Below are 64,616 nucleotides of genomic sequence, written 5' to 3' on the forward strand. Positions count from 1 at the left end.
CACATCCCAGTCATTTCAACACCAAGTTGTGCTCTAATTAAAACCTTAGTTAGATTGGAGCTTCCCTAGCCATGATAACAATCTTTATCCCATCCAATTCATGCGTCAATCTTGGCAATGAAATCTAGCAAGTGAATGATGTAGAAAAAGGTATGTAGGCTAAAAATTATATTTGTTATTGATACATGAATGTGGAAAAATGGAAGAGAATGCAAATGGAAGAGAATGCTTATGGAAGAGAATGCTTATGGAAGAGAATGCAAATGGAAGAGAATGCTTATTTTTCATTATCTTTCTCTACAAGATTACAAGGATATATATACATGATACAAATGTGTAGGTAGGACAAGGTAGGACGGCTGTAGGACGGCTAGTGTGTAGGTTGGACAAGGTAGGACGGCTTATTCTTCCAATAATAATATTATATATGATAGGAGCATATTCATGCGACTTAAATGGCTTGTTCTCGTGCATTTACGTTATGTTTCTCTAGTTATTTTAGTCCTTTATGCTTCTTTTGTGTGTTTTCAGGTTCTAAGGGCAAGGTATGCAAAAGGATGCCTTTTGGAGCCTTTTGGAGCAAATTAGAGATTGGAATGGATATCATATGCTTGGAGCCAAGAGGATGGACGAAATTAAAGACTTGAAGTAGGAAAGTTAAATCCTAAAAGACCTCATGTTTAAGCATCATTGAAGACTCCTACGCATTTTAGAACACAAAAACAACATTCCTTGCAACCTTAGGACATTGTCGTGTGTTTCCTTGTGTCTCCCTTCCTTGCCATGCAAGGAAGGGCTTTGTTCCCTATTTTAAACACTTAAAGCATTCATTTATCATATCATTCACTTATTATAAGCATTCACTTATCATATCATTCACTTATCAAACCATTCACTTATCACTTCCATTCACTTATCACTTATCACTTCCATTCACTTATCACTCACCACATATCATTCATTTATCACTTAACATATCATTCATTTATCACTTAACATATTATACACTTATCATAATCATTCACTTATTCTTTCATCATTCAACCACCAATTCAACACATGCATTTCAAACCTTTCAACACCCTTTAATCATCTCCCTTTAAGTTATGATTTTATTTCCTAACCCTACATGCATTATTTATTAGCATCTTCACATGCATTCACACACACTTCACACAAACAAACAACTCAAAACCGTGAGCTCCCATTCCCTTATGCCATTTTCAGATTTCCACCCACTAACCTAGTCATCAACACATGCATTCCCTTCACATTCACCCACATGCACTCCCACTCTTTAATCATATGCACTCCCATCATAATTCCACCACCAATTCAGCCACAAAACATTATCATTGCACCACATTCAACCACTCCACATCCCTCACCAAGAAACCATTCAACACACACATGCATCCTGAAATTCTTTGCCATGCAATCACATGCATTTCCCTTGACATTTTCAGCCATCACACTTCATCATTACACCACCATTCACTCTTTAACCCACACACACTTCACACAAACAACATTCACATGCATTCACATGCATTTCCAACACAAAACACACTCAAAACCGTGGCCACCTTTGCATTTCAGGATTCCCATTTGCATTTTCAGATTTCCAGCTTTCCCTTTTATTTTCCAGCTTTCATTCTTCATCATTGCAGCCATTCCACATGCAATTCTCCATCATTCCTCCACACAAACACCTTAAACAAATAGCCATATACATCTCCACTCCTCCTATAAATACCCTTGCATTCCCATCATTCAAAACATCTCATTCACAACACAACACACCACAAACACTTCCATTCCTTCTCTTTGCCGTGAGTCCCCTTAGAATCCAAAACCATCTTTCCATTTCCACCACTTCCCAACCCTCCAAACCACTCCTCTACCATTTCCATAATCCCCCAAACCTCACCTTAGACCTTGTGCTACAACAACGAGGAAGATAAGAGGGCCTAAACGTTCATACAATTCAAGTTTGAGTTGTTGGAATGTTTACGTGTTTCTTTGATTTCAAAGTTTAAATTCAATTCTCTTTGTTTTGTACGTATGAGGAATGGAAGAGAAGAGTGCCTAAACGTTCATACAATTCAAGTTTGAGTTGTTGGAATGTTTAGGTGTTTCTTTAATTTCAAAGTTATGAGGAAATAAACCCCCCCTTTAGCTAGGGGGTGATTCGAAATAAATGTTTATACTTGCATTTTGATTTGATTACCTTTCGTTGGAATTTCATAAGTTTTGAATTCAATTTGTTTAACCGTTTGATTGATAACTTATTTATGAATGTTTATTAAGAATGCGCGCTTAATTTTCATGCATAAATATGACGCTAGAATATAAGTGAATTTCACCTAATCGTTATGAACTTATATTCACAAGTAGTGGAGGTTGCTTATAAACAATCGCGTTAAACGAATTCTTGGCATAAGTTTCATGCGTATTCCATAGTAACGAATGCCTCGTCAACACTTATAGTTTTCATAATGCTTAATGATCTTTGATTGTATCTTTATTGTGCTTTTCACGTAAAGGACTTTTGGAGAATGTGGTGAATTGCGTTGCGCTAACCCATCCAATTCATTAACTTAAGGAGAACTTGACGGTTAATTTAAGCGGACCTAATTAACCCGGGGCGTTGAGTTTCATAATTTATCGAAAGACCAACTGAGAATCAATCTTGTATGCAAGTGTAACATGTATGGAGATGAACCCCTTAGCTAGCATTCATCCATAAATTTCATATTTACATTCTGTCTAGTTTATTAACTTGTTTCGTTATTTCAATTTTCGTAAAAACCTCAATCCCCCTTTTGCTTTAATGTTCATTTTAGTTAGAATTCAATTTAGTTTGTGTTTTTAAAGCATTTTGAGTTTTTGGTTTGTCTTAGTGTTTTAAACTTTAATTTTGCATTCTTTGAGTCTAGTTTAGTGTTTTAAACTTTATTTTACGTTTTTGAGTCAGTTTCCAAGAGATTTGCAAGCCCTCCTAATCCCCGGTCTAGAACGATCCCTCACTTATCCATTCTACTACAATTGTCAAACGAGGGTTTAATTTGAGTGTCAAGTAAATCACGCATCAAATTTTGGCGCCGTTGCCGGGGATTAGCAACTTTGCTAATCCCTTAGTTCTTTTCTTTTTTTTTTTTTTTTTGGTTTAGTTGTTTTCGTTTTAGTTTCTAACTTAGTGTTGTTTTCTTTGTTTGTTGTTACTTTTGATTTTTGATTTAGTTCTCTTTCTTTTTAGGTACTAGAGAAGTAAGATATGGATTTTGCTAGCATTCAAGCTCAATTGGCAAATCTTACTTCTAAATTGTCGCCGTATGCCGAAAGGACCACAATGCAGAGTGTCCCTACATTTGGTGCTTCATATAGGCAAGGATTTCAAGCCAATCAATGTCCACAAAGAGATTGGAGGGATCATTCAAACTCTATATGGTGGGAAGATCAACAAGTTCAACGTGAAGCATATTGGCAACCATATGAGGAGTTCTATTCAAGACCTATGCAGCCACCACAACTTCATATGCAATATGCTCAATTAAATTCAAGTTCGCCAGTAGATTATATTCAAATTCTTAATGAAATAAATTCTTTGGCGCAGGGGTCACAAAATCAAGCCAATGAGGCTCAACAAGAAGCATATTGGCAACCATATGAGGAGTTCAATACAACACCTATGCAGCCACCACAACCTCCCCCACAACAATTCCAATCAAGTTCAAGTATGTCCATGGATAATGATAAAAATTTTCAATTACTAACCTCTTTGACGCAGGACGAACAAAATCAAGACAAGAAGTTGGGTAAATTGGACGAGCAATTTGGGCAGATTATGGAGTTCATGAAACAAATTCAAGAGCAAAGTGAACTTTCCAACTCAACTATTGAAAACTCGAAGGAAGATTTTGAAATCCATAATGCTATCACTTTGGGAAGTGCTATGGAGGTTGGAGCTGACCTAAAAATGTCCAAACATAGCCTAGAAGTGGATGAAGAGCTGCTAATTGAGGAGGAGGAAGAAGACATGCACACGGCAAGGGTAGAACAACCCTTGCCGCAGCCCCCTAAGCCCTCTAAACCACCCACCACCAGTAAGGACGTCCCAATTTCATGTTATTTTGATGTTATTCCACCCAATGTCCCTTTTCCTAGCAGGTTTTTGATTCCCAACCAAGAAGAGAGTAAAAAGGACATCGTGGAAGCCTTCCCAAAGGTGCAAAATGCTATTCAAATTCTTGGTGCAACACAACAAGTTTTAGATGGTGTTGAATTCTTCAAAGGACTTTGTACACCAAGAAGAATGATTCAAGAGAAGGTAGTGGCTGGAGAAGATGTAGAAGGCATCAAAGAGGACAAATTTGAAACCACAATTCCCAAGGAAGTTGGATTTTATGACACGGGACAAGTCATAACTTTCGAAGGGGTGTTTATTCTGGAGTTCATTTTGGAGCACACAGGTAAGCCGCCTCCCCGAATTTCAATTTTCTTTTATACTAACATGTGGTTAATGATTCAGGCACCCAAAATGGAATTTAAACTATTACCGGATCATTTCAAGTATCACCGCCCATTCAAAGATAAATTCCATGCCGTTTGATTTTATTTATGTTAATAAAAAAAAAAAAAAAAAAAAAAAAAAAAAAAAAAAAAATTTGAAAGAAAGATACTAAACATGGAGAAAGGTGGAGCTTCACAAAGGTTGTTTACGTGAAGCCCCACTACGAGGCGCAGAAGCGGAAGGCGCAGAAGCGGGAGGCATAGGGGCGGGAGGCATCGGAGCGGAAGCCATCGGAGCGGGAGGCATCGGAGCTAGAGCATTCCAGGCCTCAATACTTGGCCAAGCGCTGGATGACCCAGGAAAAAGGTGCCTCTGGAGATAAGACGCAAGCCTTTGACGGTCACTGTGAATTCGACCCTCAGATTCTTGCAGCTCATCAAGCTTCCTCTTCATCCCCGACGAATAGTTATTTGCAAGCACATGCAAACTTCTATTCTCGTACTTAAGCTGCTGGATCTCTTGCTTAAGTCTTTCCACCTCTGCCATCAACGATTCCACCTGACGGGAGCGGGCAAGCAGGCGTAGGCCCATGTTGGACACAGAGCTCGCACACTGAACACTAAGTGCGAGGGACTCTTGAACGGCCAACTCATCGGACCGTCCTGACAGCAGCCTACTATCTTTTGGAGTGAGGAGGTTTTTAGCTACTATTGTAGCTGTTGTGGCATCCTGCATCACAGAGTCTTCACCTGAAAGAGGACCGTTAGAAGATAAAAAAGAAGGGCGCCATACATTACCTTGACGGGGCGCAACCGGATCGCTGCTGAGACTCAAATCTAAGCTAAGGTTCGATGAGTTTGCCATTTTTTTCAAAAGTGTTCAAAGAGAAGGGGTGGATGGAGTTAAAAATTTCACAAAGGGCCGGAGTCGAGTTTCAGGAATGGGAAATCTTCAGAGTGTGTATATTGGCGGTGATCGATAGCTCTATAAAATGCCAAGGCGACGCGTCCACCGATTCAAAGAGCCGGAATTTCCGGCGTAATTTAGGCGACGCGTTCTCGGCTTTTCAGAAGACGCGTTCAACTTTGGCAAAAGATTTCTGACAAAGCTGAAAACACGTGGAGGCCATCATCGCAACTACACATCTTTAGCCGACAAGCGCAAAGTTCGGCGACGCTTTCTCTGCTTTTCAGAAAACGCGTGCAGCTTTGTCAAAAGGAGCCGCATCTGCACTACCACGTGTCGTTCAGAAAGCGAAGGGGCGTCGTTCAGAAATCGAAGGGGCGCCTGCTCAGAAATCGAAGAGGCGTATTCAAAGATCGAAGAGGCGCCACTATTTCAAAAAGCCGGAATTGCGGGATCAAAACGTTTGTCGACAAGGGTAAAAAGTACCACCACTTGATATTATCTCTATATATGTCGACCTTCGTCTTTTATGGCAGGGCAAACCTGAAGAAAATGCCCAACTCTCCCTCACCTCTGAGGGCGCACTCCCAGCAAGGCCTTTCAAAATACTCAATTCTTTCTTCTTCCCCAAAGATGATACCAGATGCCTGGAGTACATATGACCCAGGAGGAAACGGCGGATTGAAGCATGTGCTGATTCATCCACCGCTTCTTCAAAGCAAAGGTATCTCATATCATCAAGGTCAAAAGCAAAAGTATCTCATATCATGCTCTTTCCCTGTCTTTTTCTTTGTCCTTGTTCTTACTCGCATGGCAAAGTAAAAGAAGCAATCAGTCGGCACTTGGAGTCAATCTTCCGATCTGGAGCCAACTGCCTGGAATCTATTCCTGATTGCTTACCTAGCGTTGCTCTCGAGTAGTCATCTTCAACGGTTGATACACTTCCGGAGAAGGGACCACTTCTGCAAAGGGGAGCGAGTAAGGCAAGTGAAAATGATACATTGAAGCATGTGGAGACAAACATAGGCTGAGTTATCCTCCAACCCTTTTCAATACGAATTGGAAAGATTGAACAAAGAAACAGACCAAAAGGGTAAGCTCAGACCTTCGGGGGAGACCAAAAGAACCATCCTGCTGCCCAGTTCAAGAAGTAGCACAAAGGAAAATCAACAATGGGCAGAAACCAGTTCAAGAGTAAGCCTGTGGAATCATCAAGATCAAGCCTCAATGCAATCAACAAAGAGAAGAGGGAATTTACACTCCATAACCAGATTTGCGTCCCTAAACTCTTCTCTTTGTTAATTACATTCTGCCATGTTTAGTATGTTTAGTTGTTGTTTGTGTGATTACTTATGTTTTGTGTGAATCTATGCTTAAAACATTGAGGACAATGTTTGATTTAAATGTGGGGGGGTAACTAATGTTGTTAATGCAAATTCGTGGGATTTTATCACCCATAACTTCAAATGTTGTTCCTTGCTGTTTTAAGGTGTTTTTAAGTTGTTTTAGAGTGTTTTAGTATGTTTTGTTTTTATAACTCCGAAAAGCACATAAAAATTTGAAAAATTGTTTTGAAAAGCCTAAAAAGAGTGTTTTGAGTCGTTTTTGTGAGTTTGTGTCTTAGGGTACCTTCCAACACAATGATAAGGATTTGGTTTGTAATTGCATGACTGTTAAAAAGAGTTATAAACATAGAGAAAAGTTTGATTTACTCTTGGTTTATGCTTAGTTATGGTTATAATGTATGACTTCACATGCAATCATAAAAGAAAAATTCGTTTTTGTAACATGCTTGAAGGAAGGAACTCAAACAAACGCTACAACCCTGTGAGACTCGAGCCATTACCTTCTTTGGAGAGTTATTTTCTGTGATTCTTTGTTTTCTAAAGTTGTTGAATGATCTCATTATTCCTTGCTTGGTTGCTACTTAGAATGCAATTGTATCATGATAGAACTAAATGCTAGAACTTATATCCGTTTCATTCAAAGCATGATATTGAGTTGCATAACATATATCAAGATGAAGTTGTGTAGTTGCCACCATAGCCAAATAGCCTTACTTCCCATATTTCGTATATATTGTAAGTCTTAACACCGTTGAGCCTCGTTTAACCTATTTTCTTTGCTAACCATATCACCCCTTACCTAGCCTAGATTAGGACCATCCGTACCCTTGTTCTTAAAAGATAGTGAGCATGACTTAAATGAATTCCTTTTGAGTACATTTTGCAAGAAAATGAGTGTGGGGGAGTAAAAGTTTGTTCTTAAGTTTGTATGTTTTGAGAGTCAAAAGAAAAGAAGAAAAAAAAAATTTGTGAAAAACATATGAAAAAGAAAAAAGAGAAAAGAAAGAAAGAAAAAAAAAAAAAAAAAAAAAAAAAAAGAGAGCTTGTTCCCCCTTGTTGTTCAAAAGTTGAGTTTTCATTCAAAAGTGAATTCTACGTTAATTCAAATGCTTTGCTCGCTATTTCTTTAAGAACCTTTGTTTTCCATATACCTTCTTTGTTAGCCAAACACCTTTAGCCCCGTTACACCCCTTTGACTTCTATCTTGATCGTTATGTGTTCAATAATGTGGAGTTTGAAATTGATATGAGCTTATGGAATCACTGGTTCTCATTCTAAGTAGTAGCATTCCATTCATGAGATCATATTCATGTCATTATCGTAAATCCAGAAAATGCTTTCCTTGTTATAACATATGTGAGTGTTCGTCTACATGTTTACATCAATCTTCTCACATATAACTAGTGTAGGGTGTGTAGTCAGAAAATCTGTGTGAAAAACGAGTGCATATCTTGTAAGGATTTGAGCAATTTCTCTAAGGCATGTTACTACATTCAAAACATGGTTTTAAATGCTTAATTGTGAACTAGTATATGGTGACTATGATTAAGAATGTACTTAAGTGTGAAGATGACTAAAATCTGTGGGAATGATGATTTTTAACGTGTCATGTGCATTGGAAATCCCTAAGACGGTTGTTGGAAGGTTTAGGTTGTGTTTTACTTGTTTTGTTTCGTTTGGTTTTGTTTTGTTTTTCTTTCTGTTTTGCTCGAGGACTAGCAAAAGATAAGTGTGGGGGTATTTGATAGGAGCATATTCATGCGACTTAAATGGCTTGTTCTCGTGCATTTACGTTATGTTTCTCTAGTTATTTTAGTCCTTTATGCTTCTTTTGTGTGTTTTCAGGTTCTAAGGGCAAGGTATGCAAAAGGATGCCTTTTGGAGCCTTTTGGAGCAAATTAGAGATTGGAATGGATATCATATGCTTGGAGCCAAGAGGATGGACGAAATTAAAGACTTGAAGTAGGAAAGTTAAATCCTAAAAGACCTCATGTTTAAGCATCATTGAAGACTCCTACGCATTTTAGAACACAAAAACAACATTCCTTGCAACCTTAGGACATTGTCGTGTGTTTCCTTGTGTCTCCCTTCCTTGCCATGCAAGGAAGGGCTTTGTTCCCTATTTTAAACACTTAAAGCATTCATTTATCATATCATTCACTTATTATAAGCATTCACTTATCATATCATTCACTTATCAAACCATTCACTTATCACTTCCATTCACTTATCACTTATCACTTCCATTCACTTATCACTCACCACATATCATTCATTTATCACTTAACATATCATTCATTTATCACTTAACATATTATACACTTATCATAATCATTCACTTATTCTTTCATCATTCAACCACCAATTCAACACATGCATTTCAAACCTTTCAACACCCTTTAATCATCTCCCTTTAAGTTATGATTTTATTTCCTAACCCTACATGCATTATTTATTAGCATCTTCACATGCATTCACACACACTTCACACAAACAAACAACTCAAAACCGTGAGCTCCCATTCCCTTATGCCATTTTCAGATTTCCACCCACTAACCTAGTCATCAACACATGCATTCCCTTCACATTCACCCACATGCACTCCCACTCTTTAATCATATGCACTCCCATCATAATTCCACCACCAATTCAGCCACAAAACATTATCATTGCACCACATTCAACCACTCCACATCCCTCACCAAGAAACCATTCAACACACACATGCATCCTGAAATTCTTTGCCATGCAATCACATGCATTTCCCTTGACATTTTCAGCCATCACACTTCATCATTACACCACCATTCACTCTTTAACCCACACACACTTCACACAAACAACATTCACATGCATTCACATGCATTTCCAACACAAAACACACTCAAAACCGTGGCCACCTTTGCATTTCAGGATTCCCATTTGCATTTTCAGATTTCCAGCTTTCCCTTTTATTTTCCAGCTTTCATTCTTCATCATTGCAGCCATTCCACATGCAATTCTCCATCATTCCTCCACACAAACACCTTAAACAAATAGCCATATACATCTCCACTCCTCCTATAAATACCCTTGCATTCCCATCATTCAAAACATCTCATTCACAACACAACACACCACAAACACTTCCATTCCTTCTCTTTGCCGTGAGTCCCCTTAGAATCCAAAACCATCTTTCCATTTCCACCACTTCCCAACCCTCCAAACCACTCCTCTACCATTTCCATAATCCCCCAAACCTCACCTTAGACCTTGTGCTACAACAACGAGGAAGATAAGAGGGCCTAAACGTTCATACAATTCAAGTTTGAGTTGTTGGAATGTTTACGTGTTTCTTTGATTTCAAAGTTTAAATTCAATTCTCTTTGTTTTGTACGTATGAGGAATGGAAGAGAAGAGTGCCTAAACGTTCATACAATTCAAGTTTGAGTTGTTGGAATGTTTAGGTGTTTCTTTAATTTCAAAGTTATGAGGAAATAAACCCCCCCTTTAGCTAGGGGGTGATTCGAAATAAATGTTTATACTTGCATTTTGATTTGATTACCTTTCGTTGGAATTTCATAAGTTTTGAATTCAATTTGTTTAACCGTTTGATTGATAACTTATTTATGAATGTTTATTAAGAATGCGCGCTTAATTTTCATGCATAAATATGACGCTAGAATATAAGTGAATTTCACCTAATCGTTATGAACTTATATTCACAAGTAGTGGAGGTTGCTTATAAACAATCGCGTTAAACGAATTCTTGGCATAAGTTTCATGCGTATTCCATAGTAACGAATGCCTCGTCAACACTTATAGTTTTCATAATGCTTAATGATCTTTGATTGTATCTTTATTGTGCTTTTCACGTAAAGGACTTTTGGAGAATGTGGTGAATTGCGTTGCGCTAACCCATCCAATTCATTAACTTAAGGAGAACTTGACGGTTAATTTAAGCGGACCTAATTAACCCGGGGCGTTGAGTTTCATAATTTATCGAAAGACCAACTGAGAATCAATCTTGTATGCAAGTGTAACATGTATGGAGATGAACCCCTTAGCTAGCATTCATCCATAAATTTCATATTTACATTCTGTCTAGTTTATTAACTTGTTTCGTTATTTCAATTTTCGTAAAAACCTCAATCCCCCTTTTGCTTTAATGTTCATTTTAGTTAGAATTCAATTTAGTTTGTGTTTTTAAAGCATTTTGAGTTTTTGGTTTGTCTTAGTGTTTTAAACTTTAATTTTGCATTCTTTGAGTCTAGTTTAGTGTTTTAAACTTTATTTTACGTTTTTGAGTCAGTTTCCAAGAGATTTGCAAGCCCTCCTAATCCCCGGTCTAGAACGATCCCTCACTTATCCATTCTACTACAATTGTCAAACGAGGGTTTAATTTGAGTGTCAAGTAAATCACGCATCAATATACAATTACACAAGGACTCCAACCATATTCCTTATTTGTCTAACACTCCCCCTCAAGTTGGAGAGTGGATGTCAAGAACTCCTAACTTGCGTAACATACCCGAAAACTTTTCTTTCCCAAGAGGTTTGGTAAACAAGTCTGCCAACTGTTGTGCCGTACCCACATGCTTGGTCTCTATTGTGCCATCTACAATCTTATCTCGTATAAAGTGACAATCCATCTCAATGTGACGAGTTCGTTCATGAAAAACAGGATTGGCAGCTATATGTAACGCTGCTTGATTATCACAAAATAAAATGGAAGGACCATCCAAAGGAATGTTCAAATCCTTCAACAAAAAACGAAGCCAAACTATCTCGCAACAAGCACCTGCCATGGCCCTATATTCCGCCTCTGCTGAAGAGAGCGAAACGGTTTTCTGTCGTTTCGTCCGCCAAGAAATCAAAGAACCGCCCAAGAATACACAATACCCAGTAGTCGAACGGCGAGTGATAGGGCAACCTGCCCAATCAGAATCACAAAACGCAGTTAACTTGGTCTGGTTGTCAGAACGAAATAATAAACCTTGACCTGGAGTAGCCTTCAAATAACGAACAATACGAAGCGCAGCATCCATATGAGATATCCTTGGCTCGTGCATAAAACGGCTTAGAACATGCACAGAATAGGTGATATCCGGCCAAGTGATAGTGAGATATATTAACCGACCTACTAATCGTCGATACTTTTCAGGATCCTTGAGAAGTTCTCCTTTATCAGATAATTTTGTGTCATCCATAGGAAAAGCAATGGGTCGTGCTCCCAAAAAACCATAGTCCTTGAGAATCTCTAATGCATACTTGCGTTGAGAAATATAAATCCCTTGTTTGGAACGGGAAACCTCAATACCCAAAAAATATTTTAAATCACCAAGGTCTTTTATCCGAAAATGATCACGGAGAAAAGACTTCAGAGAATTAATGGCACTAGCATCATTGCCTGTAATCACAATATCATCCACATAAATGAGCAAAGCTGTGAAAGAAATACCAGACTTTTTAGTGAACAATGAATAGTCAGCTTTGGATTGTTGAAAACCAGCAGAAATGATGGCACTAGTGAATTTGGCAAACCATTGGCGAGAAGCCTGCTTAAGACCATAAAGTGACTTGTGAAGGCGACACACAAGATTCTCCCCCTGTCGCCGAAGACCAGGAGGAGGAGACATATAGATTTCTTCATGTAAGTCACCATGTAAGAAAGCATTATTAACATCAAGTTGATGAAGAGACCAAGACTGACTAGCAGCAAGAGCAAGAAGACAACGCACCGTAATCATCTTAGCAGTAGGAGAAAAAGTGTCATGATAATCAATACCTTCAGCCTGAGTGAAGCCTTTAGCAACCAAACGAGCTTTGTAGCGGTCAATAGAGCCGTCGGAATTGTGCTTGAGTTTGTACACCCACTTACAACCAATGGGAATTTTGCCAGGGGGCAAGGAAGTTAAAGTCCAAGTACCATTAGCATGTAAAGCTTGAAGCTCCTCAGTCATAGCACGTTGCCAATTGGGGTCAGTGGCAGCCTCGGCAAAGGAGGAAGGCTCCACAGTCCGACTAACAGAGTTAATGTAAGAAAAATGCCTGGGAGAGTAACGGTGATAAGAGAGAAAATTACAAAGTGGATATCGCGTACCTTGTGTAGAACCGGGTTGCGAAGTCGAAGATGGGTGGGATGGCAGAATCACCTGCGAGCAAACGTAGTCTTTTAAATAGGATGGAGGTTTATGGGCACGGGAAGAGGTGCGGGGAAGGGGAGGATTGGTAGGTAGTGGGGGGGGTAGGGATGTCCGTGGGTAAAAGGGTGAAAGGTAAGGAAGTAGCGCGGGGGGGGGGGGGGTAAGGAGGGGATGCCGAGAGGGTAGGGGCATGGGGAGGAACGGGTAATGGGGCAGCAAGGGAATCTGTGGGAGGCGTGGAAGGGAAGGAAGGTGGAGGAGGGTGAGGCGTCGGGGTAGGAAGGGGTGGGTTATATGTAAAGTCCAGAGGGGGTGGGATGGGTAGGGTAGGCGAAGAGGATGGGATAGGAGGGTGAGAAACGGCATAAGGGAAAGTACTTTCGTGAAAGATGACGTCTCGACTAGTGAAAATGCGGTGATTGTCGAGATCGTAAAGGGTATAGGCCTTTTGTCCATGAGGATAACCGAGAAAAATGCAACGATGAGCCCGAGGGGAAAATTTGGTGGTGGGAGTGACAGAGGTGGCATATGCCAGACAACCAAAGACGCGGAAGTGGTCATAAGATGGGGTTTTTGAAAAGAGAACCTCAAATGGGGATTTATGATGGAGAAGACGGGTAGGGAGACGATTGATGAGATAAGTAGCGGTAAGAACACATTCCCCCCAAAACTTGATAGGAAGATGGGATTGAAAACGAAGGGCGCGAGCGGTTTCAAGAAGATGACGATGTTTTCTTTCAACAACGCCATTTTGTTGGGGGGTATAAACACAAGAAGTTTGTAAAAGCACCCCATGATCAGAGAAAAAACTACGAAGAGATAAAAATTCACCACCATTGTCAGTACGAATGCATTGGATGGTAGTGCGGAATTGGGTAGTGACATAAGCAAAAAAATCCTTAATTAATTGTTGAGTGTCGGATTTATGTTTCATGAGGAAGACCCACGTAAAGCGAGAAAAATCATCCACAATGGTTAAGAAATAATTAGCACCAGAAAGAGAAGATTGACGATTCGGGCCCCAAATATCACAATGAATTAAAGCAAAAGGGAAAGTTGATGAAATTAAACTCAAAAGAAAAGGTTGACGAGTTTGTTTTGCCAACGGACAAACATCACAAATATGACTAGAATCAAAAGTGCAATTAAGAGAGCTAGATGCTAAAGCTTGCAAACGAGTGGAGGAGGGGTGACCAAGACGCCTATGCCAGAGGGAGGAGGGGATGGTAATGATGTTGCAGAGAGGTTGACGGGTGGGGAGAGAAGAGGTAAGGGCCACAAGGTAATACAGATCGCCACGTCGCTTACCCACACCAATCATCGCCTTCGAAACCAAGTCCTGCAAAACACACCAAGAAGGAAAGAAGGTTATGGAACACGATAATCCATCTGTAAGTTTACCAACCGATAAAAGGTCCACTCGGAAATTAGGGACACATAAAACATCCTTCAAAGTAACTGAGGAATTTAAAGGAAGAGTGCCGGTAAAAGTAATGGGAGCGGAAGCACCACCAGGCAAAGAAACAGGCGGCAAATGTGAAGGAGAATGATTAACCAAACATGAAGCGGAAGAAGTAATATGATCCGTAGCACCACTGTCAAGAATCCATTGACCATGACGAGAGGTGACAGGTAACAAACCTTGGGCAAAATCAGTAGTGAGCACGGCATTGGCCTGAGGAGGGGTGGTGGTGTCACGTAGAACAGCTAGAACACGGGAGTGCTGCTCGGCAGAGAGATCAGGCATGGCAAGCTGCAAGTCATGCAAAGTGGGCTGGGTCCCGTGCACTTGGTGGGTCGCTGGAGTAGAAGAGGAGGCGGGGGCCTGGGTGCCTTGCACGTGATGGGCCTGGGTGAAATTATGGGGCCGGGAAGCAGAAAACCGTGGCTGCCGGGGAGGACTGGAAGGTGCATGGCTGCGGGAAGAACTGGAAGCAGTGGCACGGCGCGGTGGTCGCCACGGTTGGCCATGGAGGGGATGGCCAACAGGATAGCCATGAAGTTTATGGCATGTGTCTCGGGTATGATAATCAAAATTGCAGTAGGTGCAGTGGAGGGGAGGATGAGCAGAGGAGGGACAGGACGGGCCACGAACAGCCATGGGAACGGCAGAGAAAGCTGCCGAAAAAAAAAAAAATTAGGGCTAGGGTTATAAACCTGCTCTGTATACCATGTAGAAAAAGGTATGTAGGCTAAAAATTATATTTGTTATTGATACATGAATGTGGAAAAATGGAAGAGAATGCTTATGGAAGAGAATGCAAATGGAAGAGAATGCTTATTTTTCATTATCTTTCTCTACAAGATTACAAGGATATATATACATGATACAAATGTGTAGGTAGGACAAGGTAGGACGGCTGTAGAGGACAAGGTAGCCGTCCTAGTGTGTAGGTAGGACAAGGTAGGACGGCTGTAGGACGGCTTGACGGCTTGACGGCTGTAGGACGGCTAGTGTGTAGGTAGGACAAGGTAGGACGGCTGTAGGACGGCTTATTCTTCCAATAATAATATTATATACAATTACACAAGGACTCCAACCATATTCCTTATTTGTCTAACAAATGAGACACCACATTACATGTTCTTGGTACATCCAATTGAAAAACTACATGACAGAACTCAAAAAAGTTATCACCCCATCTCAATTGGAAAACGACTAATGAATTCTGCCATTGTATGTTTGAAAATACTTTAGATTATGTTACATCGATATATATATAAGGCCCCAAAAATCATATTAGGAGCCAGGCAGTTTATATGTAAGATATCTTCATCTCAAATTGCATAAAATTTCTTACTCTTAAACTCGGTGTTCAGAAGCTCCGAATCCGATATCTCTGAGAAAGAGCAAGAGTGTGAGTTTGAGTTTGAGTGTGAGCGTGAGTGGATGCTCAGCGATGATCTCCGAATGTGACAACGATATTTAGATGCTTCAACGCGCTGCACAACCATCCAATAACACATTGTTCCTAGTGTCATTCCCATGATCACTGTCCCTATAGCTGTCACTCCAACAGCCAGCCATTTTTCTTCTTTTCCAACAATTACATATGATAGTGCAAGAAATGCAACTGAAACCATCACACAAGCCATCCACATTAGCTTGTTTATGACTGCCATTAGCCTCTCTTTTGCCTCCCTCTCTACGACAACAATAGAAGTTTGAACCACCACAACAGCCAATGATATGAAGAGAGCAAATGAGTCAAAGATGAAGAAGACTATGAACTTGGTTTTGGGGGCAATGTTTGCTTCTCCGGGAGAGAATCCATCAGGAAGAGGTTTTTTAGGGTCAGGGTATTGGCCCGGGACACTGAAGATTGCAGCAAAGGCAACAGTGGCAGTGAGTACAGCGACAACTGTGGTTGAGTTTATTGCGTTGTTAAGCCCTTCCGAATGCATTTTGCCGAGCCGCTTTACCATTTCATGCACTTTCTTTCTTGTTTGTCTCGTTTGCTTAAGCTGATCATGCACCTCATGTTTTATTTCACTTACAGTTTGTTTGAGTTCTCGATTTGGGTTCAAAGTCGGCAGCTTCATGGATTTGGCACTTTGAATCCCATGCTCTGCTAGAATGGTGGCAATCTTTGAGTGCCCAGATTTCTCAGCAGTGTCAAAAACAGATTCTCCAGATCTGTTAATGATGGTTTTTGCCACTCCCTTATAACTTAACAGCGTTCGAACAATCTGTAAAAGTCCAATCTCAGGGGCTTAAATATATGATTGATTCAAATAACCATTTTAATACCACGTTCCAAAGCCTAATTGAATAACATATTCATGATAATTCAACTTTAAGTGATGATCGAAAACTCAGTAACACGCATTGATCCATTTGATCTCTTAAAGAAGTTCGATTTTCATTTTCATATTATAAATCAAATTAACAACTTTCATTACCTGAGCTCGACCCTTCCCGGTTGCCACGTGCAAGGCAGTGTTTCCCTTGTTATCTACCTCGTTTATCGATGAAGGATTTGCCTTCGCTAGCTCATCCACCAATTCGACATTCTGTCCCTTGACTGCCATATGGAGAGCTGTCTGGCCCTTCCTATCTTTTCTTATTGCAGTTCCGGTATCTTTGCTCAAGAGGGCCTGGACCACCTCCAAATGCCCCTTCCTTGCTGCAGAATGCAAGGCAGTTTTCCCATTGCTTCTTGCTATGGACATCAAGCTGCAACCAGTCTCCAAAAGAAAACTTACTACTTCAGTGTGTCCCTGTGCTGCAGCAATGTGCAATGCCGTGGTGTTTGCGCGATCAACGGTCATTGAAAGTTCTGGAATCGCCTCCATGAGGATCTTCAGTACCTCTGAAACATTAAAAGAACAATTTAAGATGATCCGCTTGATAAGTTATATGTTATCGATTTCAATCATGGTTTACAAAACCTTCCTAGTCTCCTACAAAATTCACAAATCAAATGAGGTACGAACTGTATACGCAAGAAGCCAGATTTTCTTTTGTGATTACAGCATGCAGTCTAAGCTTATGCATAGCAATTCTCAAGGAACAATTACAGATTAGGGTTAACAAAAATTCGAAACATCGATAGAGACTAACCTAAGTGCCCTTGCTTGGAAGCAACGTGAAATGCATCACAGCCGTTCCCAGCTTTGATACTAGCTGCACCAACATCATAGTACTTCATCATTTCCTTAACCAAACCAACATATCCACAACCAGCCGCCAGATACAAGGCGGTTTCACCCGCATAATTCTGTTTCGACAACAGTTCGTTCAACTCCTCCTCCCCACAATTAGACATGATTTCTACAACCAGTCCTAAATCTCCTGCTCTAGCTGCCAAATGCAAGGGACCGTTGTCGCGCTTTCCTGTCAACTGCTTAGTCATCTTCTTCCCAGCAAAGCTTTGCTGCCTCACTGGAGCTTCCCTTGTATTCAATTCCATTTCTGTATGTCTAACATTTGAAGCTTTTTTTCTCTTTTCACCATGGAAGACAAGGCAACCTAGAAGATTAAATCTCCATGAGTTTGCACGTGGGAAATCTGTAAATTTGGTTCCTTGATAACCACAACACACACCCAGACATCTTCCTCCTGCACCCAGAATAATTCAAATAAATTAAACCCCAATTCTCAAACACTCTCTCTCTCTCTCTCTCTCTCTCTCTCTCTAACTTTCTATACACATTTCTTTGCATGATCCAAACGTCATTACAAGAGGGCAAAAAACGAGAACGAAAGTTAAAATGAAGCAAAGTTGAAACTGTATCTGCAGTGGGAAATCAAATATATATACTGCCTAATTACATATCTATCTAGCCATCCAATAAAAGTTAAAAACTACAGTTAGGCACTAAGTATATACCAAAAAGCTCACTCATTTAATACTAAATTAATTTTAACAAATTGAACTTTATGAAACAAAAGCATGGACTTACTAGTTTTGTGCAGTTGGGGGGTTGTTAGAACTCAGAGCAGAACTTCTTACTACTTTGAAGGACCCAGAAAGTATGAAAGTTTCAAGTGCGAATAGTGAGAGCCCAACAATTGGAGGGTTGAGCGAGTGGAGCTCCAGTTAAATCCAACTCTTTATAAAAAGGTAACGTTGACAGATTCACTTGAGGAAGAAATTCTTTTTGTGATCGGAATACAGGGGTGCGGGTGCGGTACATTAAATATTATAATACAAGTGATTGAAATTTTTTTTTTTAAGTATTCAACTACTTGTATTATAATACCTGATGTATCGGACTGTATTCTCAACATTCTGAAAATCTCTTTGCCAAGGGATGGAAGAAGAAGAAGAAGAAGAAAGAGAGGGGGTTTTGTGTGCAGCCAAAGGAGAAGCCGGCTTCATTGCAAAGCAGGTGGCCTTCATTTTTACCCTCCCATTTCCACTTAGAATTTTACTGGTTTTGGAAAGTGACCAATCGTGTTTTTGGTATCAAGGTATGGAAATTTGACCATCCATGACCTCGAAGTCTATGGCTAGAGTAACTCTGATGCGCAACGTTACATAATTTTTTTCTTTTCTAATTGTGAGTTAGTGAAGAAGTCGAGGTTTTATTATAAAATCAATTGCATTATAAGGTAGTTTTACATTTTCAATGCAAAGACTCAAACTTTAACCTATATTCTTATATTTGGGTCTCAAAAGATGTGGATTTATGTATTTTCGTTTTATTCTCCAATGCAAAGATTCGACTTTTAAAACTCAAAATGAGTTTTAAGATTTGAGTTTTTACATTGGAGGAGAAAACATTAGACTCAAAACTTTGTATTTGAGTTTTAAACAGTTTATGTGCAATGAAGATGGTTGGACTCAAAACTCAAATCTCATTTTTGTTGGTTGAATAACATTTTTTCCTAGTTGGCATGGGCTCCACCTTAGACTCAAATCTCATATTGAAATTCAAATTTGAGTCTCAGTTAAATATGAGTTTTAAGTCTTATGTGCATTTGAGATATTTTGCCTTATATTTAAATTCAAGTAGAAGATTTGAGTAATTGCTTGAGAAACGCTCTTATAAGCCCATGCAAAGCCAGCATAGATATTTTTGGCTTTTGGGATTTTAGCTTTTCTGGGAAGACGTTGAAACCAAAACCAACTTCCGAAATTTTAGCCTTTATCCTTTAAACCTCTTTTTTTTTTTTTTGGTACTAGCTAATACCTATACCACACAAAGAAAGTCATGCTTTGCTTTTGAGATGAAGTGATATGAAACCCTCACATCCTTTTGATCCATCAGGCTTCCCCATCAAAACAAACTTGCTCCATTAGTCTCTGCTTAATGGTGTTTTTGATAGCTGTTCAATTTGCTTCTACGTAACAGAAACCATTTTCTTTCTCAACGTTTTGTGGATATGGATTAGGGTTTTCCGAGTTACATAAATGCTTTATGGAGAAGTATATGTTCTGTTGAGTTTCTTGTGGAAACGATGTTAATTTCCTGATAAAATTTGAGACAATGCCATGTGAATCGCTAGAAACATGTAAAATGTAGAAGTGCTTTGCAGTATGTATTTTTGCTTATAAGCATTTTCGCTTGCAACGCTTTTGTTTACAAGCACAAAAAAAAAATTGTTGAAGCTTCAAAACTAAAGTGCTTTGCGAAAAAAAGCGCACAAAATTCTACTTTTTCTTTGTAAGTTCTTCTAGTTGAATCATTATGAAGCACTACATCCTAATGCATGCTAATGTATTCATGTCTTTCATGAAAAGCATTTGGAAGCACTTCCCGAGAAGCACTTCATAAGTTCTTCTAAAAATGTAGTGCTTCGATAATCTAAAATCACTTTTAACTTTTTCAATCAAACATCTCCTAAAAAAGTTGTGCTTTCATAATCCAAAATCACTTTTAACTTTTTCTGTCAAATGTTACTAAGAGCGGGCTTTTGATCTTCCCAAAAGGAAAATCTTAGACAAAAGGAACAGTTGCAGTGAACAGAGTGTGCAACCGAGTAGCTTCACTGTCTTTCAGAGGCCACAGTCACGCGGATTCAAGACTTTCTGCACCGCGTGATGCACCTGGTTCCTCTGATGGCTGATGAAAGACCGTACTTGGCCACTCAGAAAAGCAAAAGCCTGCAATAATTCAACCAAAAACAAAAGCAAAAGCACTTCTTGTTATCCCAACCAATCACAATCTTAATTAGCGGACAACTAAATATACGTAACATAATGGATTATCTGTTCCATGAATTGGATTGCTTGACATCGACATCAGAATATCTGCATTGTTTTTTCGTTCACTGAGATACATCCCAACCTAAACATGTGTTTAATCAAATGGGGTCATCTCTAAGCGCAGTCCTAACGCGCATTGACGATGATAGAGACGTCAATTAGAGGAAGAAAGCATGCCTTGGCCCTTGGCTACCAGCTTCGGCTAACGAACAAGTCAAGGATGTCAAAGTCTTCCATCATCCGCCAGATTCATTACACTGAAGCAAACGTTTTTTTTTTATTTTTTATCCTGGTAACTCAGAAAGATGGAAGGGAGCAACAAACTTTAGAAAATGTACAAGCTTTTCAATAGGGTCGAGCTTGGGAGAAAGTAAAAATAGAATCGTACGTGAACTCTATGTAAAGAACATGATCCTACAAAGCCATTAGATCTTTGGTGTGTTCAACCAATCAACTCACAAATTTCCAAATGTCGAAAACTTGTTATTTTTGACTAATCTCACTACAATATGGTTGCATATCGATCAAATTGTGCAAATAACATACCCTTTGTTTCTATTTGATATTGAATCATCCAAAGGGTCAGTAGTTTCATGAGTTCTATCAAAATTGACCAGAAAATATGAAGAGAGATGAAGGAAAATGGTACCTTCTGCAGAAACGTTGTCAAAATCTCGAATCCTCTAATTGGAGCACTGCTTCTCTCATCTGCATGGACAATAACTTGAACAGTCACGGCATTCGTAAGCAATCCCTCATCAGTAGTAGAAGGAAAGTCCCCAATACAATATAGCAACTTTTCAATTTAGAGTGGAAAAAACATGTGATGAGGGAAAAGTAGAAACGGAAACCTGTACCCCACAGGCATCCACAGCAAACTCTGTTTATACATAAGTTCAAGCAACATCGACCTAATACGTTCTTTTCTCAACCATCTGATTGTATGCACATGTAATGCTTCAGGTTTTATTCATATATCAGATACATTGACACTTATCAGTGTCGAGTAAAGTGTCGTTCAAAATTTTGAACAACTAATCAGTGACTACCTATTGCTAGAATTCGAATAGCAACTCACCACTGACAAAAACCTATACAAGTTACAAATGGACTGGTACCATGTATATGCCATATCATATACAGATGATATATCTCACTTGCTGCCTTTGAAGATTCAAGGACATCAACAGCTTTGCTGAAAAATTTCTTAATCCTTGAGACACCCAGAAAATCACTTTCAAACGAGTCCATTCACAGATGCTATTACAAGGTCCCTGAATTTTGTATCTATAGCTTAGAACCTATTCGGAATCAGCTAATCCTGTGTTGATTTTCTTCTCCATGTGGCATAGAACCAGAGGCTAGTTCCAGCCAGACTATGATCACAGGGCATAAACACGGTTCACTTCTGAATCGGACTCTGAGTGATGCATGGAATAGTTGGTTCCAATCCTCGACATCTTCTCTCTCTTCCTCACTCTATGAATCCTTTTGGTCTTCACCACGTAATATGTCATGGTACCAATAACTCCCCCCATTATAAGTCCCCCTATAACTGTGACAAGGATTGCAGCCCACACATTATGCCGCCCAACCACTATATATGATGAAGAAATAAATGCTACTGTAGTGCAGACAGAGGCCAGCCACATCAACTTATTGATCACTTCCACAACCCTCCTCTCGGCCTTTGTCTCCCCCCTGACGAGGGTGATTTGTACCAAAACAACAGCCAATGATGCGAACAGTGAAACAGCATTGAAAAGGATGAAAATTTTAAATGACACTTGGATTGACATAACAGCTGCCCCGGAGTCAAGATCACCACCAGGAAGTGTAAATAGAGCTGCAAAAGCTACTGTTGCAAAGAGTGAAGCAACCACTGTGACTGAGTTAGTGGCATTATTGATTCCTTCCCTTTGTAGCTTCCGGAGCTCCGTGGCAATTCCAGTAACACTCTGGTTGGTTTTGCGGGCTTGCTCAAGCTGATTATGGACATTTTTTTTAATCTCTGTCACGGTGTTTCTAAGCTCATCCCGTGGCTGGTTAAGTTCATTTGCTCGGACAGCGCCATATTGTGTCAAGGTTTCCTTAATTGTTGTGATTTCTTCAGAGTATGGAAGTCCTTCGGCTATATCAAGGGGTGTTTTCTGGTCTCTTGTTAGAACATTCACATTTGTGTCATGAACAAGCAATAGCACATTGACTATCTGCAAGCGTAATGAGAAGTTAAATTTCTAAAGATGTAAACCAAGCTCAAAATCAGTTAATAGTTAATTGCAGATCAATCAAAAAAACTTTCAGCAAAACAAGGAACTCGTATTAAGATAAAATGAATAAAGTCAATATTAACTATCCAATCATAGAACAAGATTATATTGACATGTCAAAACTTGAAGATCCAACAATGGAAATACATACATCTACTCGCTTTTTCCTGGTGGCCACATGCAATGCTGAATTGCCGAACTTGTCTGGAAGCATGACAATAGCTGGATCCGCATCGACAATCAACCTCACAACTTCACTGCTAACACCTTTTACTGCCATATGCAAAGCAGTTTGTCCTTTCTTATCAGTTCTTCTTGCTAGTTGTGGATCCCTTCCAAGCAAAGTTTTCACAATTTCTACATGCCCCTGCCGTGCAGCAAGATGCAATGCATTCTTCCCATTGGATTTTGCCACTTCCAGCAAACTTGAATCTTTGGATAGTAAGTCTTTAACTACTGCTGTATGCCCTCTTGTAGCTGCAGACACAAGAGGGGTAGCATTTGCGTGCCCAACTGTTTTGCTAAGCCCAGGGTCATGGTCTAAGAGCACCTGGACAATGGCTGCATAAAGCTGGTTAGTAGTTATTGAACTGAGGTGATACGATATTGAAACTCGATTATCACCAATAACAGAGCAGAAAAAACTCACAGTGCCTGAACTAAAAGTTTAAAACAAAACAGAACACAAACTTCTCAAAAAGAACTATACCTGTTAAGGACATAACACAACACTATTCCAACTCTGGACTCAAAAATTCGACAAGGGAATTAAAAACAACTGATCTTTCGTTCACCAATACTATAACATGTGGATTAATAACACCATGTGATAGTAATGACCGTCATACTAAAAACTTCTCCATTTCAACATCCCATAAACACATAGATATCATACAACTGAAATAAGAACAAGAACGAAATTCAAATTCGGGCTCGAATTATCTAACTTTATGGCTACCTTGGTGCCCTTGATTTGCAGCAATATGCAATGCATCAAACGCAATTTGATTCTTCAACAAAATGCCCTCCTCCGTCATGTAAGGCAAAAGCTCCTCCACCATAGCAAGATGCCCCTGCTCCGCCGCTATGAAAAGCGCCGTCTCTCCCAACTCATTCACCTCATTCACAATGGCAGACCTAATCTCCGCCACCTCTTCATCAAACTCGGATCCCACCATCTGAGCGTCAATCTCCGCTAGAAACTGCTGCAGCGCTGCCAAATCCCCGCGGCGCGCAGCCAGGTGAAGCTCCGTGTCATTGTTGCGCCCGGTCACCTGCTTCACATACTTCTTCCTCCCCAACTGATCAAGGCGCTTCCCGGAATTCGACACGACCAGAGACTTGCCGGAATTTGAAACCAGCAATGCCTTGCCGGAATTTGAAACCAGCAATGCCTTGCCGGAATTTGAAACCAGTAGGGCCTTGCTGGAATTGGAAACCACCAGGGCCGGCCTCGACGGGTGCGGCGACGACGGCGGCTCCGACAGAGCTCCTGGGGTCGAGGGCTGCGCCAGCCCCTTCTCCAGGTCCCTTTCACCTCCTTACAAATCAAATAAACCACAATTCAATATGTATTCATTTAATTAATTTTTAAAATAATTGAAAAAAACAAAAACCAACTCATTGGATCATATACTCTGTGGTTATATAATCGTAATTGAGAAATTAATACCAAAAAAAAAATTAACAAAATTAAAGTCTTCTTTTTTCTGTGTTTCCCGCAAAATTGATCAAATGAGAAAGCAAAATGATGTATCAGGGAAAATTCAATTCCTAATTGCATTTTCTTTCATTTTCCTGCAGATTCTCGGCAGTCAAACACACAGTAATGCAAAGAGAGACGGAGAGGGAGTACCTGAATCATGCCCCGGTTCCAAACGGATTCTCATTGTGAAAATCGAGCCTTTACCTGTTCATTTCTATATTATATAAAAATATATAATAAAAAAATGCGACCAATTGATCGTGGGGAACGAAGAATGTGTTCGATTAGGATTTTGAAGTCGAGGAAGAAGGCAGAGCTGATGGGGGCGGGGCGGGAGGAGGTGGCGGCGGGCGGCGGGTGGCGGGTGGCGGGTGGCGGGTGGCGGGTGGCCAAGAACAGGGGAGCTTTGGGTTTTTTGTCTTTTTATTTTCAAAATTAAAAAATGGAGGTTGATATTAAAAAAATTAAAAAATAAATGAAATAAATGAGGTCGTTAATTTGTTGCCAGCAGTGCTGTAACAATTTTGACACCACGAGGTAACCGGATCGAACACCAACCTCGTACCAAACTAGGTTACTTGTGTAACAAGAAAAAGAATCATTGTAACCCGCTTTCAGTTAATTTTCAACTGATAACTCTTGGGGAAAAAAGACACATAATTTGGGTAATGTCAAACCTTATAAGTCCATACAATCTTTTGTTCGGCTTAATTTTAGTTATGATACTTGTATTCTTCGCAATATCTTACTTTTATATCTATGATTTATATTCTTTCACTTTATCATTGGTATTCTTTCTTCATGTCACATTTTATTCATATGTTCTATATCGTCTCACGTTAAAACATGTATTCTTCCTCAATGTCTTATTTCACCATATTTCGTCAAATAAGTTATAAGAGAGACATGAGTTGTGTTGATGTGACATGGACAATTTAAAATTTTCAATTAAGTTGGTTGTGTGGCATGTGACATGGTATGTTAGTAGAACCCAAGGATAATAACATGGATTAAACTCAAACTAGGGTTTGATTTCCCATATCAAGAGAAAAATATAAGAAAGAAGGTTGAATATAAGAAATGAAGGTTGAAATATAAGAAGTGAAGGTTGAATTTCACTTTACGAATCAATTTCAATGTTCTTTTACAGAGATTCTTAAGGAGAATCTACCTCTATCGCTCTCGTCTTCTGTATTTTCTTTAGTATGGAGAAATCAAACCCTGGTTTGAGTTTAACTCGCATTCTTTCACCAATGGGTCTTACTAACATAGTTGAAAAAACTAAATTGTCCATGCCACGTTAGCACAATTAATGGCTCTTTTTAATTATTTGATGAAATATGGTAAAAGTGGGATATTGAGGAAGAATGCATGTGTTAAAGTGAGACAATACAGAGTGTAGGGGCTAAAGTGTGACACGAAGAAAGAGTGCAGGTGGTAAATTGAGTCAATATAGAGTGTGGGGGCTAAAGTAAGATTTGGTGAAGAGTACATGTGTTATGGCTAAAATAAGCCCTTTGTTATTATACCTTATGTAATGTCGATCCTAATGGAATTGAAAGCCCTAATAGTTTAAGATTGATAAATATGTTTGCAACGTTTTGTTTTTATAGGGGACCATACTTATTTCAGGGGTGATTATGCTTGGTATATCTGCGATGGGTGATCACTACCTGCGCGATTAGACTATGCCTATGGTTCCGCTTAGTATATCTGCAATGGGGGACCATACGCATGCTAGGGGTGATCATGCTTAGTAAATCCTTGATGGGTGATCGCTACCTAGAGCTATAGGAGACGGCCCTGCTTGGTATATCCGCGATGAAGGGGCTTACCAATTTTAGGGGTGATCATACTTGGTATACCCGCAATGGGTGCCTACACCATTAGACTAGGCCTATGGTTATTGATGAGTCAATTTCACATTATATATTTTAGCCTATTCTTAGTATATTTTAGTTAATATTTTGGAAGAATTTTGATACTTTGAATTGTATTTTCAATATAGGACTTTCGATTTCTTCTGGAGCAAAACATGGTCAAATGGACGAATTTTGAAGTAATTCCAGGAGGACGATTGCGAGTCATTTAGCTTGATCGTATCAAAATATTAGATTTTTCTACTAAGCGGTTATTTTCTAGCAATAAAATAAAGGAGTGATGCGCGGTGCTGGAATAGTGACGTTTTGGGCTTGACTTGCATTTTTGGAGCCTAAGAGGAACTCGGATGGGTTCGTGGCCTTTTGGAGATGTGTTCAGAACGTCTTGATCTTCTAAACAAGTTGTTATGGGCCAGATTTTGAGGATATTTGAGGTTAAAACGTGGTTGGACAGTTTCTGTGCAGTTTCTACTAGTTTAATTAGGACTTTATTTTCTAAGATATTTTGCTATTATTTAGTTTCCTAGTTGGAATAAAGGACCTATGTCTTAGGGTTTGTGCGATGGCTTAGCAAATATATTGCTTTGCAGTTCTTAGTCTTTTCTACGCTTTCTTTTAGGCAACTTTGGAGACAAAGAGAATTGCTAGGATTTTTCGAGATTTTCTACTTTAAGGTGTTTTCAATCCTTTTCTTAATAATATTTTCTATGATTTCAATTATGAATATATGTAACTAATTCCTTTGGCTAGGGTGAAGCCTTGAGCCTTAGCATGAATATGTAATTTTTATTTAATTGCTTATGATTGATTGCATGCATACTTCGAATTATTGATCACCGTGATTAAAACTATATAATTGTCTTAATGTCTGATCACTATTAGGATCTTTAGAAAAGTAATTTAATGCAGTTTTGGTTGGAAGGTTCCCTGAAATTGACACTGGCTTCTTGTGATTAATAATTGTAATTTCACTTAAGATGAACACCACATCTTAAGGGTTGCATGGCTTTTCAAAGACTTTTCATAAAACATAATGAGTCTTTCATGTTCAGATTTGATCCGAACATCCGAACGGGTTGCATGTTAGATATATGTTCTATGTTGGAGGTTTCAAGTAGAATATGAATTAGGAAAGCCTAACCTTCAAAGTGGCATGTGTAGATAAGTAATTGGTAAAAATGCATAGGATTGCTAGGTGATGGTGGAACCCTAATGCTTTTATAAATTGGTATTTAAAACTCTATTCTTTTATCCTATTTGTTTTTAATTAAAATTCGTTTTTAATATTACTCAAGTCTAAAATCTCTTTCTCAATTTTTAACTCTAAGTATTTAATTAGGAATTGTTTCTATATAAATTATCCAAATAGTCTTTGAGGAGAACGAGCATCTATACTACAACTTCCTTGTATTCTTACAAGTATTTCATGTGTTTTTATCCCTACTTTTGTAGATGGTAAAAATCCTATCAGTTATGTTTAGCAATGCGCGATGGCGACGACTTCCTAGTTGGATTTCGTTTAATGGGTCAAGAATTTCATTTCATATTCGTTTCCGTTTAATTAGTTGGAAACCAAGGTTCTTATGCATAGAAGTTACTCAGGTTTATAATTGTTGTTGTAACTTAGGGTTATAATGTTGGATGTTCGGATTTCAATATTGAAATACGTTAGACCTTATTGTGGTTGGTTCCATTAATCTTAGTAAAGTGATATTTGATATGAATGGATGATTAACATAGTTAATATGGTGCTTCTTTGATTCTTTGGATCAATCATTCTCTTGTGTTTGTTGACTTCTTGTTGGGAAATAGTGTTATGTATGTGATGGATGAAATAGAATTCTTGGTTATTATATATGATTTAATTAGGTAGTATGAATCTAGCGAATTATGCTTGTGAGTTCCATGGAGTGATTCTGGAACTTTATGTTATCTTCCTGCTAAGGGATGCCATGAAAAATATCGGGGTTGATAATGGTGAACTACGAATGGCTTGATCCTTGCTTAGAGTACATAGCAGTCTAACTTTATGTTATTTTCTTGCTAAGGGATGCCATGAAAATTGTCGAGGTTGATAATAGTGAACTACGAATAACTTGATCCTTACTTATAGTACATAGGCAGTCTAACGCAATGTTAGATGCATCCATGATATAAAAGGAAAGTTGTTGCACTGTTAAAGTATTGGTTTGTGTTTTGGTCATGTCTCGGAGGAAAGGCATAAAAGATAAACATGTAGGTGATGACGTTACGTGTTGATCTTGTATGTTCCTCGGTATAGAGGCATAACAATTCACCGTAGTAATATCAAATAAAAAAATAAATACATATTTGCATAGCAAAATTAACATAATAAAATATTGGGTATGCATGAACAATACATATTCAAGCAATATATGTAGTATACAAAACATAAATAAATTTACGGTTCAGGCATCATGATAAATGTTTTCATGTTGTCAGGACTTATAAAATATCAATTTCATGTTCTAGAAGAATGTGGATTAGATGGAAGCGATGAAAGCCTTTGAATGTTAGTTGTAGAAGATCATTCTCCAAAATCCTTTAGAGTGTATTTGTTTACCCTCATTAACTTACACTAAACTGGACTAGACTAGTTATTAAAATAGTCCCATGTTTGTTGCGTCGAAGAAATCAGTTTAATGGAACTAAAGAGGACTTGCCTCAACTAAAACCTTCGCTAGAAGGTCTTAGCGGGAGCTCCCGAAAAGCACCGGACTAGCTAAGACCGTGCTTTGCTTCAACTTGGGATTTGTCTGCTTCGCTTCGACCTCGACTCATCTACTTCACTTCGACCTCGATTCGTCTGCTTTGCATGATTGCCAACGGACTGCATCACCGTCGTTGAAACCCAAATCTCCAAAAGACAGGATCTTTGTAAACCCAGTGGTTGGTGAGGAAGGAATATGGAGGCCGAGAACACCAACTGAGACGGTGGGACGCCGGCGATGAAAACAAGATCATTAGCTACACTCAGATGAAGAGGTTGCCTTGAGAGAGAGAGATGGGAGAGATTTGTGAAATTGGCTTTGATTTGATCTGCGTTTGGAATTGGAGATCTGCAATTGTGACTTTCGGAAAGAGAAAGAGAATTCTAGAATACCTTTTGGTTTGATCTGATCTGCAATTATTGGAATTGGGAGTTGGTTTGGATAATATCTCAAATTGTGGAATTGTTTCCGAGAAAGAAGAAGAGCTATAAGAAAAAATAAAAAAGAGAGAATGAATAATAAAATATTAATATATACAAATTAAATAATATAATATTAGAATTTGTTAATTATTTTGTTTCTTAGTCCGATATTGTACCAAACACTTTATTACGTTAGTCCAGCTTAGTCTAGTCTAAGCCAGTCCAGCTTAGTCCCTAAAGTTAATCCAATCTAAGATAGTCTGATGCAACAAACGCACCCTTAGTTCCTTATAGCAGCAACAAGAGCATGGTCTATTTTCCTGAGGGTAAAGAGAAGGAGAGGGTCGACGAGAGAGAGAGAGAGAGTGGAGAAGGGCTTGAGGAATTTGTCATATTCCTCATTCTTTGTGTTTTTATTCATATTAATAAGAAGAGAGATACTTACTTTTTAAGTAATATAACTAGTACAAAGAAAGATCTTTTAGACTGCAGAGAATTCCTATACATAATTAGTATTGTAACAAATAATAATTTTTGTGAAAAATCAATCTAACTAGAAATCGTTAAACACGGAACCACATTTCTCAAGTCAGATTTATCAAACACGAGAAATGAAGTATTTTTCATAAGTCGGAAAGGTAACTTGAAAGGTGAGTTAAACACAATAACGTCCATAAATGTGTCGGTGTTTACCCCGGTTTTTAATATAGTAAAACCCTCCGAGACTCCGACAGAGGAAACACTTAATCATAACCGACGCAAGAATACGTAAATACTATCACATCAAACGCAAACAATCTTCATCTTCTACAATAAATGCGAGTCTGTTTTCACTTCACTGGTACAAACTCACAAAACTAATGTTTTTCCGTTTCAGTTTCCACCATAATCACAGCACAAACCGGCAACCTTTTGCCATAAATGGGCAACTGCCACGGCCACCACCGTAAACGCCGTAACGGCCCCGTCTCCGGTGAAACGGCCAGTTCTGGCTTTAAACATAGTCCGTCGGGTCAAGCAGCTCAAATCCCTTGCTCTAGCTCATCGTCAGCTAAAAAGACCAGCAGCATGGTGGTCGCCTTGCCGTACGCTCACGTCGACTCGAGCTTGCGCGCCCTCGCCGCCCAGGCCGAGGGCTTCGGCCGGCTCGCCGTCGGCGGTCTCAACGGGGCCGTTTACCACGTCACTACTCTAGCAGGTCAGTTTTGTTAGTCCAATTTGTTGACTAGATGCATGTTCTTGATAACTTTAGCTTCAATTCACTTTGTAAATGTGTTTGCTTTATGTTTTGAAGATTTGGGTTTTGTATGTTTTGAAAGTTTAATTGGTGGGTTAGTGTTTAATTTGCAACTAATTGAAGTAAAACTTGCTTATGGGGATTGGGATAGTGGAAGTGCTTACGGGAAGTTGATTCGAATCCGTCTTTTGAGGGGTTTTTGTCAGTTTAAATGGTTGATTTTGTAGTTAATTTGGCATGCCAACTCCAAAGTATGAATCTTGCTGTTAAATTAGTTAATTTGATTATATCTCTTGCTGCTGTTTGATCTGTTGAGAACTTGAGATCGGCATTTGATGTCGTGAACTGTGTATAGTTGCGTGTGGAAGCTTAAATTTGATTGTTTGGGTTTATATTTGTTTGTAGATGATGGTCCGGGTTCACTTAGGGAAGGATGCCGAAAGAAAGAGCCGCTTTGGATTGTCTTTGAAATTTCAGGCACTATCCATCTCAAGTCTCACTTGAACGTATCATCGTACAAGACTATAGATGGGCGAGGTCAGAGGATTAAACTTACGGGGAAGGGGTTGAGGTTGAAGGAATGTGAACATGTGATTGTATGCAATTTAGAGTTTGAAGGTGGTAGAGGATCAGATGTTGATGGCATCCAAATAAAACCCAATTCTAAACACATATGGATAGATCAGTGCAGCCTTCGTGACTATGAAGACGGACTAATTGATATCTCCAGAGGAAGCACGGATATTACAATTTCGAGGTGAGGTGAATCCTCACTCCATGTTGGAATTCACTTTTCTTATCCTTGCAAAGTTTAAGTTCGTGTGTTTAACCATTACGCAGGTGTCATTTTTCACAGCATGATAAGACAATACTGATTGGAGCAGATCCCTCGCATATTGATGACAGATGCATCCGGGTTACCATTCACCACTGTTTCTTTGATGGGACCAGACAGAGACATCCTCGTGTTAGATTTGCGAAAGTACATTTATATAACAATTATACCCGAAACTGGGGCATATATGCTGTTTGTGCGAGTGTAGAATCGCAGGTAATAATGCTACTACAGATAGATAGATACATATATATTGCTTAAATACTCTTTAGATTTTTCCAAGGATTTTATCCTATACGAGGTTAATATGATATTATTATTTTTCCGCTCCAGATATTCTCTGAATGCAATATATATGAAGCAGGAAAGAAAAAAGTGGCATTTAAGTACCTTACGGAGAAGGTATGTCCATTTTCATTTTTATCGAGCAACTACATGCCTTTAAGATTTCTTACTCGCATAATTCTGCAGTTTCAGCATTTGACATTTCAGAAGCTGATCTAAAGATATTGTATATCAGTATCCTGCAATAGTCCTTGTATGAGTGCAACATTATTGTATATTTCGAGTCTTTCCCTTTTGCTCATCCTACTCCATGATCTATAAATTCATATCTCTGACCACAATGCAAGGCCAGACGCTTTCATCGTCATATAATTTCATGATGTATATTAAGTTACTAACATTTTCCATACATTTCAATCCTGTTCTAGCTCTTAACCATTGGAATTTCCAAGGGGTTCAAAGATACGTCCAAATTTCCAACTGCTATATTGCCACCCTCTTCGCAACCTATAGAATCTCAAACTGGAAGCGTTGGACATGTTGATCCAGATTCAACCATACTAGACTAAATAAAAATGAAGATAGTGTAGTCGTAGTGGTTGGCCATTATGATAATCATGATATCCAAAAGCGATTTGAATTTGGATGAAAGTGGGTCAGAATGGTGCATAAGCTCGAGTAAGCGCATTCGTTCTTAGTTAGGAACTGAATGCTGAGTTGAGTTATTTCAAGAAGGATTTAACATGAATGCATATAATGCGATAATTTTTTTTTTATTTTCCTATTAATCCAATTGAAGGCTTGATGAACGAGAATATGTTCCTCGCAGCCTTTGTTTGTTGAGAGTCAAAATATTGTTGTAGGCTTGTTTGTGCAATTAAAACTACTGTCAATTCATCCAATACATGGCTATTGAATTGTATGAGACTAATTTGATTACTTTGGCTTTTCTATAGGCAGCGGACAAGGAGACGGCTGTGACTGGCGACATTAGGTCCGAAGGGGACTTATTCGTGACCGGAACTCATGCAGGATTATCACCCGATGGCGGTGAACATTGCATGTTTCATCCTACCCAACACTATCAGACATGGACAAAAGGACCTCCAGCAGATGATCTTAAGCATGTTCTTCAACATTGCACAGGATGGCAGGGTGTTACGCGGCCAGCTGATCAAGGAGTAGCTATGTAGGATGACAAGGTGGTCCGCAACCAGCTGATCAAGGAGTAGCTAAGTAGCCACGAGAAAACTAATATTCGCTTCAATTCCCAAGTTTTATTTAGTTTTCGAGTTTTTGATCTTTTTTTTGTTAAGTTTAGTCTACTTCATGTATTTCTTGTGTGTAAAATAACAATCAATAACAAATGAATGTGCCCATTGTTTGTGCAGTCCTACTATCAGCCGCAATGATAAATTGAACTGGTGCTTAAGGGAAAGTATTATAATCCACATGTTATAACGTCGGATGAGCGGATAATCTGTATTTCGGGATACATATGTAATAAATGTAACGCGTGTTATAGCTTAGTCAGGGATGAAGTCGGAGATCTACATGAATGGAGCATCTTTAAACAACAAAGTCACAAATTATAAATTTAAAAAATTTACTAAACAAATCACTTATATATTAATCCATAAAGTGTTTCATACAACATCCCTTGTCGTGATTTCATGTTTTGAAAGCGTTGCATGACAACTTTATTACCATTACAAAACTCTCTCTCTCTATAGAAATAATCATCTTATTATTCATTTATTGATCTCCTATCTAATTCCTCAATCCATCTTTAGAAATTTCATAACCGAAAATGCTTTTTCAACGATAACAATGGCACATAGAAGAGTTAATACTAATATCATAAGCAACTAGAAGAGTACATTTTTTCCAACATAAAAACTAAGTGGGGGCATTCGTCCCCATTGGGCCCAAGGTGGCTCTGTCCATGAGTATAGTGGATCGGTCACAGGATTTTTGATAACTAGCCTTTTTTTTTAGTACATCGATATTTTTATACTAAGGGGAGGTGAAGTTCGACTAAGTCACACAATGGGCAAACTAATTTGGTATCGAATTTGTCATCCACAAGATTCAAACCTAAGACCTCTCACTTCCAAGTGAAGAGGAATACCACCAGACCATAGTACTGAGTGGCTAGCCAATTTTTACACTTCAAATGAATTTTAGCTTTCCTTTTACAATTCTTACAATTTAACCATATGTCCATGTGAAATTTCAAAAGTACCCTTAAGTTAAAACCCTAATTACCCTCTCTCACTCGTCCCTTCCCTTTTCTTATGCTACAGACAACCATTGGCCTACTCATCATACCCCTTCCTTCATCGTCACCCCACCTTTTTTGGGGCTGGGAAAACTCACAAAGGTATTTCAGCCTCCTCCTAACCCCATTGTGCGATCTACCAGCGCCAAGAATTGAACCGAGGACGTGGAGTGTGGAGTACGGGCCTAACTTCATCCCCAACCACTGGGTCATTCTGTAGTGGTTCCCATTTTGTACCTATTCATTCGAAAACAAAATTAGCATTACCAAATCAATATCAATGGTGTCGTGAATTCTAGTATCGTAAGCAAGCTTAAGCTTCGTCCCGACACCATTTGTGCAAATATTACATGGTTATGGTTGTTGGCGCCCTCCTCGGGAACTTCATTAGTTTTTTAGAGTAAATTGTAGCTATGGTCCCTCAACTTTAACACAATTGGAGTAATGGTCCCTCAACTAAAAATCCATTACTAATGGTCCCTTCAACTCATCAAAATGTGCAGCTATGATCATTTTCGTCAACTCCGTTAGAAGTTCAGTCAAAATGAGTACATGTCATACAATTGAGGCTAGATCAAGGGGCAAATATAGTAAATCAAAAAAGAAAAATTGTATCACTGGTCCCTCAACTTTACTTCAACTGGAGAAATGGTCCCTTAACTTTAACTCAATTAGAGCAATGGTCCCTCAACTTTAACCCTATTGTACCAATGGTCCTTCTAACATAACTCATTTAGACAAAATTTTGATGGAGTTGACGAAAATGACTATAGCTACACGTTTTGATGAGTTGATGGACTAATGGTAATAGATTTTTAGTCAAGGGGACCATTGCTCTAATTTGATTAAAGTTGAGGGACAATTGTTACAATTTACTCTTAGTTTTATCCAACCGACCACCACCGTCACTAACGTACCTACTTCCTGCCATGGATGTATCAATTAAGTAAAAGAAATTATGTAGAAATGTGTGTGTATATTTAGGTGAACAAATATGCAATTCTGGGATGTACTGGAGGATTGAGTTTGAGGGACTTGGGGCTAGGGATTGGATCTGGAATTCAAATCGAAATTGTTCAAGGAATTCGTAATCGAAGCGATGGCTCTTTCTTTTTCCATCAAAATCAAAACTCAAAAGTTAAAATCAAAATCATAATCTACAAAAATTGGAAAAATAACCAGGTTAATAGAAAATGAGGAAGTTTATAGTCATTAACGGTAGATTAGTACTTTTATATTAAATTTTAGTTACAATTATCATAAATCTAAAAAAGTAGCTATAATTTTATATGCAATGTTAAATTTTGATTATTTTTTCAAATTGTCCGAGGGTGACATCGTTGGTACTTATTTTATAAAATGTTGGGTCATAGGCTCTTGAAAATTGGTAACTGACTTTAAGGAAATACTGATGCATGACCGCAACATAAAGGTCAATTGATGATGCCAAGGTATCTTCTTATGCGGGCGGTGTGCAAACCCAATATTATTGTCTTGCTATTCTTTAACAAACCTCCATCTACATATGACGAGTAGAAACTTCGATTTTACTTTTATCAACAGCAGTTGTAAGTTGACTTGGTACCTCTGTTTGGAGAACACAGAAAAGTCTTGCCCTTCTTTTAAAATTTTCATAGTTTTCAAATCGCAATGTCTTTTTTGTCAAACAAATAGCTATAGCCCGCCAAGAAGAAGCGTAATTTTTTGATGTACTTGGAGTACGGTCTTATAACGTAATTATTTTTAGGGGGTTTTTTTGATATGGATTCAAAGTAACTAAAAATTGGACCTATTTCAAAAGTTAAAAGTCACTAAAAATTGGACCTATTTCAAAATGCGGCCTATAAAATTGGACCTATTTCAAATTTCCCCTTATTTTTTTTCTAGTTGTATAGAACATATGATTTTTTTTATTAATATACTTTAGGAGTGAGACATGTTAATCATGTCATTGTATGTGATCCAGTATCTTAGCGGATAAGGTGTCGGGTTTTCATCTATGCATCCCGAGTTTGGAACTCCCTCATCCCCCTTAATTATTATAATAACTTCCAACCCTTTCCTCCTCCTTTTAATAACAATAATTTTAAAATATCGTTCATCGTTATTATAACATGTAAAATGATATACCTTGTAACTTGTGTTCCAGGTACTCATAAAAATTTCTTCTGAGTAAAAGGGAGAGAACACACGAATGAACCAAGTCGTTTTTGTCCACCTTCACAAGATTATGCGGCTCTATTTTTTTGTCAAGACTCCATGAGCTTTCAAACTTAACATGATTGGTGGTTGAGGTTTTTTCCCACTTAATTAAGTACTAATTTTTTTTTTTTTTTTTTTTGGAAACCAAAACCATATCATAAATAGGCCTACGGAGAGGCAAACATAATAACAATACCAAGCAGTGTCAAGGGATAAACCACAACGACCCCTCCACCAAGTAGAGGCGTCACCCCCATCACCACCCTAACCCATTAATGAGGGCAAGGTAATCCGTCATTGTTCAATACATAGACCAACGAAGATGGGGGCCTAACGACCCAAACAACATCACTCATCTCCGAAAAACCAATCGATGCAATCTTGTGAGCCACGCCATTAGCAGACCGTGGCACCCAAGACCATCGGCAATCAAAGAAATCCCCCCCCAACTGTTTAACCCGAGCCAGTACCGGGTATGCCTCCCAACTACCCATAGACAGCGAGCTAGAAAGACATTTAATCGCATCCAAGGAGTCCGATTCCAGAATTACATACCTTACACCCAGCTCTGCACCGAGCCTGCACCCGTGCAACAACGCAGAAGCCTCCGCTGCTGCAGCAGAAGGAGCAGTAATAGGATGCCGCGCAGCAGCCACAAACTTACTCTCCATGTCCCTCACAATCAATCCAACAAAACCCTTTTTTGATGCTTTGGACCAACTAGCATCCACATTTATCTTCACAAAAGGGCAGGCCGGAGCGCACCATCTCGTAACTTGGATGTTCCTCCTTCCGTCACCTCCTCTTCTATCCCCATCCTTTGCCTTTGCACTAAAAAACGAGCTCACCTCCGCAGAGACAGCAGCCAGGACCTTTAACGGGTTAATGGGCACCCCTTTAAAAACAAAATCACAGCGAGCCTTCCAAATGCACCAACAGGTAAAAACAATATAAGATTGTCTCCACATTATATCTCCAGAGTTGCATAAATTTGGAGAGAAAACCCCCTGAATCCAGTCCGACCAAGAAGGGAGAGAAAGACGATCCATTTTATAACCCAATGCCCCTCCAAACCAAATTGGCTCAACCCAAGAGCAGGAAAGGAAAATGTGCTCAATGGTTTCATCATGGCAGCAGCAAATAGGACAAGAAGAGGTTTGAGAGGACCTTCGTCGGAACAGTGCCTCCCGAGTAGGAAGACAATTATGAACAGTAAGCCACAAGAAATGCCGTAACTTGGGGGGCACCTCCAGCTTCCAGATCACCTTCCAAAACGCTTTGGGAACCCCACGAACAGAAGGCCGACGCAAATCCCTTCTCGTCAGCGATCTTCCTTGCAGCCATCTGTATCTTGACTTGACCGAATAAGAGCCGTTCTTACTCGTATCCCATATAAGTCTATCTTTACGACTTAAATCTCCAAGAGGCGTCTCCTCAATCGCCTGCATAGCCTCCCCCGATATGAAAGGCTGTAAAAAGTTAATATTCCACCTCCCCGACTCCGAACAGATAAGTGCACTGACCCTTAAACTGGGAGTAACCGCAACCTGGCCAACCGGCTCCGGGTGTCCAAGGGGCAAGGATGGAAGCCACCTATCCTGCCACACCCGCACCTCCTGACCACCCAAGATCTGCCAATGTGAGCCCTCCCTAATCAGGTCCCTGCCACAGATGAGGCTGCTCCACGCCCAAGAGGCCCGCCCCCCCTTCTTTGCATCCCAGATCGAGCTATGTGGAAAATACCGAGCCTTAATCACCTTAGCCCATAGCGAATCCGGTTCCGTGATTAAACGCCAGCACTGTTTAGCAAGCAGAGCATCATTAAATTCCTGAAAATTTCTGAAGCCTAAACCACCCATGTCTTTTGGCAAACCCAAAACCTCCTTTGAAACCCAGTGAATCTTGTGGGCTCCTTCCTTGCATCCCCACCAAAACCCAGCCACCAACGCATCCAATTCCTTACAAACAACGGCTGGGAATTTGAAAATGCACATTGGGTATGCCGGGATAGCTTGGATAACAGCCTTAATTAAAACCTCTTTACCGGCACGGGAAAGAGTATTTTGTTTCCACCCTTGTAGCTTTTCCATTACTCTTCCTTTAACATAAGCAAGACCACGCTTTTTCGACCGACCCCATATGGTAGGGACCCCCAAATATGTTCCCGGATTGATTACTACCTTCATATCAAGGGCGTTCCCCATCTGCTCAGCATTCACCTTCGGAACGTTAGCCCCAAAAAATACACTGGATTTCTCCAAATTTACCTTCTGCCCCGACGCCACACAAAAATTGTCCAGCAGATGTCTTAAATTCCTGCAGTTTTTCATATCAGCCCGCAAAAACAGAAGGGTATCATCCGCAAAGAAAAGGTGAGAAATCACGGGTCCGGATCCACCTATCTTGACACCCTCCAACCTCCTTTGGTCAACCGCACCCTGAATCAGCTTGGAAAGAACTTCCCCCACCAAAATAAATAAATAAGGAGAAAGAGGATCCCCCTGACGGAGACCCCGCGAGGGAGCAAAGGACTTTCCAGCCTGCCCATTTAGGAGAACAGCGAACTTCACAGACGAAACACAACCACTAATTAACGATCTCCATCTACTGCAAAAACCCATTCTTTCCATTACCGCATCCAAAAAATCCCATTCAACCCTATCATACGCCTTCTGCATATCAAGTTTAATCCCCATTTCAAATCTATTCCGAGCTTTCCTTCCCTTCAGATAATGAAACATCTCATGGGCTATGCCAATACAATCCTGAATTTGTCTACCCGTCACAAAAGCATTCTGAGAAGGAGAGATTATTTTAGGTAATAATACCTTCAACCGGTTAGCAAGAATCTTTGACAGAATTTTGTACGAGTAATTGCACAGGCTAATCGGTCTGAATTGCGACACAACTTCCGGATTCGGGACTTTGGGAATCAGCACCACATGAGTCTGATTTATCAAACTCGAACCCGCACCATCCTGAATCAAATCTCTAACCAAAGCAGAAACACCCTCCCGCACAATCTCCCAGTATGTCTGATAAAATATCCCTTGGAAACCATCGGGGCCAGGAGCCTTCAGCCCTCCCATATTCCCAGCCGCCGCCTTTATCTCCTCCTCCGTGACTGGTGCAATTAGCGCCTCATTCATTTCTGGCGAGACCGATGGATTAATGCAATCTAGGAGCGACCCCCAGTTACGATCCCCTGCCGAGCTAAAAACTGAAGTGAAGTGATTATCCACCAATTGACGCACCTGAGCCGGACTCTCCACCCAGTTCCCATTCTCATCCCTAAGCTTCACAATCTTATTTCTCCTCCGCCTCTGCAGGGTTGAAGAGTGAAAAAACTGAGTGTTAGCATCCCCCTCCCTCAACCATTTTACCCTCGATCGCTGGCACCAATAACTCTCCTCTTGGAGTCTTAACTCATCAATCCGCCGAGATATTTCCCTTATCTCATCATAGTTTGGACCCCAGTCCCGCTGGAGCAAATCTAACTGGGAAAGAAGATCATGGATCCTGCTACCTCGCCCCATAAACTTAGTGTGATTCCACCTGCTTAAACGATAGCAGCAATCGTTTAAAGATCTCACCCACCTGTACACAGGGCTGCCATTATGCCGCCGATCCCAGCACTTTTCCACCAAATTCTTACACTCTTCCTCCGAGACCCAATACGCCTCAAATCTGAACATCTTCCTTCCTTTCTGCCCTTCAATATTGGAAATAAGAATAACTGGGCAGTGGTCCGATGATAAAACCGTTTCATGCATAACTTGGGAGTTCGGCCAGAGTTGCTGCCACTTCTCATTCGCCATGACCCTGTCTAACCTCTCCTCCACCCAATCCCCTTTTCTCATCCCTCTCCACGTAAAGGCCGGCCCATTGAAATTATAACTAAGGGTTGAACAAAATCTATCAGGCTATCAGCTTCCAACAACAAAATCTTGTTAGAAAAATAAAGAGATTAAACAACAAATACAAGGCTGAGAAGCTACCAACAAATTATATGGTCCATTCCTTTATTTGACAAAAAAGGCAATTCCTTGTGTTTTCCCTTTGTGTTTAGGTGGGGAACTCCACTTCAATTTAACAATCAATATGAATTAAACTCACAGAATTTGGGGACCAGCTTTTTTTGGGGGTCATAATCAAATTGAAGCTCCAAGAGACCACTTTATATGGGCAAGTACCAAGCTATCGTGATGTATCGTTTTAATGATGTAATGTTATGTGAAAAGAAATTTATACCCAATATTGTATCACTTATATTGAATGTTACAGTAACAGTGTACTTGCACCATCAATTCTCTAAAGAAACTGTGGTTTGCAAGTGAAATAATTGTCTTTTCAACACAGCTACATCTCTTTTCAAAAGACGTTGAATCTCCCCCTTTTTTGTTTCGTCCTCAAGTCCCTGAACGTATGAAGTCTCATTTTTGTAGTATGCCAATTCGTTAACATCACACTTGTGCAAAGATTATACATGTAAGTTTTAGATAAGTTAGGATTATGAAAATTTAGGGTTTGTCGAACCTCCTATCAAACAAACGAAAATAAGTACAAAGGAATATAAAGATAATTGATCAATTATAAAAATTGAATAAAAGATGCGAGTTATGAACTTGAACATAATAAATTCTAGCTTTGACTGTAAATTAGAATTTAGAATATCATCTTGTTAGAAAAAATTAAAAAATAATAAAAAAAATAAAAAAAATGTTATTCTAACCATCTATTTGTATCATTTGTTTAATAAAGATGAGATCTATAAATGTTAATGGGTCATACTTCTATCAGAAAGATGATACAAATGGTAGTACAAATAAATAGTAAAAATTTACAAATATGAACGGAATATGAACGTCTTGGGCACTGTTTTGAATTTACAGAAATACAGGGGGTGATTGTATAAGTAACAAAGTAAAAGTTTTCAAAATGTCGTTACACTTGGCAACAACAGCTAACTTATTTAAATTGTCTGACGTGTGAACACGCGCTTTTTCTACACAGAAGAAAAAAAAAAAATATATACCACCGGAAACAATCGCCAATAAACCGGCGATTAAATACAAAACAAAAACTCGGCGCCAAAAATAATTCTGAAGTCTCAAAGACTCCGCCGACGAGACAACGCTGATGACGAAGAGCCGCCGGATGCGGGCGTAAAAAACAGGTCGGATAAGTGATTTCCAATATCTTCAGGGGCAATTCTGACATAAAGCCCCGCGTTTCTCCCGCCGCCAACCGTCATCCTGTGTGTGTCATAAAACTCCCTGTAAACCGGAACAAGCTTTTGCTCTACAGAAACTTTGATCTCGTCTCGGAGTTTCGGGTCCGGTACGACACTCATTCTTTGTTTCCGATACGCTTGGTCGAAGGCAAAATTGAAATTTCGGAAGATCAATCTCTCTTCCTCGGGAGAAATCTGAGCCGTCGGATTCTCCGGCAGCGAAGATAACACATTCCCCCAAGCCAGTTTCTCATAATTCGCCGCGAACTGCCGCACTTTCGCCTCGTGCTTTGATATCCAGTCCTCCCCAAGGAGGTACTGGAGATTCGACGTGCGGACTTTCGAGATTACGTACTGTAGGTTGTTGGCGAGGAAGAGGTACGAGAGCGCGGTGTCCTTGTAGTGCTTGGCCTTGTCGTCGAGCTTGCAGAGGAGGACGAGGACGAGCCATGCCATGCGGACGGAGATAGCCGGCGCTGGAGAATTATCGGAGACAGGACTGTCGAAGTACGATTCCGGCAGTGTCGATTTAGCCGGGCGAGGCCAATCGGTGATAATATCGGCGAGGATGTTGCTGTAGTCGGTGAGGAGCGAGAGGTGATTCATCGCGCGGACCGTCAGATCGTGGATCCCGCCGCCGGTGGGGACGGATTTGGACGAGTCTTTCTGGACCGTGGACTCGAAGTCGGAAATCAGCGATCGCACCGACTCGCCGAGTTTGATGAGCGAGTTGAGAGCCTGAGATCGGACGGCGGCGGTGGATTCGAATCCGAAGATGGATTCGATCTCCGGCCACCTCTCGGAGATGGTGGTGTACATATCGAGGAGGCGGAAAATGTCAATCGACGACGGCGAGTTCTTCTTGCTTTTCACCGCCACGAGAACTTGCGGGAAGCCGAAGAGCAAATTCGCGGCCTCGCTAGAAATGTGCGCGAAGCAGGACTCGCGGATCGAAGCGGAGGACGCGAATACGTGGTCACACAGGATCCTCTCGCCGTCGAAGAGCGTGGAGATCGAGATCTTCACCGCGCTCAGCCAGCTCGTGATTCTGAAATCCAGAACCTCCCGGTCCATCTTCCCGATCTGCGAGGAGCTGAACCGCTCGACGCCGAGCTTGTACATTCCCTCGTCGATGATCGATTTTCTGATGGTTTTGTAGATGTGAACGCATTCCTTCGCGTATCCCGATGTGATCATGCACTCGGCGATTAATTTCAAGTCGTTCATGGCGATAGCCGAGACGTGCTCGACTTCGGAAATGGCGTCTCCAGCGAATTTTACGTCGTCGTCTGTGGTGGCGCCGCTGTCTTCGTCGTAATCGGAGGTGCTGGACCGGGTCGAGGCGAGAGAGGATCTGGACCGGGTGGAGACAGATTCTGGGTCGAGGTGAGCCCGGTTCATGGAGAGGATCTGGTAAAACTCCTTCTGGAGACGCTTCATTGCCACCTGCATGAGGCCGTGCGCGTGGACGAGTTTTTCGGAAGTGGGTTCCTTTTGGACGAGGTAGTGCATGACACTCTGGAGGTCCGTCACGCACCGGATAAACTGCCGGGCTTCGTTTTTGCTCTCGTAGAATAGGGAGGTGACTTTGGCGTAAGTGGAGGTGTCCGGGTTCCACTTCATGATCAGCACGGCGCCGTTCTCGATGATCTCTTGAATCATCGCCTCCGAGAAGTTCGCAACGGGAACGCGCCGCGGGGTCGGAAATGAAATCGAGGGCCTAGAAGGGGAAGAAGAGAAGGCCGGGAGTCTAGCAGGGGAAGAAGAGTAGGCCGCGAACGACGGCGATTTGGAGTGAAATAACAGGCTCCTCATTCCTTTTGTTGGCATTTCACTCTAGTAATCTGACAGGCTTGGACTGGGTTCAATTTTCTCGAGAAAATTGGTTTGGTGTGAGCTGTCTAGGTCGGTCTGTTTGTTTCTCGAGAAAATTTGGTGGCTGTTGTGTGTGGGATTTGGAGGGAGGAGGGAGATTGTGTTTGGGTTGGTGTTATGTTTGGGACTGGATAGTGGGAGGGGGTATATATAGAGAGAGGGAGATGGAGATCGACGACCGTGTCTCCTGTAGAAGGAGAGAACGAAGGCATGTGTTTGACCGTGACGCGTTTGTATTGACAAATTAAACGACGTGTTTTCAGAAATGAAACGACAATGTCGTACCGGGAGCAAACAAATGTAGGAGATTAACTAATTGCTCGCAACGAGACGCAAATATATTCAAATAATTCGGGAGAAGCATATGAACGGTACAGGTTAGATAATAATAAAAATACTATTAAAAATATTATGATTAAGAAAATAATAAAAGATTATTTATTTTGTTGGTTTGTTTTTAACTCTAGTCGCAATTGGGTGCTTAATTAATTATAAAAATAATATTTAATTTATGATCAAGGGAACCGTAAGTCTTATGACTAATATTCCAATATTATTCTCCAAGTTGTTGTTTATAAGTTGGAAGATAATTGGTATTGCACGTGGGACGTAAGCTCATATATCATTTCAGAGGCACTGTTATATAGCATGCTATCAGCCCAAGTTACTTTGGGTAGGGCATGACGTTTTCGCTAACATAGAAACACGTGGAAGCAAATATTGAATAGGACTTTATATGAGGACAAAATAAATTCGAGAAAAGTATCACATACATGCACCAACTTATAATCCAAGGATTGATGAAAATGGAAAATAGTTGAAACAGAAAGGCAGCTTAGGCGACATAGCTTGTGAAGCAATATACCTTGAATTTACATTTTATTAATTATTGATACCGACTGATAAATCTCAAAGTGATGTAACACTCTCTCACCTAGGTACTACTCGACTATGGTATTCTACTTTTAAAGAAACAGACTAGTCGCACAATGAGCTAGCTATAACTAAGTATTAAACTTAACATATATACGTCATCAAATGTGAATTAAACTTGAGATATCTTACTTATGAGAAAAAATGAATAATGTAGTAGTCAATTTCCGCCTCCTTTAGTCTTGATGAAAATGTACCTCTAAAACAATAAACACCTTTGATAAAAGACCAAAACATCACGCGCCCACAAGGAGTTGGGGGAGGGGGTTTGGCCAATGAATCTCCGATGCCTATTAAGTCAGTAACTTTGAATAGGATGGGTGTTTAGAGTTTTCTATATAGCGAAAAGCTTACCAAAATTTGGTGGAGATGGAGGTATTTATACGAGGAGGTGGGGGGCCATGGGGTAGGGTTTTGCCATACTTTTTCATTTAGGATTGTACTAACAATAGGATTTGTTAATTAATTTTTATCTTTAATTAGTTTACATTAAGAAGGTTTTTTTTAATAATTACTAATATTAAGAAGAGGAAAAAAGTTTGAAACCATTACAATATTAAAAAGAATAGAAAGGCAGTTTCGAGGATACATTTTTAGCCATTCATTTCACTTCCACGTTCAGGTATAATTATCATTTAAGGAAGTCAAATATAAATCCATGGCTGAAAATGAAGAGCATATCAACAAAGTAATTTGGAATGAAAATATATAATAATATTACAAAAACAAAATAACTAGACTTTTGAGATTATAACACACAGCTAACCACAGGTAAACTTTCGATTTAGCCACCAATATGAAATGAGAAGGGTCGTCAATATACAAATCAGCAATCACAAGAAGTCTATAAAGTACGCTTAAGAACTCAAACTTGCTTAGTAAAAAAATACAAGACTCCTACCGCAAAAATACAAAACTCATCAATATATAGCGAGAAAACAAACTCTTGCTCATTTGTTTCTATTTAGAGGGAGAAATTTCTATTGAGACGGCCAAACATTTCAACTATTTTACTGTTATTGACTCATAAGCGTGAAGGTATATTGCTTCAGCGGTGGAGTTTCAAATTCCCAGCAGAAACATGCACCTTCTCGAATGCTTGAAGACAAAACAAGTCAGCGTGCAATGTAAGCCTGAAATATTTTCAGGTAATAATTACATGCTCTTGATGATTTAATAATTCCCACTTCAGTTTTCCATCTTATAAATTATGGTGGAAACCGTGAATGGAATCCTTCGAACATAATATTAATTAGTAGAATAGTTAAGTAATCTTCCACACCCGTATACGTTAGCATCAACAGCAAAGATATTAATTAAAGAATGCAAAATGCTCCCGCACAGACTGCCATTTTCTCTGCTAACATGTGCAGCAAAACCATACGCTGCCTTGTTACAAATTCTGGGAACAAACTGGAAAACATTATATATTATTTTTTTGAAGTTTTAACGAAAGACTCACGATACTGTTTATTTTAATAAAAAATTATATTTTTACATTAAAAAGTCAATCCTGGTACTATTTATTTTATCTTTTATTTTGTCCTTATCATTAAAACTCAAAGTTTTCAAGTCCTTTTAATTAATTTTCTTTTATTTTTTAGGTAATCTCAGTTGCATCGCTATTAATTTAGACGACATTCACTGCCCCGATAATATATTATTACGAAGGTGATCATTGTATTCCAACATGATTACTCAAATTAAAAGTTAATTTTAAATGACATATGGTTCACTTTTTAATAAGTCAAGTTCTGTTCACCTTGCAACTTGATCATTGTAAGAGGATGCATGTTGCAACTTCAACAACAAAAAGTTAAAGAAGAAAAAACAAACAAGAAATAGAAACTTCTGTGCAGAATAATATATATAATCCTCATCACTATGTGATGATTGTGCATCCTTCACCACACAAGCATATATGTTAATATCATAAACATTCTTCTCAAATACAAATTATATATAAATATACCGAGTTTTTATCCAAAAAGGATCCCCATTTTTTTATAAAAATGGAGATTAGTTGTCGGACCCACTTTACACCAAACAACTAAACCATCTACTTTTTAAGTCTTCATTCATAGCTCATCTTGCAAAAATTCAATTTAATCCGATTTACTCATTTGATTGTCTTGATGAAATTTTAATGTTTATCAGAACATAGTGTTCGTCAATTCGTTTTAACTTAATTAGATGTTTCAAACATCTTCGATTTGGCTAATATTTTGTAAGGAAGATCTATGAAGTGCAACGTGAAAAATAGATTGTTTAGAAATTCGATGTGAAGTGGGACGCACAAATATTCCCCATTTCTATAAAAAAAAATTAGGGATCCCTTTTAGATAAGGGGTCTGTAAATTTATATATATATATATATATATATATATATATATATATATATATATATGTATGCAATGTACATTGCCATATATATGATAATATTCATAAATTTTCATCATTTTTTAATTTATTTCACTTTTTCCAGTTCTTCTCTGGTCATAGTCATATATAACGCGATTTTGGTTTTGGCAAAAATTATTAGTCGAGTTTTGTTTTCGTCTCGACTACTCTGTCGTTTGGCTCCTTGCCCGTACATGCATCAGCAGTAATCACTGTATGCAGCACTCATTTTGAGCTGTTGGAGTTGGATCACCCACCGCTGTTAGGGTTTGATTCCTTTATTTTCGTGTGATACAAATTATCCAACAAAGAACATATATACATAAATCCATTATCTACAGATTCTAGACGATCGAGAAGCAATACAATTCAATGTTAGTTTCATATATAGTTAATTGGATTGAAGCACATGTTTTTATAATAACTCGTTTTTTCTTGGGCTGCTCATCGATTATATACTGGTGTATATTATGCCAACCAGAGAAATTAACAAATATACTTGCATGGGAACTGGGAAGAATACGCGTAGCTTATAGCATGCAATTTAAGAAAATAAGAAAGATACACAAATAATTGGTCTTAGGAAGATCTAAAGGCCTAAGGCCAGCTACCAACTAACTACTCGTCTAATATAATGATACTTTTATTTCCAAATTAATGTTGAAGAAAAACAGGTCCAAATCTCCCCTCCCTCAATGACCAAAATAGTAAAAATATATCTAAGAATTGAAGAGGAGGGGAGGCTTTGAGTGCAAAGAGTCTAATTAACTAGTCTAGAGTTGTAAGAATGTGAATGTGGTATAAGTATTTTATCATAGAGTTGTAAGAATGTATTAAGAAACTTGCAATAACTTAACTACAATGCACTTCTCACATTCTCAATTAATTGGTTTTTGCGCGGTTTGAAACCCTGTCATCCATCAGGGGTTAGATCATATGCCATTTGAGATTTATAAAAGAAATAATGATGTTTTCTAATAAAATGTGTCTTTAGATATAATATTAAGTTGTTATTATGTATTATTTAGGTACTTTGGGTGCAATGTTGTATGACAGTAAAAGCATAAACCCCTACTCAGAAGTAATGTCTAGAACATGCACGCACCATCATATTGGCAATGCAATTCTTTCTTCATTGATATTGTTGAGCACTTTAGAATTATACACACACACACACACACTTCAAGTGCTTTTAAAATGTCATTTAAGCATTGCCAATTGATTGGTACGTTAATTGTTTTGGTTTTTCATGTTTGGGGGGTGTATATATAGTATATACTATATAAAGTTATAAAACCTAGCTTCGCGTCTTTCTTTTCCTGTATACATGTTTGAAACTTTTCTATTTTGCTGCTGCAGACCACTACTGCGGCAGGTCAAAATAAAAACCGTTGGTGACGAAGACTTGCACATAAATATTATTATGAATTTACCGTCTTTGGCATTCGTTTGACTGACTTGGAGTCTTGGAATGCTGCCTTCCTCAGTTCCGATCTTTGCATATATATGAACTCAAACCGTGAGAAATCGGCTATAAGATATTAAATCCTTGTGGACTAATAAAATTTATGGGTCTTTTCCTTAACAAACCAATTGCTTCACATGCTAGTAAATCGGACTGTTGAATTTTAAGAAATGGATGTTCTATATACTTAATTACGTATACTAGTCTTTTAAGACGGCTTTGTTATGCCATATATAAATTCACCACTGATACTCCTTCAACGCATAAGTCTTCACGCATATGTATAGGTATTTATTTAAAATTATAATTTTGTATATATACTTCAGAATATCGATCTAGCAATATGGAAGTCGTGAAGTGTTTGAAGGGTCATATACTCATTAATTAATTATTGTCCATCCTCAATTAATTTTGAATGTCTAAATTCTGAATTGGTTACACGGATAAACATGTTACATCCGTACCAAAATTTATTGTATTCTATCCCCCTACACTGTAACTTCACGAAAAATGACCCCCTGACGGGCTAAATGAAAATCCTATGTTAACCTCTGAACTCTTTTCATAGTTAGTCTCTTTTCTTGTCTTACTTAAGCAGTACTTGTCACCATGAACACATGAGCACAAATGAGATGTAAATTGGATGCCTCTAGCTCCATCCCCTTCCCATTTATTTTGGTTTTGTTCTACTTGTAGGAGCTTGTGCTGGTGGTTCATATCTGTCGGCTCTTCTCTAGAGTGGCAATTTTGGTGGCGAAATTTTGTTGGGTTTTTTTCCTTGCTGAGGGTTGAATTTTTTTGTAATCGAGACCTTTGTCGAATTCAACACAGAGTTAGTTTTCTTAGGACGACTACCCTTGCGGTCGCTGGCAAGATGGTGCGGCGGCAGTTTGCTAGTTAAAGATTAGAGTTTTGTTTTTTTTTTTTTTTTTTTTTTTTTTTTTTTGCCATTTTAGCTAAATAGCCTTTGTCTATCCGCACTTTATTCGGTTAGTTTGATGTAATTGTATTGGGCTTCTCTTATTCAATAAAAAGAAGAAGCAAATTCGATCCCCGCAAGTCGGACCCTAGATAATTAATGTATAGTATTTTGTTATGTTTTTTTTATGTAAGACTATATTCTCCAACAGGTTCGAAATTGAGACTTCACACATACTAAGTAGGCGTTATATTAAAGAGTGTTTGTACCATACATGATCAATCCCGAAACTACCGAGTACCGGTTAACGTCATACTTTCAAGGACCCACTGAGGGGTTCATGCTAAGGCACCCCTGCCAAAGCATTAGAGTTTTCCTAAAACCAAGAGGTCAAGCATAGCGCGACACATGTCAACGTCAGAATAAAACTCATAGAGTCCCACATCGACCGCTAACAAAAGCTAAAGCCTCTCCTCAACTATAAAAGGAGAGCATTCTCCTACAATTAATCCCTAATGTCATTATTGTACTTAAACTAGTCATTACAACCCACTAATGATAATTATGCTTAAACTTATGTATTTGTGTAAACCCTTCACTATTAATGAGAACTCCTCTACTCCGTGGACGTAACCAGACTTAGGGCAAACCACGTACGTCTTGTGTTTGCTTCCTTACCTCTACCTCTTTACACATCATCATCACTAGGTGACCGGAACAATCTAGTAAAGGTCACAAACTTGACACTTTTTATTGTACCAAAGTCCTCGTTAATTTTGTGCGTCAACAACGAATATCTTACCTTGAAATGGTACCACATTTTACACGCAATATGACATATGACATCAATCAACATCAATGAGATAAAAATATAGATTAATGAAATAAAATCATTTATAACTAGAGGTTTACATATCAAATGGCACATGGGACTAAAATGTGGAATAACTTAGTCGATGTTTCAGAGTGAGAAAAACCAAGACTATATATGCTATTAGTAGATGATTGTATTGGTGATGGCTTTGCTTGTCAAGAAGGCCAAATTTGTTGTTGATGTCTTTGCTCGTCAGAGCCATATTATTTTTTATTGTCATATTTGAGACCATTGTATTCCTCCATTTGCTTTAGCTACTTTCAGTTTGATTATGTTGGGAACAGTTGTAAATGTGATTTTTCTCTTTAATGTTATACTTCTTTTATTTAAAAAATGATTATATTGGTTGAAAAAGTAGTAATATTAAAGATAAATTAATTAAAAGGGTTCTAAAACTGTAAATCACAATTAAAAGCATTCAAACAACTTCATTTAATGGTTACCACAAAAGCCAGATAAAATTCTAGTAGTGGATATAGCCTAGTTTTGAGGGGTGAACCACTTAAATCTTGAGTCCATTTCATTTTAATTTTATCCCAAGCCCACCAAGGGCGGCTAATCGTTTTAATTTGTTAACTTGCAAGTTTTGAGCGTTAGTAGAAGTCACAACTTTACTTCCCAGCTTTCTTTGTTATTTAATAAAAGAATGTTATTTGATTCAACATTAATTTACCTACAAAATATATGTAGTTGCTCATCCTAAATTTACAATAGGTAGATTAATTAGTATAATATGTTTAAATATATATGTATTATTGTGCATGTATATATATATATATATATATATATATATATATGGGTAAATTACATAAAACTACCTCAACTAATGGGTCATTAACAGTTTCATACCTTATCTTCGAATTTGTTGCAATGTCATACATTCCGTCAGTTGTCGGTCAATTCCTCTGTTAAATGTTGACGTGGCATAAGGCAGGGCCCACTTTATATTTAAAAAAAATTAAATATTAACTAAAAATTAAAATATTAAAAAACAAAGAAAAAAAAGAAACCCAGATCCCATCACCCCCATACCCGAAACCCATCCCCTCCATCATCTTCATCTTCCCGTCCCCCCTACCCCCCAAAACTTTCCTTCCAAACCCAAAACCCCACCCCCACCCCCACCCCCACCTCCCCCGCAACCCCCCTTCTCCCTCCCGAGCCTCCCAACCACCTCATTCTCTTCCCAAACCTTCCTTCCTCCGCCGGTTATCCCCTCTCTCTGCAACCCCAGCTCTCTTTCCAAACAGCTTTCGTTGAAATCCCCGTCAATTCGACCTCTTTTATGGGCAAAAGCCCTCACCCCTTCACCTCACATACAACATTGTAGCCGGTAGCTCTTCAATTTTTTTTTTTTCTGATTTAATTTTTTATTTGGGGGAGAAATGAAGAGGTTGAGATCCAGTGACGATCTTGATTCCTTCAGTAAGGATCCGAATCCTAACCCGAACCCAAGCTGCAACCCCGGCCGGACCTCCTCCTCCTCTTCGCACCGAAGCTTCTACTACAAGCCAGATATTGTGCGCAATGGTTTGCTCTTGTTGTTAGATTTTGATTGGGATGGAAGGTGAAGAGAGTGGAGGAGAGGGAGGTGGGTGGGAGGCTCGGGAGGGAGAAAGGGGGGTTGCGGAGGAGGTGAAGGTAGGGTTCTGGATTTGGAATGAAGGTTTTTTTTTTTTTTTTTTTTTTTTTTTTGGGGGGGGGTGACGGGAAGATGAAGATGAAGAAGGGGATGGGGTTTCGGGGGTGGGGGGGGGGGTGATGGGATCTGGGTTTCGTTTTTTTATTTTATTTTATTTTTTAAATATTTTTTTAATATAAAGTGGGTCCCGTCTCATGCCACGTCAGTATTTAACAGAGGAATTGACAGACAACTGACGGAAGATATGACATTGCAATAAATTCAAAGATAAGATATGACATTGAAACTTTTTAAAGACAAGGTATGAAACTGTTAATGACCCAATAGTTGAGGTAGTTTTATATAATTTACCCTATGTGTGTGTGTGTGTTGAGCTTATGGTAGTACTATATACATTTGAATGTGTGTGTGTGTATATATATATATGTTAGGGGTAATAATATGTGTAATAACTATTTGTTCATTGTAATTAAGGTGAGTAATTACATTTATTGATTTATTTTGAATATTGTGGTACAAGTTGTAAATATCTTGTAATAATAGGTCAATTATTTTTCTACTTGGCAGTCATTTTCAAATTTGGATTTTATTTGGAAGTTTATAACTAGGTGGGTTTTTGTCTAGAAAATAAAAGTTGCAATGGTCTATATCTAAAGAGCCCTTTTTTTTTCAACGCTTTTAGTTGTTTCTTAGTGTTTTTACTTTTTTTACGTTTTAAAAACCCAATTCTCATACTGCAACCCCCCTCATTCAACCCTCAACATCTATCATCATCTTTCATCTTGTCATTTTGCTCTTCCTTCTTGCTTGTCATCCCTCCCACAACCTCTACTAAAAGCTAAAAGCGACACACTTGTTTTGGCCGTCAGATTTAAGCCCTTCGTTCACGAAACTGGATCATTTCCTGAGCTCAGGATGGGGATCCTCATGAACAGCCTATCCGGGGCATTCAAACTTGATCTAACAGCTGCAATAATTATAACTTTTAGAGGGGCCTCCTGTTTAGAGCCATTGGATCAAATTTCAATGGCCTGGATGGGCTACTCAGGAGGATCCCCATCCTAAGCTCATGAGAGGATCCAGTTCCTTCATTCATGGCCCTGCACTCAACCCACATGTCAACAAATCGAGGCAAAACTTGCTATGGCTTTGCCCAAAGTGATGGTGTTTTAGATGCCTCTTTAGCCCCATTCCCTTCCCATTGACTTTGGTTTTTGGTTCTACTTGCAAGAGCTTATGTTAGTGGTTCAAATATGTTGGTTCCTTTCCAGAGTAGCAGTTTTAGTGGCAAAATTTGGTGGGGGTTTTTTTCTTGTTGAGGGCTGATTTTATTTTATTTTTTTTATTTTTTTTATTTTTATTTTTTGCAATGTGATACTTTAGTTGAACTTAACGCAAAATTAGTTTTCTTAGGACAACTACCCTTATAGTCGCTGGCAAGGTGGCTGCGACAACGATTTCCGGGTTAAAAATTGAGACATCAAACATAAGTAAGTGTTTTGTTAAAGAGTATCTTACCTTGAAAAAGTACCATTTTACTCGCAATGTGATATATGACATCAATCAACATCAATGAGATAAAATATAGACTATGAAATAAAATCATTTACTAACTAGTGGTTTACATATCAATTGGCACATGGAACTAAAATGTGGAGAAACTTAGTCGATGTGCCTAAGTGAGAAAAAACCAAGACTATAGGTGCTATTAGCAGAAGATTATATTGGTTGAAAAAGTAGTAATATTAAAGAGAAATTAATAAAAGGGGTTCTAAAACTTTAAATCTTAATGAAAAACTTTCAAACAACTATTTTTAATGGTATGACAAAATCCAAATATCAAACCAGCCTAATGATACAGATCCAAGATATGTGTTTTCAATTTTCCCTTGACATTTTTTAGCCCAGTCCGTTGTGTTTCCGTTAGTTGTAGCAACAAAAGGAACTCAACATTCCATTTTTCTTCAAATACAGAGAGAGACAGAGATAATGTGGAGTGTTTGTAGAACTCAGATATTTCGTTGTTGATTGCTGAAGATCATTGGTGTGACAATGAAGGTATGCCACCTTACCCATAAACTTCTCAATTGTCTTTCTTTAGAATTCGATATGGATTCCTCTCTAGTTTTGTGCAATTTTCACTCTCTACGTTTCAACTCATAAGTCGGTAATTTTTGTTCTCAAATCTCCTTGTTATAGTTGTATTATTTGTATGATTAATGTATTGCGAGGCATTTGAATCATATTTGAGCGACTCAGGGTTTAATTCTAATTGATCTGCTTCAATTTGTTTGTGCTGATCATTAAGAGACAATACAAAAATTAGTAATTGTATATTGAATATATGTGTACCAGATAAAGCAACCATTTCTTGGACAATAAATTTAAGGGAACTTTAACGAAAAGCTTCCGGTACTGTTCACTTTAACGAAAAACCACATTTTTACACTAAAAAGTCAATTATGGTATTTGTTGACCCTAAAAACTACCAAGCCCACGTGGCGCGCAGGTCGAGTAATTAATAAGCTAACTACGTCCTTCGGTTGTGTGCGGGGCGTGCCAACTCGTCGGCCGGAGTAAAATTTGTTGATGTTGCGTTGAGCACGTTGCTGACTTCTTGAACTTGAGACTGCGGCTGAGGAAGGAACACGTCTCGGCCTTCGGGTTCTAGAGCCTGAAGACAAGGCTGCTAATTCTGCGAAGTTCAATATCAAATTCGGCTTTCAATGTGCCGAATTTGATAACTTGTAACACCTCACTTTGCCAAGAAGACTAGTGAGATGACATCTGCTAATAAGGATTCGAAAACCCTTCTCGACCGAGACTTGGATAGGTAACCAGTTGGCCTCGACGCAGTGTTGTTTATCTAAATTGAAGGTGCTCTTTGGTCGGTTGATTCTACAACAACAGTGCTGTTTATCCAAACTGAATGTGTGTTGGTGGAAAAAGAAAATAAAAAAAATCTCAAGATGTTTGAAAGGTTTGCACAGGGCAGTTGTGTGTTGAATTGGAGGGGGGTTGAATGATGCACTCTGCTATCTATTTATACCAACAAATCCTCCTTAAGATCGAGTTGAAACCATATTCGGATTAGGACTTCTTATTCTGATCCAACCTTATCTCGACCAATCATACTCCTATTAGGACTTTGAACTCACCCCCTTTTCAGGCCGAATTCATTTCGAGCCAAGAATCCTCATTGCATTAGGACCCCTTATCGTACTAGGAATTCAACCCATCAACTCTTATCCAAATCACTCCTTCTTGCCATAGGACTCGACCACCCTAACTGAGTGGCTTAGGACCACCAAACAGCCCATAATTTGAAAAATCTTTGGCCGAACATAAACCTACGCTCGGCCCAATAATATTATTTTGTGCCCAAACAGTACTATTCACTTTACCCTTTATTTTGTCCTTATCGTTAAAACTCAAAGTTTTCACGTCTTTTTCATTAGTTTTCCTTAAGTTTAATAATTATTTCATATGAAAGGCAACTTTTTGTTGCAAAAAGGCTCCCAACAAAAGACCACATCCCTCAATGTACTTCGACTTAAAAAACTCCATAGCTTAAAGCAAACGAAATTTCAAAAAGGCAAGTTACCATTTAGACTCACTCCAACCCTTGGAGTAAGTTTCAAAATTTAACTTCTATTCCTCCTCCATTTCCTTCCAACCCTTGGGCAAATTTTTGGTTTTGGGTTAAAACTCAAACTGACCCAAATTCCGGCCATGATTTAAGCCCATGTTAGTGGGAGGAGCCTGCAAGTGCACATGAACGCGCCCCAAAACAGAGTAGCGCAGCAAGCAAGATGGGCCGATGCATGAAATGCGCTGGGAGTTGAGTGGTTGTGTAATACCCTATATTAAAAAAAATGATATATTTATGTGTGTGTATGTGCAAAGTTATTTTTATGTAATGATTTTATTGAGTTTCTTTTTATATGTCATGTGTACAATAACCTATATTTTTTATATGTAAAATAGTCTCAACGTACAATCCTTTTTGCTACAACATTATTTCAAAAACTAGCTAGTATTATTTCATGTTCATATATAATTAGAGATATTTTTAGTTTGAATTGGAGAAGGGTGATTATATGGGATTGGCTTGATAATTTTACCAAATAAGGGTGAATTGGCAAGTTTGTAACCATTAGGAATTTAGGAGTTAATGATTGGTGATGATTCATCCCCTAAATTTGGAGAGTTGGGATTTTATATCCCTTATAGTTTGGACATGACCTTTATGCATTTGTCCACATGCATTGTAATGATTATAATCATGATCAATTACTAATGTTTCCAATGATTGATCGCCAAGTGTTGCAAAAGAATTGAAACATGTCCTCAAAGGCTTAATTGGGGATTCCATTTCTTTCTCTATAAAGGCAGAGGGAGGAAAGAACACGGGGAGGAAGAGCACACACCAACAAGAACCTAACAGCAACAAGAAAGATCTTTCATTCTTAGACCACTCTCCCCACCATCCCTTTCTTTTACTGTATGTAAAGACTTTAGGCCATCTTCATTGTATTTTGTATATCTCTCTTACATAGTGCAATTGCATATGCAACTCTAGTGGATGTAGCCGATTTGGTGAACCACTTAAATCTTTTTGTTCATTATTACCATATTTGCAAGCTTTCATCTTAATCCCGAAGACAATTCTTCACTTTTGAAACCAAAATTTTGACATACCATTATTAATAGAATGGTATTGAGTTTCAAAGTGAACTACAGCTTTATACATAAATAGTCCAGGCATCCAACATCCGTCTTCTTCATTTTTCACTTGTGTCTGACCACCACCACGATACAACAACTGCTATGCTTGGCTAGTCACACTCACCAATGGCAGCCATGACGAACGAGACGATGGATGATGCCACTGTGGCTACCACTCTACATGAACCACTTTGGAAATCTGTGAAACTTAAATGGGGTTATGCATCAATGTCACCTAGAGAGAGATGGAGTAAAATGGTAAAGTAATATTTCTCAATTATATTTTTGTGTGTTATCAATACTTTATTATTGATAATATAATACAATTTTGACTACTAACTATTTTGATTAGTGTTGTAGATTGTAGCATGCGATTTTTGATATCCATATTACTTTGCATATACATAAGAATGCAAAGCAAGAAAAAAAGTTGTGCGTTGTGTCAAGTGCTCACTTGTGTAAAGTGTTTGAGTTGTGAAGATGCTCAAGGGCTGGAGAATGCCTTGAATATAAAATAAAGAACCTTGTATATGTCAGGTGTCGAGGGAAGTGCTTGAATATACAATTGGGCGTCGGAGGAAGTGCCTATATAATAAAGTGGAAATTGAGAATTTAATTATGAAAAATTGGGTTTAAGGGATGAACGGGAGTTAACTCATATTCTAAGGTATTCGGAGCCAAGTGGTATAAGCATGGTATGGGACGTGCAGGCTTAGATGCCTTAGGTATATGTTAGCAGGGTTTGAAGGGAGTGAGTACATTCATGCACCTTATTTGCATATATTTTATGCTTTTGCAAGAATTGTCACATTTTAGTTATTATTTTGTTGGTAGTTTCGGTTGTAAAGTAATTTGTACACTATTTTATTCCGCTGCGTGTTCAATAAATTTTATGTATGTAAAATTTTGTTATACGATGTATTGAGTAATCGTTACAAATTATTTTATTTTATTTTCTCCCATATCTTGGTTGTAGAATTTATTTCTATAGCTAAGATATGTCTCACACCCACTTGTGAATAGTCTTTATTCACGGGTTGGAGCGTGATAGGCTGAGGTCCCACACACCTAGGTCTTTTCGGCCACCCATCGGAGCCCAACAACTCTTTTTCTCATCCAAGGGCTCTGATTCATTGGGTTCAAGGTTCAAATTGTTTTTTTGTTGTAATTTATATTTATAAATTTATTGAATCCAACGGCTGAGATCGAATATGATCAAATCTAAAGGTAAAAAAAAAAAAAAAAAAAAAAAATCTAACAATCCAAATTTAAATCCAATGGATAAAATAATTAAAAAATTATTTAACTTAAAATTCACCTAAAAACCACTATAAATACCTATGTATTTGTTCAAACATTCACACAAAATTCCCTTTTCTCCTACAATTCTTCCAATTTTTCTTTCTATCATCTTCCAAAATCCCATGTATTTGTTCATGTGTTTTGTGTTTATATATCTCTATCATGTGGTTCATATTCTTCCATAACGTTTCATGAGTTTCATGTGTCGATTTAGTGATTTTTCAATGTATCAAAATTTAAATATTTTTAGGTCAAATTGTTCATAAAATTAATTTAGGATAGTCCATATATATATATATATATATATATATATATATATATATATATATATATTAAGAAAAAGTTCCTAAAATAAAAAATTAGCCTAAATTCATTTTGACACACCTCGACCTGGAATATCCACCTGGACTCCGAATCGGGCTATGTTGGCTGACAACAGGAAGGTGACGAAGCCATAACGTGTAGTGATGTGGAGAGTGTGAATAAATTTAAACCTAAAAGTGTCTAAATGTAAGAGTGCACAAGTGAGCTGGATTGACCCCAATGATGTCAAAGCATAAGTAAAGTACAGTAAAAGTAGGATAACAATTATACCATCGGAGGTACTCTCCTATACCAACATTTTCCAAGAATCCTTGTCAACCCAAAAACTCTGCTACTAAAACCTGGAGGGGCGAAAAAAATAAAGGTGAGTGGGCCTAAAAATAAAGCTTTGTAAAAACCTTTTTGAAAACGTAATAACCCCTCGCTGTAAAACAAGTATATATAACATACTTCTTATAATATGAAAATACTTACCATAGCCAGCTATATCTCAAGAATGCAATACATCACAAGATTTCGTAATCAAACACATAACATCACGCAATCACAATATCTCGCATAAATGAAAATATCATATCGAGTGCTCATCGACATATGTTGACACACGAGTTCATGCAAAGGTATTCTAACATGAACAAGATTGGGTGTAAATAAATGATTTATGCTCTAGTATTACAATCATGTGAAGACTGACACTATACGCATCACATACGAGTCCTAATTGCCTATAGTGATTTAGGACAGGATTGGCACCTACAATGGATCCAAAGTGAGCATACACGTGAAGACTGGCCCTGGCCTAGCCGAGAACTAACACCAGTGTAGCACACGATGAGTAGTAAACGTAAATATGGTATGCCACAGTAATTCGATAATTCTAGTCACATAATATTATTCATAGCTGTGAATCTAATTAAGGCATTCCCTTTATAGTAAGCTTACATGTGCATCCCGTAAGATTATTTCATAATTTCCCAACAATACGACATTTCTAATAAAAGTTAATTTAATTATGGCATCACATAGAAAATTCATTATTAAGTATGTATCGAAACTAAATACACACACACACACAATATATATATATATATATATATATATATAAAAGAAAAGGCATACTCACATATACTTGCGAGGTTGCAGCAGTTCGAACTAGGAAAGCGGAGTCTTCGATAGTAATCACACATAAGTATAATACTAGGACCCCGTTAGTAAAACTCAACGAAAACGATTAAATTTGGGAAAATAGAGTGCAGATTTGGAATCAGGGCATCGAGATAATATGAGAAGGGTCCTCGGCAATTTTCATAAAAAGTCAACGGTCAACCCCTAAAAAGTCAACTGAGCCCCCGAGACGATCAACTACATTAAAACTTTAAAATTTCACTAAACATATGTCAAAAACGGACTCCGGGCGTCGAAATTAGCTTATAAGGGTTTTTGAGAAAATTTCGAAGAGGTCAACGCAAGGAATACTCTAGAAAATATTCCAAGAAATATTTCAAATCCATTCGGAAATAGGTCGGGTTGAATTCAGGTTAGGGTTAATGGGTCACAGGTTTGGGCCCCTTCACGGATCAGGTTTTGAGTCTTTTTTGTTTTCTTTTTTTTTTTTTTTTTTTTGTACCGGGTCGGGTTAGCCTGCTTGGGCTCGTGGGTTGCACCCGCTGGACTCAACATAGAAGAAGGCCGTATCTGGGCTAGTTTGGTCGGGAAACTTCCCGAGCTTTGATTTGGGTTCAAAACTCAATCATTTTCAATGATTCAAAAACCAAAATGAAAAAAGGACACTAGGAACAAGAATATACCATAGTGGTTTCTCGCCGTGGCCGGAGTTGGTCAGAAATGGCCTGCCAAAATCTCGAGCTCCGTCAGAAACTGAGAAAATAACCTCCCTGGATTATCTCTATATCAATTCATCATCAAAACACATAGGGAATTCAACACATTTACTCAGAACATCACAAGTAATCAGTTTAAGGTCATTGAAGCCTTACCTTCGCCGTAAAGGTGAGATTCTCGCCTAAAAATTTAAGTTTAAAACAGAGCTATGTGTGAGCCTTTGCGCACTCTTTCTGTAACCCAAAGCTTAGATTAAGTTTGTAGGGTAAGATGATGGTGGTCTGGTAGTGTGTCAACCCTGTCAGAAACAACGACGGTAGATGATGGTGGTCGGGTTTAGTTCACTACATTGTGCAGTGAGTGCAATAGAGAGTTAAAGAGAGAGGTTAGAGAAAAAGAGTGATGAGGTGGCAGCGAAAGAGAGGAAGAGTAAGGTGAGAGGGAGAAAGGTGAAAGAGAAATCCCGAGAGATTTGGAGACACAGAAGAGAGGGGAGAGAATGGGGTGTGGGCCCTATTGGCTCACAAAACAAGGTCACAAAACACAAAACAAAAAAACCTTTTGTAAATGTAAATTTACTAAAATACCCTTGGTATTTGGTGTTTTGTAAAATCTTCATCGTATCTTCGAATTCAATTCTGCTTGCGCCTACGCGTTCTTAACATCAAGTACTACAAGGATATGCTAAGAGAATGTTTCGCACACCTCATGAAATGGCGGTAAAATTAGGAACGAGTTGTTACACATTCTATAATCTAGGGCTAAAAATTTAACCCAGAAGAGTTGGAGCAGAAAAGCTGTTTTTGGATTAATACCTAATTTTCAGGGCTAAAAATTTTAGGTTTTAACCCAAAAATTGAAGATGTCATACATATATGACAAATGGATTATATATAACTATCATGATTTCATTGAAAATTCTTGTACCAAGTGAAAATTGGGTGGGATATTGTTACTATGTAATTTGAGATTATTGCTAGACATAACAAGGCGAGTTGTTAGATGGCAATTCAAGACAATTGATTATAGATAATAATTGGATGGGGTATTGCTACTATGTAATTTGAGTGATTTTATTTGTAATTTTAATTTGATTGGATTTTTCGTTTTGTTGTTGAATTATTAGATTTTTCAAATTTTGTATTTTATTCATGTTTTTTTATTAGGATGTATTCGTATTTAATACATTAGTAGTAGGGAGCAGCGATAATGATGCTTGCTTTCGTATTTTTTTGGGTAAATTACAATGAACTACCTCAATTATTGGGTCATTAACAGTTTCATATCTCGTCTTTAAAAGTTTCAATGTCATACCGTATCTACGAATTTGTTGCAATGTCATACCTTCCGTCATTTTGTCTATTAATTCTTTGTTAAATGCTGACGTGTCTTGAAGCGAGACCCACTTTTTTGCGCCGTTCTTGAACACGCCTGACCTGACAAAAACCCCATCTGGGTTCAGGTTGACCTCACTATTTCGCGCGTCTGGGTGCAGATCGACAGAAGGAAGGGGATTCATGGGCAAGATGGAAGGATGTGGAGATGGATGAAGATAGGGTGACAGTGGGGTGGTGAAGGAAGGTTGGGGGTGTTGGGGGGGGGGGTGGGGGGAACATAGGTGGATGGGGAAGAACAGAAGAAGAAGATACGGATGTTGGCGTGGGTGGGGAAGGGGTCGAGGGTTGCAGGGAAGGGATTTGGGTGTTGGGTGGGATAAGGGGGCGGGGGAAGAAAGGGTGAGGGAAGGGATGGGTCCCCATGCCAAAAAAAAATGATTTTATTTTTTTTAATTTTTTAATATTTAATTAATTAATTTTTTAATAGAAAATGGGTCCGGTCACTTGCCACGTCAACATTTTAACGGAGGAATTGACAAACAACTGACGAAATGTATGAAATTGTAACAAATTTGTAGATAAAGTATGACATTAAAACTTTTTAAATACGAGGTATGAAACTGTTAATGACCAATAGTTGAGATAATTCTGTGTAATTTACCTTATTTTTTTTAAGTGCCCAATAAAAAATGTTATAATTAAGGGAATGGGTTGATTATAAAAAGAAAAATAATTTTAATTTTTTTGGGTACTTGACTTTCGGCTTTAGTGAGTCAATGGCATATTTGTAAATAAATGGATGTTTCTTATGAGTAATGTTAGAGAGCCTAGATTTGTAGATAAAATTTTGTAAAATAAATGACATAAAAGTTGATGATTGGATTATTACTTAAGGATTGATAAACATGCTTAATTTTATTGGCGACACATCATTTAGGTTGTAAATTTCTCTACAAAATTATTCTTCCTAATATTACCCTTATGTTATTATAGAATTAGGCTGACTACTTCAGTGGCATTTTTGTAATTAAAACGTGATAGATTTGGGCTAAAAGAGAGATTTTTCAATGTGATCGGTACACAGAGTGCTACATCACATATCACTATATAAATTGTGAGATATATGTGTTAAAAGTTTAATAATTTAAAATATAAAATTTATCATCACTTATATAAAAACACGTGGTATACCCTCCATGTTGCTGGTCACAACTCAAAATTTATCGGGCTAAAGGAGATAGGATTCTGTTAGGGACAAGGATTGTCTGCCCTCTCACTTCCAGTGCCCTCCCGTGCCCTCCTGTTTGTGTGGTCACGGTTAAGCTACGTCAACATTTTATATTACTATTCATTTTTGTCTTATTATCTCTATAAAAAATAATATAAAATGTTAAAATGGCTTAACTGTGACCACATAAAACAAGAGGGCACGGAAAAACATCGAAAGTGGAAGGTCATACAATCCTTGTCCTTCCGTTAGGGTCATGGACTCAAATTTAATTTGGAGCTTGGGTGTTGGCCTGTGATTCCAGCACGTGGGCATAATATTAATTTACTCAAAATGTCTACTTGACGAGAAGATGTTGTGTAAGATGATCCATGGTGGTGGGCTATGGCTGTTGTGTTGTGAGACACGAATGAGACCCGTTGAACATAAAAAATAAATAAATAAATCAAGGGTGCGGTGAGGAAATTTTTGTGTGTTTAGAACGCGCACAGACACGTGGTCTAGATGTCATATCCTAAAATTTCTCCTACTAGACTAATTTGTTGTTAGATTGTATACATCAGCGTTGGTACGATCTCATGTGGCAATGACAAGAGAAAATTAGAATTACATGCCTCATTTTAAACATTTATAGATTAAACATTCATTCATTTTTAACTTTAGATTTAGGTGCTTTAACTTTTGATTAAACAATCTATTCCACGTAGATTCCTAATTTAGATTTTTTCAAATTTATTTTAAATTAATTTCTCCACTAGAAATGCCTTCAAATAATATTTATTTATTTAATTTATTATCTTTATCCTTTCCTCAATTTAAAAATTCAATAATATCCAAATAAATAATAACCAAATTAATTGAGGACCGAGAGACTTAAATTATTAAGAACTTTCAATAGGATAATATATATAAATCGTTTCTAACTTGGTACAATCTTTACTACTGTAAGCGTTAATATTCTTTCTCATTCTCTATTTTCTTCGTTAGAATTTAACTACGATTTAGGTGAAATTAATGTACCATCTTTCTTAACAAAAGCATTAAAATGTACCAACACAACTTATTTTTAAATTAAAACGTACCTATGCCGAATTGAAAATCTTCATAGTAAATTAAAATGTAATCATGCTGAATTAAAATATACCCATGTTAAATCAAAGTGTACTGATGGATTTTAGGTACGGTTATTTTAAATGTACGAATATGTATGTTTTAGTAACTTTCTATTTTGTTGTTTGTATCTACATTTTATATGTGTGTATTATGTATTTGCCAATTATTTAAGGAAAAAACTTTTGCAAGTTGTCTTTTAGGTACATTCCATGAGTCAAGATAAAACACCAGTGTTATATGAGTATTGGAAGATTTCAGATTTTCATAATTTTATGAACTAATGACAATTTTTAAAATTGTAAATGCACGAATAATGAAAAGAAAACGAGATAATTTTCCAAAAGGAAATAATATAAAATGAAATTAATAATCCCCAAATTTATAGGAGAATGTTTTCAAAATTTTAAAAGAAACAGATGTTTAGTCTAAGTAATTAAAAAACAAGACACCTATATCAAAACGTCCCCCAACTAGGGAAATTGATGCCATATCCCTTTTATTTCTATTTGTTAAAGATCAAAGGTTCTATTTAATACATATTTGGAAAAATGTTTAGTTATTGTTCACATTACATGTATATTAATATTAATTAGCCTTTGTGGATAAACTCATAAAAGCAATGAGTTCTAAGCATTATAACATGCAATAAAACTATGATTAATACTTGCATTCTCCTTTTGGAGGAACAAGCCATTCTCCTGTTTACAAATAACATACCGTTGTTGAAAAACTTCATAATTAGAATTGTTCAATCTGTTGATTTTCATTTAAAAATTATTTCTACAAAAATTCATTCGAATTAGAGATCGTTTAGTCATCCATACGTATCAAAATAAATCACCGGTGTAAGTACCAAGTAGCATATCAATGGTGAACTGTTCAATTATTTGGTACATTTGGATGATTAAACGATCTCCAATCTGAATAATTTTTTTGATAAGGATGATCTTTAAATGAAGATTAAGAGATTGAACAGTTCAATTATGAAATTTTTATGATTATGATAC

General features: G+C 38.3%; 4 protein-coding genes across 5 annotated transcripts; 1 reads left to right on the forward strand and 3 right to left on the reverse strand.

The window, feature by feature from the left end:
- Positions 1-15,197: 15,197 nt before the first annotated feature.
- Positions 15,198-18,403, reverse strand: LOC137723518 (ankyrin repeat-containing protein At5g02620-like). 2 transcript variants are annotated; one of them, XM_068462718.1, is made up of 4 exons: positions 18,297-18,403; positions 17,455-17,952; positions 16,794-17,203; positions 15,198-16,580 (listed from the first exon to the last, which is right to left on the reverse strand). In XM_068462718.1, the coding sequence occupies exons 2-4, from the start codon at positions 17,801-17,803 to the stop codon at positions 15,669-15,671; spliced, it is 1,671 nt and encodes a 556-aa protein (XP_068318819.1). In that variant the 5' UTR covers positions 17,804-17,952; positions 18,297-18,403; the 3' UTR covers positions 15,198-15,668. The 2 variants fall into 2 exon arrangements, with proteins under 2 accessions (XP_068318819.1, XP_068318822.1); XM_068462721.1 differs by lacking the exon at positions 18,297-18,403 and having other exon boundaries at positions 17,455-18,066.
- Positions 18,404-21,607: 3,204 nt separating this feature from the next.
- On the reverse strand, positions 21,608-24,704 carry LOC137722018 (ankyrin repeat-containing protein ITN1-like). Its single transcript, XM_068461025.1, has 4 exons — positions 24,671-24,704; positions 23,774-24,355; positions 22,967-23,376; positions 21,608-22,755 (listed from the first exon to the last, which is right to left on the reverse strand). The coding sequence occupies exons 1-4, from the start codon at positions 24,702-24,704 to the stop codon at positions 21,928-21,930; spliced, it is 1,854 nt and encodes a 617-aa protein (XP_068317126.1). The 3' UTR covers positions 21,608-21,927.
- A 5,566-nt stretch (positions 24,705-30,270) lies between these two features.
- LOC137723410 (probable pectate lyase 4) lies at positions 30,271-33,296 on the forward strand. The gene is made up of 5 exons (XM_068462603.1): positions 30,271-30,752; positions 31,197-31,548; positions 31,632-31,842; positions 31,960-32,028; positions 32,868-33,296. The coding sequence occupies exons 1-5, from the start codon at positions 30,476-30,478 to the stop codon at positions 33,102-33,104; spliced, it is 1,146 nt and encodes a 381-aa protein (XP_068318704.1). The 5' UTR covers positions 30,271-30,475; the 3' UTR covers positions 33,105-33,296.
- A 7,885-nt stretch (positions 33,297-41,181) lies between these two features.
- Positions 41,182-43,605, reverse strand: LOC137723676 (exocyst complex component EXO70H1-like). The gene has a single exon (XM_068462874.1). It carries the CDS (start codon positions 43,455-43,457, stop codon positions 41,505-41,507), a length of 1,953 nt encoding a protein of 650 aa, XP_068318975.1. The 5' UTR covers positions 43,458-43,605; the 3' UTR covers positions 41,182-41,504.
- Positions 43,606-64,616: the final 21,011 nt, after the last annotated feature.

The sequence above is a fragment of the Pyrus communis genome, chromosome 17, assembly GCF_963583255.1.
Source record: "Pyrus communis chromosome 17, drPyrComm1.1, whole genome shotgun sequence".
NCBI classification, from domain to species: domain Eukaryota; kingdom Viridiplantae; phylum Streptophyta; class Magnoliopsida; order Rosales; family Rosaceae; genus Pyrus; species Pyrus communis.

What these genes read in the sequence shown, in the direction of transcription:
- LOC137723518 (XM_068462718.1), bottom strand. Translation starts at nt 17,803, where the DNA reads ATGGAATTGAATACAAGGGAAGCTCCAGTGAGGCAGCAAAGCTTTGCT. An exon ending in TTCCAAGCAAGGGCACTTAG is followed by an intron (nt 17,204 to 17,454) that starts GTTAGTCTCTAT and finishes TTAATGTTTCAG; the next exon opens with AGGTACTGAAGATCCTCATG. An exon ending in CCGGGAAGGGTCGAGCTCAG is followed by an intron (nt 16,581 to 16,793) that starts GTAATGAAAGTT and finishes GGACTTTTACAG; the next exon opens with ATTGTTCGAACGCTGTTAAG.
- LOC137722018 (XM_068461025.1), bottom strand. Translation starts at nt 24,704, where the DNA reads ATGAGAATCCGTTTGGAACCGGGGCATGATTCAG. An exon ending in GGAACCGGGGCATGATTCAG is followed by an intron (nt 24,356 to 24,670) that starts GTACTCCCTCTC and finishes TTGATTTGTAAG; the next exon opens with GAGGTGAAAGGGACCTGGAG. An exon ending in CCAGGAAAAAGCGAGTAGAT is followed by an intron (nt 22,756 to 22,966) that starts GTATGTATTTCC and finishes TTACGCTTGCAG; the next exon opens with ATAGTCAATGTGCTATTGCT.
- LOC137723410 (XM_068462603.1), top strand. Translation starts at nt 30,476, where the DNA reads ATGGGCAACTGCCACGGCCACCACCGTAAACGCCGTAACGGCCCCGTC. An exon ending in CCACGTCACTACTCTAGCAG is followed by an intron (nt 30,753 to 31,196) that starts GTCAGTTTTGTT and finishes ATTTGTTTGTAG; the next exon opens with ATGATGGTCCGGGTTCACTT. An exon ending in GTGCGAGTGTAGAATCGCAG is followed by an intron (nt 31,843 to 31,959) that starts GTAATAATGCTA and finishes TTTCCGCTCCAG; the next exon opens with ATATTCTCTGAATGCAATAT.
- LOC137723676 (XM_068462874.1), bottom strand. Translation starts at nt 43,457, where the DNA reads ATGCCAACAAAAGGAATGAGGAGCCTGTTATTTCACTCCAAATCGCCG.